Source organism: Puma concolor, chromosome C1, assembly GCF_028749965.1.
Source record: "Puma concolor isolate L17-30 chromosome C1, mPumCon1.1.hap2, whole genome shotgun sequence".
In the NCBI taxonomy this organism is placed as follows: Eukaryota; Metazoa; Chordata; class Mammalia; order Carnivora; family Felidae; genus Puma; species Puma concolor.
The window spans coordinates 88,132,257-88,204,345 of NC_141674.1; the positions used below are offsets into that span (position 1 = coordinate 88,132,257).

Genomic DNA, 72,089 nt, shown 5'->3' on the forward strand with positions numbered 1-72,089 from the left:
GAGGATGTGGAGAAACGGGAACCCTCTTGCACTGTTGGTGGGAATGCAAATTGGTGCAGCCGCTCTGGAAAGCAGTGTGGAGGTTCCTCAGAAAATTAAAAATAGACCTACCCTATGACCCAGCAATAGCACTGTTAGGAATTTATCCAAGGGACACAGGAGTACTGATGCATAGGGGCACTTGTACCCCAATGTTCATAGCAGCACTCTCAACAATAGCCAAATTATGGAAAGAGCCTAAATGTCCATCAACTGATGAATGGATAAAGAAATTGTGGTTTATATACACAATGGAATACTACGTGGCAATGAGAAAAAATGAAATCTGGCCTTTTGTAGCAACGTGGATGGAACTGGAGAGTGTGATGCTAAGTGAAATGAGCCATACAGAGAAAGACAGATACCATATGGTTTCACTCTTATGTGGATCCTGAGAAACTTAACAGGAACCCATGGGGGAGGGGAAGGAAAAAAAAAAAAAAAAAGAGGTTAGAGTGGGAGAGAGCCAAAGCATAAGAGACTGTTGAGAACTGAGAACAAACTAAGGGTTGATGGGGGGTGGGAGGGAGGAGAGGGTGGGTGATGGGTATTGAGGAGGGCACCTTTTGGGATGAGCACTGGGTGTTGTATGGAAACCAATTTGACAATAAATTTCATATATAAATAAAAAAATAAATAAATAAAAAAAAAGAAAGTGGCTTCATAGATTAAAGAAAAAAGGGGCAAAAAAAGGAAATCATTTCAATATTTGAACAAATGAATACACTGTAGTAGACTAAAGTGAGTGAAATGAAGGATGTAAAGTAGAATTTGGAAAAACTTACACAAAAGTAAAGAATGTAGTAGAAAAAATTAAAGAAAATATTTTTAATGAAAATTAAAAGTAAATATGAATTTTTCATGAAAAAGAAACAAAAAAGGGAAAAAAGAAAAAAATGGAAATCCTATGAAAATTTGAAAAAGTGAATACACTGTAGTAGACTAAAATAAAATGATGGAGGTTAAATAGAATTTGAAAAAAATTACATAAAAGCAAAATACATAGTAAAAAAATTAAAAATATTTTTAATACAAATTGAAAATAAAAATGAATTTTTTCTCTGTCTTTATTCAAGAAAAAGAAAAATGAACAAGAGAAAAAAAAAAGAAAATTGAATAGATGGACCAGCAAACAGATTGAAGTAAGACTGAAATTACTTCATTTTCCCCTAGACGTCAGACTATGAAGCGCTTTATATACCATAAAGTAAGCCGGCGTGAGACTTGTGTTCTTGAAGAGCAAGGTTGTCCCAGTTGGGTGGGGTGTAGTATAATGGCTCCGTTCTCCACTAGATGGCGCTGCTAGCCTACTGGGGTGGATTTTGGTGCTTGTAGGTGCATATACACATGTGCAGGAGCAGTGAAAATGGTGTCACCCAGCTTCCCAGTCTCTAGTATCAGAACTCTAACTCTGTTCTCCCTGATCAGCAATTGCACACCCCTTTGTCTTCAGCTTTCATCCACTCCCCAATTTTACACTATCCATGACCAAGCCCCAGGCAGTGCCTCTCTCTCGAGTTTTGTCTCATATGTGGGTGTTTTTCCCAACCTCTTGCTTCTGAGGGACTGTGGCTTTGACCTGTTCTGCCCCTCTTTGGGAGGGTCTCACTGAGCAGTGGCTGAATGCCAGCTGCACTCAGGAGACTTCGTGTTATTGTGCTGCTGCCGGTGCCCCAAGACTGCGGCCAGGTGCCAGCCCTCCCCAGAAAAAGTTCTCAAGATATTGTAGCAGCAGCATTTCAGGGATTATGGAAAATCACAACAGGCATCTGGCACCAGGCTTCACCCTTAATGACTTTGTTCCAGCACCAGCGAATGTGGCTGTTCTCTGGGGTCTGCTGGGACCAGGTGGCCTCCACAATCTCTACAAAATGTCCTTCCAGCAGTGGAACCGCTTTTCTCCATGTGGCCATGTGGGGGGCTAGACCCCACTCTGTTCCTGGGGATTCGCCCTTCCCACCAGAGCGCCACCAGGTATAAAGCTGAGGAGTTGCAGACTCCTCGCTCCCCTTGTTTACAGTCTGAATGGAATTTTTTTTTATTTTTTTTTTAACGTTTATTTATTTTTGAGACAGAGAGAGACAGAACATGAATGGGGGAGGGTCAGAGAGAGGGAGACACAGAATCTGAAACAGGCTCCAGGCTCTGAGCTGTCAGCACAGAGCCCGACGCGGGGCTCGAACTCACGGACCATGAGATCATGACCTGAGCTGAAGCCGGCCGCCCAACCGACTGAGCCACCCAGGCTCCCCTGGTCTGAATGGAATTTAAACCCTCTCCTTTCTCCTTTCTCCATTAAAAAAAATTTTTTTTAATGTTTTATTTATTTTTGAGACAGAGAGAGACAGAGAATGAATGGAGGAGGGTCAGAGAGAGAGGGAGACACAGAATCTGAAGCAGGCTCCAGGCTCTGAGCTGTCAGCACAGAGCCCAACACAGGGCTCAAACTCACGGACCGTGAGATCATGACCTGAGCCAAAGTTGGACGCTGAACCGACTGAGCCACCCAGGCGCCCCTCCTTTCTCCATTTTTAGTTTAGTTCCTGAGACTTTCAATTTTCCACCTTCTTACCTGCTTTTGGGTAGGGATGCTTTTCCTGTATTTCCCCCTTCCCCAGTCTCCATCCTCTCTCCATGCAAAGGCGACTCCCTGCCCTTCGCAGCTTCTCTCTCCCCAAGTTCATCTCTCCACGCCACGGACCTGGTGAATTCTGTGGTTCAGGTTGTGCAGATTGTTGTGTTAATCCTCAGATCAGTTTTCTAAGTGTGCAGGGTGGTTTAGTGTTGGTGTGGCTGTATTTCATGGATGTGAGACACACAAAAAACTTCCATACTGTTCTGCCATTTTGGCTCCCCTTCCTGACCACTGGCTTTCAATCAGAGGTTCCCAAGACCCTCTCCCTGTCTTCCATTAATTTACTAGAGTGGTTCACAGAACTAAGAGAAATGTCTTACTTTCTAGATTATGGATTTATTATTAAAAGATATAGCTTAGTGGCAGCCAGGAATTAGAGAAACGTAGGACGTCATGGGGAAAGGGTACAGAGCTCCAATGCCCTCTCCAGGTGTGCTGCTCCACGTGTTCACCAATCTGGATGTTCTCCAAACTTTGTCCTTTTGGGTTTTTATGGAAACTTCATTACATAGTCATGGCTGATAAAATTATTGGCCACTGGTGATTGCTTTAACCTCCAGCCCTCATTCCCTACTTGGAAGTTAAGGGGGTAGTGAAAGTTCCAACCGTCCAATCACAGGATTGGTTCCAAGGGCAACTGTCCCCCCCATACTTAGGTTACCTAAAGGGCTTTCCGGAAGTCACCTCATTAACATAAAAGAAGACTTTTTCATCCCGCTTATCACATGGAATTCCAAGGGTTTTAGGATCTTTGTGCTGGAACAATGGAAGACTGATTATATATTTCTTATTATAAATCACAATATTACCCTTTTTATTATGATTATGCATGGTATTCTGGGTTGTACATCATAATTCCATCACATCAAAAGAAAGTAGCAATAGATGTTTAGTAAAAACCCTCTATTTGCAATAGGTTGGGAGATGAGTAGTTATGATAATTAATTTTAAACTTTCTCTTGACTTTGTGACAAACCATGTTCCTACACAAACTCCAGAAAGGAGAGTTTACCTTAGGGGGAAAAAACATAAAGAAATATAACATTTAGTAACTAGCAACTGCTGGAGTTATGTCTTTAAGGGAAGCAAAATATACCACTTTGACATACTGATTATTTTGAATTAAAGTTAAGAAATAGCCAGTTTTAAGAAGGACAGTCTGACCCCCTCTATGTCACTCTGAAAACAGGATATAAATCTCTCATGTGAAAGTTACCCTCCTTGTACCAAAAAGGTAGAAGGCATCCTTGTCACCAGGGAGAGGAAATTCAGGGACTAGAAACTTGTATGAACAAAGCTTGTTACTTCTTCACTAATTACTACCCCAAACCCAAACTTCTTTATCTTGTTAATTCTTCACAAATTTATTGTTTCTTTGTCAAAAAAGTATAAAAGCTACCTGCTTTGGTCATTTCTTTCAGTCTCATATTTTTATGGGCTCCTGTACATAGCAAATTAAATTTGTTTTTTTTGTTAATCTGGCAAAGAACCCAGAAAATGGAGGAAGGAAAAAGTTTTCCTCTCTTACAATATATTATTAGACTTATGGCAAATATTAAGACTGCATTGCACAACTGCATTTTCAGGAAACACCTAATTATAATTTACTAGTGGGGAAGCAGGATGGGAGGGGATAACATTTCTGTCATTATAGAAAAAGTATTAGAAGGCCACTTTGTTATTGTTTGTTTTGTGTAGCAACAATTGGGAGATTATATACTTTACAAAGACCTGTTTCTTAGATTTTAGGTGTGCCTTATTTATGTAATATTTCTTAAAATTTGCATATGAAACAACTGAGAATTTTGTCACTTAAAACTTATTTTGGATATCCCAGAAGATATATTACTAGTTACATAAACCCTTCTTTATAAGTTGGTAAGATTTTTATGCTTATATTGATGAAGTCATTATTTTTCCCCCTCTACACTTTAATTTTTTTTAATGTTTATTTACTTTTGAGAGAGAGAGAGACAGTGAGAGCAAGCAGAGACGGAGACACAGACTCCCAAGCAGCTTTCAGGCTCTGAGCTGTCAGCAGAGTCCAACATGGGTCTCGAATCATGAATGGTGAGATCATGACCTAAGCCTTAGTCAGTTGCTTAACTGACTGAGCCCCCAGGTGCCCCTCTTTAAATTTCTAAGTTCAGGAACATTATTACAGAGTATAAACCTCTATTTCACATTTTTATTACTCATTTTTTAATGTACCTTCAACTCAAAGTCTAAACAAAAATGTTATACTGAATTTTTCCATAGCCTAGTTACAAACTTGTGAATAATTTGGGCATCTTGTAACCCTCCCCGTTATATCACGGAGCCATTTCAATCAGTCCTGCATGCTGATGATTTCCAAATCAGATCTCCAAATCCCATCTCCCCATAATATACAAATTTCTATTTCCAGCTGGCTTCTATGCATCTTCATGGGAATATCTTGAAGCAATCTGACATTCAGCATGTCCGATAGTAAACTCATTTTATCATCCCCATGCCTCTTCTTGCTCTTCTTTTACATGTTCTCTTTCTGTCTATTACTGACTTAGTCTACTGTATGTAACTTATTGCCATCTGAGTGATAGCTTTTTATCCCACCGTCCTGGTCCATCCATTATTGCTATCAAAATTGTGTTCTTGTATACCACATCCTTTAGCCACATTAGACACATTCTCAATCCTAAACAAGCTTCTGTGGCTTTAAGGAAAGATTTTTGGAATGCCCAATCCCTCCTTCCTTCCGGGAAATGTCATCATTTAAGATTCATTTTTCATTTTTCGTATCAGTACAGAACTTCCTAAAAGGGAGCTAAATTAATCACCTATTCCATGGTAGTCTTAGAGAATTTAACATATATCATCTGTATAATACGTAGTGTCTGTTAGGTGGTAAGGGCTCAAAAGTGGTAGTTGTTTTATGAATTTTATTAAAATGATCTTTCCCTGTATTTGTCTTTTAACGTCCTGAGAGCATAAGCTTTATTCTGCTATTTATTTTATTATAATTCCAAGCCTATTACTTGGCATTTAGTAGTAGATGCTGTGCATCTACATTCAATAAGTATTACCCTGACGAGGACTGTAATTTAGAGTTAAAAATGCTAGTCACTATTATTAGTAGTAAGAAAATACTTTGTCATAGTAGTTTGAAAGTATTGAGTGATATGTTTTAATAATGTTACTATTACAAACAGGAGAAATATAATTCTGAAAGTTTTTTTAAGTCATGAGTGGACATGTGGATTTTATTTCTATATGGAGTGATATTAATAAAAATATTTTAGAATGTAAGAATACATACACAAAGTGAAATAATGTCCCATCTCTGAGTTAAATATGATGAATTATCTTTCAACAATTAGTCATTTTTCTCCCAGGGATGTCTGCAAAAATTATATTACTTTTGGGATCTCAACAGATTTGCTTTCAACAAAATATGCTTATAGCTTCTCCAGAAGTATTAGAACAAAACATATTTAAATGATTGTTACAGAATTGCCCTTGGTTACATCTTTTATCTAGGATATCTGATTTTATTCTGTAGGCCTGCGGCTGAACTGTAAATTGTTTTTGTTCTCCTATGAGAGTATCTCACCAGTCTGTCAACGATTCAGTTCTGCGTGCAGATTAAGAGGGAAATAGGATATAATCAAATGCCCTTAGGGGAAAATTATAGGTATACTGTAGGTCCGTAGTTGTTCAATATTCTATAGATACAGCACATGAAAATACATTATCCCAGTCCTTTAGGTGTGAACAACATTCCATGGGTGAGGGAATACACATGAAAATGAGAAATGTTCTCATTAATGGTATAACCACTAAATTTTAAAGTGGTTACAATACACAACAGTATTTGACTAGATGTTGACATGTGTTAGCAGAACTACTTATTATGAAATACAGAGAATCAGAATGTAAGGGCTTCTAAAAGCAGTTTTAATATCATGATTTTGGTTCCTTCCCTCTGCAGTGTATTTAGGTCAACAGGAGATACTCATATGTCACTGGAGAGAGGGGAAGTAGTGTTAGAGTACCCTCTTTGTGTTCTATAAGAATGTTATATCTCTTAGTGAGGACACATTAATTCGCTGTTTACAAAATTATAATCACTCCCCATCATGATCAGCTTCATCATCATTAGAGCACATATATTCCATGTTGCTGTTCTGGGCATTGTACAAATTAGGTTAAAAGTCAACTTGTAAGTTTTTTTGTAAATGTACATTTTACATCATCTGTTGGTTGATAGATATCCAGTGGCTACTTTTCTATCTACATATCCATCTATCTATATTTTTTATGTTTTATTTAAGCAATCAATGCCCAGGTATTTTAAGATCACAAGAGTTATATTAATCTAAAGGGACTCACACATAAGAGAATTTTAATTGAGTGCTCTGAAGAAAACTGGATGAAATATTACTGTGTAAGTAATAAGATTTGCAAACTCATTTTTATGATACTCTGTGTTCAGTTTACATTATGGACTACTAAGGAAATTAGAGCTACACTGAACAATAAGGAAGCTACTAACTAGTACATGTGGCTATTGAGCACTTGAAATCGGCCAATTTGATTTATAACATGCTACAAGTGTAAAATGTACACTGGATTCTATAGACTTGGTATGAAAAACAGAATATAACATAGGCCATTACTCATTTTTTATATAGATTACATACTGAAATGATAATATTTTGGATAAATGGTTAAAAGATAATTACTGAAAGCAATTTTATTTTTTTCTTTTTACTTATTTTGGCTACTGGAAAATTTAAAAGTCTGCATGTAGTTCACATTACATGTATTGAACAGCACTGGGGTAGAATGTTTGACATTATTGTAGCTAGGGTCAAGTAAATTTCAAAGAAAAATGGGGGAGATTTAGTAAAAGATATATTAAATTCTGTAATCTTCTAAATGGCATCTGCTGTGTGAAAACTACCTTAAGACTGGATTTAAGGAAGCTGTTCAGATACTGTTATTTGTGATCAAATAAAAGTGTCAGGCACATTTCTCCTGTGTACTGGAGAAATGTGCCCATCACTTCTGAAGTTCAAATAAAGCCACATTCCCAGGCTGTGGAATTCTCCCTTATGCTGAAATATGCTTATGTTTACTGGAGTCCAAAACTTATTTGGAAAACTAAGCTTCAAAGATAAATAAGCACTGTATATGGCCACATGATCTTGATAAATTGATTATAGAATTCATTAATATTCTACCTTTAAAGGATGCCAGGAAATAAGATAACAATGAGGAACAGATGAACAGCGAGCTCTGTTATCTTTACTTTTCACACATTCCTTATTTCCAGACTGTTTTCCTGTATCTGTTTATATATGTGGTTGTAATGAGAATTTATGACATATGAAGCTTTCTGTTTCTAATTTTCAAGCTATATATATATATATATATATATACACCATATATTTTCATATCCAGACTTAAGACATATATTACTATCGCTTTCTTGGTTACTTGCGGCAGAATGGTATTAGTCATGGTAATTCATTGTGATGATTCTAGATTATATTTTTTTATATTCTTTGTTGTACTTTGTTTTCTCATCTAAAAATAAAAACTAAATAACAAAAAATTCTACATAATACAGAATTCTAAATATATTTCTTAAAACATTTATTGTACTTTATCTGATTGAATAGAACACCATATCCAATCTAACATGATATGTGTAAATACTTATTAAAGATTGCAAACTGGGAAAATATTCATTACTTTTCAGTTACTAAGGGTATGATTGTTATTAGCAGAATGACTGTCTACAAGTTTTAAATTAAGAGGTTTAAAAAACAATTATTTGGCCTAAATAGAACTTAACCAAATAACCAGTTTTAACTACTGGGGCATATCATATGCCAGTCTTAAATCAAATAATCTCTGTTTTGTCCCAGCCAAATAAATGAAAAAAGAAATAGCATAGGACATTTCAAGGGAAAGAAATTGTAGTGACCTTCCCTAGGGCAGATCCTAGATGAAAACTGCAAAGTTAGTAAAGGTGTTTTGTTTAAACCTTTTTTGATTCCTTATGGTAAATCTCCAGCTGAGGGAGTGATTCCCAGCTCTGTCTGCACATTACAACCTACTGGGAAAGACTTGAACGCATAAGGCTGTTTGGCCCAACTTACACAGGATCAGTCAGTACCTGGTCCAGAAGAAGGGCACACCTCTGTATTGTTTAAAAGCTCCCCAGGTAGTTCTAGTGTGGACCAGTTAGAGAACCTCTAATCAAAAGGCAACCAGAAACCCCGTATTCCTTCTCAGTTTTCCACCGTGCTGTTACTGAAGCCTGAATCCTAAACATTTCAAATGAAGCTAATACTCTGCACCTTGCCCTGCTGATTTCTTACTGCTAAATGTCACTACTAATTTGTTTAATATTTTCAAAGCCTCATTAGGTTAGTGGCCTGCTAATTACATATCCCAATTTATAATAAAACACTAATGGGTGAAAATGATTTAATGTGTGCTGCCTTTCTAATTAATGAATTTGCCTTTTAACCTAGTATTTAACATATCCTAAGGCATGAATGGATAAATAAAGTATGAATTTTAGTCATTCTCACATACCTATGTGGAAAGACTTTAACTCTGGTGGGACACTCAACTTTCCTTAAAAATTTCTACATAAGGATGATTTTAAAGGGAGCTCACTATCATGCCCCCTTTATTGTCACAAAACCACAGAGAAAGGACAGAGATTGCAGGATGAATATAGAGTAAGAATATGTAAGGAAAATATCATAAGAGGTAACTAAGTTGAAGATTCAGGTAATATAATATGGGAATCTGTGCTTGTCACTATGAGTATTTTCAAACCATGTTACCTGCTTTATTTGAAACCATTTTGATTTCTTGTTTCATGAATAGCACTGTGATGGAGAAAATTAGATAAAATGCAGTCTTTTTCCTTAAAGAGTATAGATTCTTTGTAGGAAAACATGAAAATTTTAAACTTATAAATTTATAAGACAGCAGTGCTAGAAAAGTCAAAGTGTACCACACAATCAAAGGTCGTACAAATATTAGTCAATTGATTAGGTGGATAAAATTATTTAATCATGAAAAGGATTGTCTCTGAATTTGGACAATAGCATAGAAAGTGTCACCTTCATTAAAAATAGAAAAATTCATACAGATAAATGAAATTTATCCTTTTTATAGGATTTTCTCATAGTTATTATATCATTAAAGTAGAATTGTAGGGGCGCCTGGGTGGCGCAGTCGGTTAAGCGTCCGACTTCAGCCAGGTCACGATCTCGCGGTCCGTGAGTTCGAGCCCCGCGTCAGGCTCTGGGCTGATGGCTCAGAGCCTGGAGCCTGTTTCCGATTCTGTGTCTCCCTCTCTCTCTGCCCCTCCCCCGTTCATGCTCTGTCTCTCTCTGTCCCAAAAATAAATAAACGTTGGAAAAAAAAAAATTTAAAGTAGAATTGTATGATGCTACTTGCATAGTCATTAGAAAGACTTCATTTTAAAATTTAATGCATTTTAAAATTTCACTATTCCATGTTAGGAAGAATGATTGGATATTTCAGGGGGAATCAACGATGGTTCATGTAATGACAGAGGTTTTTGCTCACTGCTAAGAATGATTGAAAAAAGAAATATGGATATAATTAATTTGTTGGTATGTCTCCACCAGTGGTAAGGAAGGAGGTTGGCCATTAATTGTAGTCCCTGGTTTCAAATTCTGGTCAATCATTTATTTTCTGTTGACCTTGAGTAAGACACTATTCTATGCTTCAAGTTGTTTGGCCATAAAATGAGGATTGTGTTTATCTTTACCTTACTGGTTTGTATTTAAGAGAGAGGAGTTTAAATGAGTTTATGAAAGTAAAATCTTTAAAAAGCACATGGGACACAGTAAGCAATATATAGATATTGGTATTACTAAATAAATATGCAAAGCTACATATGTTTCTATTTTATCTACAGTTAAAACTATACACATGTAGTTATGGTTTCAAATGACAATCTCTCACTCAAAATAATTTACAAGGTTTTACTGTTCAGAGTGTCCCATGCCTTTTTTCCCTGCCCTGTGATAAGACATTGTAATATTTTGTAAATTCAGTTTGAGTCATTGTGCTTTGTCCCATTGTATTGATCTGATATTTTCTGTTGATTTGTATCATAATGTCTCTGTCTCTCCGGATGACCTGTCAATCTTTGAAAGTCTTGTTACTATAATTTATTTCATGTCTAATCCATGAAATTAAGTGTTTATTGCCTATATTTTTATATCTACTCTATATTAACCTTCAGAATATCCAGTTGGATGAGTATATTCTCCTTTTGTAGATGGGGAAGCTTGGCCTTAAATGTTAAGTAATTGATTGCAAATTACTCATTAAATGTCTGAGTCAGAATTCAAATTCAGACAGATCTGTCTAATCCCAAAGTTTATATCCTATTGGTCTGACCTCCCCAGGTTTCCTCTTGGTGCTCTAATTATCAACCATACTTCTCAGTTTGCTTTCTTTCTCATTCATATGTCTGACCCCTACCTTTCACATTTAATTGCAAATATGAATTGATGTAAAAGTTTTAGCTAGACAAATATACAGGTTAAATGCAATTATCTTATTATTTATCTGTAACATGATATAGATCATGGAGCTATAGTTTCTGCCTAGCAATTTAGTCAACAAGAATTTTCATAGAGAACTGGGACATTTTCTTAGTAAATAATTTTGATTAATGTTTAGAGCAAGAAAAGAATACCTGTTCTATTGAAATAATATGAGTGTATGAGGACTTATTTTCAAATTATTATCATTTTCCATCTGCTTTTTAAAAATTATTTAAATTTTAGTTAATATACAGTGCAATATTGGTTTCAAAAGTAGAATTCAGTGATTCATCACTTACATACAACACCCAGAGCTCATCATAACAAGTCCCCTCCTTAATACCCATCACCCATCTGGCCCACCTCCCACACACCTCCCTCCATCAACCCTCAGTTTTTTCTCTATTATTAAGAGTCTCCTGTGGTTTCTTTCCCTTTCTTCTGATTTCCTCCTCATTCCCCTATGTTCATCTGTTTTCTTTCTTAAGTTCCACATATGAGTGAAATCATATGATATTTTTCTTTCTCTGATTGACTTATTTCCCTTAGCATAATACATTCTATCTCCATCCATGCCATTGCAAACAGCAAGTTTTCATTCTTTTTTAAGGGCTGATTAACATTACATTGTATGTATATGCCATATCTTCTTATCCATTCATCAGTTGATGCACATTTGGACTCTCCAGTTTGGCTATTGTTGATAATGCTTCTATAAACATTGGGGGTTTATGTACCTCTTCTAATCTGTATTTCAGTATCCTTTGGGTAAATACTTAATAGTAAAATTGCTAGATCATAGGGTAGTGCTATTTTTAGTTTTTTTGAGGAGCCTCCATACTCTTCTCTAGTGTGATTGTACCAGTTTGCATCCCTACAAACAACATATCTGATAAAGGGTTAGTATCCAAAATCCATAAAGGACTTTTCAAACTCAATACCCAAAAATCAAACAACCCAGTTAATACATGGGCAGACGACAAGAATAGACACTTTTCCAAAGACATCCAGATGGCTAACAGATACATGAAAAGATGCTCAACTTCACTCATCATCAGGGAACTACAAATCAAAACCACAAAGAATACAAGATGCCCCCAATGCCATATAAGTCAGTAAAAATATTAAGCTAGACATTTTTAGTTAATTGAAAAAGGCTGAGTAGGGTTAGTGTGAAAGAAATTCCCCAAGAGTCACAGACATAGGATAGTTATGTCTTTGCAGAGTGTTTTCTCTAGGAACCCCACCAGGTGCTTGGGGAATATCAGGGAGAAATCTGAAACAAACCAACAAAACCAAAAAACAACTTCCTTCATGGTTCTTGCTGGGGTTGCAGAATGATAGCTACTGCCAAAACTCTACCCAGACCCTCTCTCTCTCTATCTCCATTGAAATAAAAGGTTTTTCTGCAGAGGATTTTGTGATTAGGAAGACAACCAAATTCGTAGACCAGGTGCAGAGTGGAAATTCATTGCAACTGAAGGTGGGAACTGGTGGCTGTCATTCCCATCTGAGATGCATCCCAAAATTTTTAATCTTCAGGAGTTAGGGCCTCAAAATTGTAAACTAAGGGCACTAGTGGAGAAGCACTGCAGTTAATGAGGGAAACAAGGAATTTTAAAAAATGTTTCTACTTTGATAAGGAGCTAGAGAATGTGCTAGCCCTAGCTTTGCATCTGGAGAAGAGATCGGATACTTAAAAAGGGCACATGCCTGAGATCAATGTTCATAGTGTCTGCTTAAGACTAAGGCTTATCAGAGCATCAAACACCCCTACCAACTCCCTATCAACAAGCTGACATTCATCCAGTACAACTAACAGTGGGGGACACCTGTGAGAACTGCAAGACACAGGCTTTCTCTAGGGGGAAGTGCAAAGGAAAATTCAAAACTAAGTGGAGAGACAAACAAAAAATATCACTAATGGAATCTAGACTCCGATGCACTGAGGATAACCAAAACAACAACAAACCCAGCCCTACATCACAACCAAGTGAGATTCATCCCAGGAATGCAAGGCTTGTTCAATATTGAAAAAAAAATGTTTTGTTTTTTTTTTACCATGTTAACAGAGCAACCAAATAAGAAAAAAAAAATTATTGTAGCAACAGATGAAGAAAAAAGCATTTGGAAAACTCAGACATCTGTTCCTGATAAAGGCTCTCAACAAACTAGAAGCAGGGTACTTCCTTAATCTCATAAAGAACATCAACAAATCCTCCAGCTAATATCATATTTAATAGTGAGAGACTACTTTCTGCCTCAGATCAAGAATAAGGCAAGGGTATCTCCTCCCCCTACTCATATTCAATGTTATGTTGGTTTGCTAATGAGATAGATTTTCAGTAAGGCAAAAGGAAAAAGGAAAATAAAGAGCATATAAATTAGAAAAAGAGAAGAAGTAAAACTACATCTATTTGCAGAAGATATGATAGGCAAAAGATATGATTGTCTATACAGATAATCACAAAGAATCTAAAAAAGGGCTCCTAAACTTTAAATATGTGCAATTCATTTTATGTCAATATTTTTTAAATGGCTTTAAAAATTGCAAGCCAACAAAGCATATTAATTTGCCATATGGAGTCATTTGATAATGACTCCTTAAATATTAAAATATGCTTCCTAAAGTTCCAGCCAGTTCCTACTGTAGTCACCTGCCTCCTCTTTCCTTTCAACATGACAGATGGCTCTATGTCCTTCACCAAGGACTTCCTAGAGGGTGGAGTGGCCGCAGTAGACCTCCAAGACATAGTAGAGCCCATCCATTGGGTCAAGCTGCTGCTGCAAGTGCACAGTGCCCACAGGCAAATCACTGCAGATAAGCAGTACAAGAGCATTATAAACTGCGTGGCTCATATCCCCATGGAGCAGGGAGTCCTGTGCTTCCAGCGTGGTAACCTGCCCAATGGCATCAAATACTTCCCCACCCAGGCTCTCAACTTTGCCTTCAAAGATACATACAAACAGAGCTTCCTGGGTGGTGTGGACAAGAGAACCCAGTTTTGGCACTACTTTGCAAGGAATCTGGCATCAAGTGGTGCTGCTGCAGACCCATCCTTGTGTTTTGTGTATCCTCTTGATTTTGTCTATACCCATCTAACAGTTGATGTGGGCAAAGCTGGAGCTGAAAAGAAATCCCGAGGCCTCAGTGACTGCCAGGTTAAGGACTACAAATCTGGTGGGATGAGGGGCCCGTACTAGATTTTAACGTATCTGTGCAGGGTATTACCTACCAAGCTGCCTACTTCAGTGTCTAGGACACTGCAAAGGGAACACTTCCAAATCCCAAAGATATTCACATCTTCATCAGCTGGATGATAATACAATCCATCACAATGGATGCCGGGTTGATTTCTTGTCCATCTGACACTATTCACTGCCATATTATGGTGCAGTCAGGGCACAAAGGAGGTGACATCGTGTACACAGGCAGGCTTGACTGCTGGTGGGATATTTCTTGCAGTGAAGGAGCTGAAGCTTTTTTTGAGGGTGTATGGTCCAGTGTCCTCAGAGGCATGGGTGGTGCTTTGGTGCCTAACTTGTATGATGAAATCAAGTTCACGGAAGTTAATTCCGAGTTTTTCCCCCTGTGAACAGGCATGTTGTATTATGTAACATACCTAGAGCATTCTTGACAGACTATTGGCTATCTGTCAGTGGCAACTATTTACTGGTTGAAAATGGGGAGCAATAATATTCATCTGACCGGTTTTCTCTTAAAGCTATTTCTATGATGATGACTCTCAATTATATTTTTTATTTCAGTCACTCCTGATAAGTAAATTTGAAGAAATAAAAAATATCTGAAATTTTAAAATACCTCTTAAAAACAACTACTTTTACTTTTTTCATAAAAAATATTGATCCATTTTTTTTTTTTTCAAACAAGGGACAGATTCCAAAATTCTTTGTAACTAATTCATTAAAATGGTATGATTAGGTCCCAGGAATATACTTATCTTATTTTCTTTTGAAAGGGCCTGGTATTTAACTAAGACACTATCACCCTATGAAGGCAAACATTTAAAATGGAAAGTTCTCTGGGGCGCCTGGGTGGCGCAGTCGGTTAAGCGTCCGACTTCAGCCAGGTCACGATCTCGCGGTCCGTGAGTTTGAGCCCCGCGTCAGGCTCTGGGCTGATGGCTCAGAGCCTGGAGCCTGTTTCCGATTCTGTGTCTCCCTCTCTCTCTGCCCCTCCCCCGTTCATGCTCTGTCTCTCTCTGTCCCAAAAATAAATAAAAAACGTTGAAAAAAAATTTAAAAAAAAATAAAATGGAAAGTTCTCAACTATATTTCAATTCTTTTTTACACAATTTTATTTCAGTATAATCTTTTTTAAAGAATGGCCCTAAATTTCCTTATTAACTTTCTCAGAATGTCCCTGATTTCAGTAATCTCATATTTATTTGTGTACAGATTTTTCTTTGGCTTTATCTTACTGTTAATCTTAACTATTACGTTACTTGCATACCACCTGTTATAATTGTTTCACTGTGATTTAGTCCCTTTTCCATTTAGCACTGGGAGTAACTTTGTGTTTAGTGCTCTAACCTTTTAGTGAAACCTTCTACCATAATTCAGCTACGGGTATGAAGTAGCTAAGAAATCAGCTTTATATTTAAATACCCAAATTACTTAAAAGAACATCAATAAGGTTGCTCTAGATCATGTGTCCCATATAGACATTGCCCATTTTCCTAACCAATAATATTAGTTTGTAAAGGTCTGCATTTCTTAAGAGAAATTGTTACTAAGTAATGTTTACATCTTCTTAAAACTATTTCAATACTACTACTTCAAATGTTTTCACTCAATAGCTCTCCTAGGGCTCTCTGAACTTTCTAGTGGAATATAGAATCATTTAATTTTTTTTTAAAAGTAGCTGAATAGGGGCACCTGGGTGGCTCAGTCAGTTAAGCATCTGACTTTGGCTCAAGTCATGATCCCATGGTCAGTGGGTTCCAGCTCTGTATCGGGCTCTTGTGCTGACAGCTCAGAGCCTGGAGGCTGCTTTGGATTCTGTGTGTCCCTCTCTCTCTGCCCCTCCCCCCACCTCTCTCTCTCTCTGTCTCTGTCTCTCTCTCTTTCTCTCTCTCTCTCTCTCTCTCAAAGATTAATAAACATTAAACAGATTTTTTTAAGTAGCTGAATATATGAGCAAATATCAGTATATTACAAGTAAAAGTGAGATGAAGGATGCATCTCTTCCTAATTGTATTGACAGGTGCAAGAATTCAAGTGTTTTCCACAGATCGTCTAAACTTAATTCTGTAGAGAAATTGACCATCTATTGTTTGTTACATGAACACTTCCTTTTGGGTCATTGAAATTATTAGAATACTATTTCCTGGAGTGTCTGGGACCACTTTCTCACTTTGACTGTAACCTATGTAGAGGAGTGAGTACAATTGGTTATGTGTACATAATAATTTTATAGACTCCATGCAACCTGACTTGAGATAAACTTTTGGGTTTAGAGGAACAAATTATTCATCATGTCTACTAAATTTTTACCTTATTTTTTGAGCTGTAGATATAGCTCATTCATATTCATATTCCCCCTCAGTACGTAAGACATTGTCTTTCATAGTAAGTGAACCCTGAATAAAAATTGTCAGGACCGGTCTTTCCTCCCACAGTTAGAGAAGTCTACTAACTTTGTTTTTGAAGTACATTTGTCACCTAAGACCAGTGATTCAATAGCTGCTTCTCTCATCAAGAAAAATATCAGCAATTGTGAAACCATTTCCTCAGCCCACAGTAATGAGATAGTAAGTACATTTTACTAAAAGAGATGCAACACATTTATTCTCTAAATGTTTTAAGTTTTAAACTTCAGATAAGTCAGAGCACTAAAGATTTCAAATCTAAATGTTTTATTCCTTTGTTAAATTAGTTTTATACAACTATGACAATATCTATTTAGCCTATAGTAAGGAACTATAACAACTATGTTGTTATATTTACTCTACACGTTTTAGCAAATCAGTGCTATAAACCAATACACATTCATTGAATAATGTCTACGGGCAGACAGTAATGCTATTCACCACATTTCATGGTGCCATATTCTAGGAAACTCCTGAGGGGATTTTCCTCGGGTGTTTTCAGGACCTGAAAAATATTCTTATATAGAATAAATGGTGAATTTTATGGCTGAATTAATCTGATTAAAATAGCTGACTTTGTTTCATTTTTTTCAGGTGATGTAATTTGTGACTTACCTCTGGCTAGTGTGAAGGATGTGACAGTGTATATTTGTATAGTGATCTTGCCCCCTGGCTTTATCTTCTTTTTGTCCTCTTGTTTTTCTTACATCATAAGTATCTTCATTCACACAGAGCCTAAGGCAGACTTGCCTGGTAATAGTGCTATTCCTGCACTTCAAAATGGCGACAGTAAAACTATGAGACAATGTCAATATGGAATGTATCAAGCCTGTGACAAGTATTTGTCTGAAGGAAACAAATAATGGAGGGGATTGGCAGATGCTCTGCTTCTGATTCTCATGAGCAGCATAAACACGTGAGCTTCCTTCTCCTGAGGTGGACAAGAGCTGTTGTCTGAAGCTAGATTTACTATATTTTTACCATTTTGTTGTCCATATTTTCAGTACAAGCTCATGTGGCCTGAGGAAAGAGGCCCTCTTAGAAAGTATGTGTCAAAAACCTAAAACTCTAATGACCTTATTTCCTACAATTAAATATAAACTCTCCAAAAAAGCTCTTAGTACATTTAACATTGCAATTAGGTGTTTCATCCATACTGTTCATCTTTATTTTTAGATACCTTGTAAATATATAGCTCATTTACTCCACCAATCCCTTATTTATCCATTTATTCAGTTAACATGTTGATATTTATTAGTTTTATAAGGTAATGGTTATTTAAAAAACTACCATTATGTGTATAATTTAATACTGCCAGCATTATCCCTCTTCTACATTATTATTTAAGATTAAAAATGTTAAGTTCCTGAGAAAACCAGTAATGCTTGACTCCCAGAGGAGTGACTGGTAGTAACTCCTAAGTCTAAATTAAAATACTTTTACTTTTGTGCTAATGAGCTATTATAAAAGAAGAAGAGACTAAGAAATGCCAATATATTTAATTTATAAAGATTTTATGATGTTTTATTTTTATGTTTAATCTTTGTTTTATAATACTACTTAGAATGTATTTTAGTTCAAACAACTTTGAAGAATGGAAGTGAAAGTTCATTAAAATGTTACTCTGGGGAGACATTAATAAACAAGTTACAATAAACATTATCTATGTTATATTGAACTAGAAAGCCAGAACTCACACTTCCAGTAAGTTAGAGCACACTATTCTATTATGTGAAGATGTATGAATCCTCATGTCAAGATGTTTGGAGGGAACCCAGATAAAAACAAAACAAAATGAAACAAAACCATCAATTAGCCTCACTAAGTCCAAGGTAAGACAGGACCAGCTGAGTGGAATGATTATTCATGCCAACAACTGGGTAATATATATATATATATATATATAGAGAGAGAGAGAGAGAGAGAGAGAGAGAGAGAGAGAGCGCGCGCACTCTGCAACTCAAGATGTGGTGCATTATACTGACATCATTTGGAAGCATGCAAAATAGCAATACTCCTCCTCCTTACTGAATCCCAATGCATTCTTACCAAAATGCCCAAGTAGTATGCATGCACATTAAAGTTTGGGAAACACTGCCATAAATACTATGGAGACTAAGACAGAGATACAAAGATTGTTAGCCTCCCAGAGAGGACAAATGGACTCACAAAGAGTAATTAAAGAAATGTTATTGAAGGGACTTGCTATGGGCTGTTATTGTGTACCTCCCCTGCCCAGAAATTCCCATGGTAAAGCCCTAGTACTTCAGAATGTGTCTGTATCTGGAGATTGGGATTTTAAAGAGGTAATAAAGTTAAAATGAGGTCATAAGAGTAGGCCTTAATCCAATGTGACTGGTGTCCTTAGAAGAGGAAACATGGGCACTGTTGGAAGACCATGAGAAGATATAGGGAGAAGACGTCCATCTAGGAGCCAAAGAGAGAAACCTCAGAATAAAGAAACACTGCCAACACTTTGATTTCATAGTTCTAGCCTTTCGAATTGTGAGCAAATAGATTTCTGTTGTTTAAGCCATTCAGTCTCTGGTACTTGTTCTGGCAGCCCAAGCAAACCAATACAGGTCTATTCGTGAATGTGTGGACAGAGATAGGAATGGTGGAGTACTCACAGAATAACAAATCCGAGAACTATCTCCACTCCTAGGTCCAAGGGCAGCTGTAATTGTAGGAAAAGATTGCCTTTGTAGAAGCTATGGCCTCAAGAAGTTGAATGCAGCTGCCAAAGAATTATAGGCTGGCAGGAAAGAAGCATGGAAAATAAATATCCATAACACTTACTACTTCTGTCCTTCAATTTTCTTGTTTGTCTTAATTGGCAGCCAGAGGGCAAGTGTGTTCTGATGATGCAGTTTGTGTAAGTTAGCCTCCTGGGGGAAAAACAGTAGACAATGATGTGAAGTAGACTGGAAGAGCAAATAGAAATTATGCAGCAGAATTGCTTATCTTTCTTCCTTCCTTTTAAGTAAATGATCCTCATATTACTTCAGAGTAGGAAAACACCCAGCTAAATGACTACTTTTCTAGTCATTTAGACTAGTCTAGTTCCTCTGAATCTATCAGCATAACCACATGATTAACTTCTTTTTCAGATATGAATAGAAATTGTTGGGTGGAGCTTCAAGGCATGCTCCTTAAGAAGGGATATAGCTAGCTGTGATGAGCCGTTTGTCCTCTCTCCCTTCTTGCTGAAGCCTGTAACTGATCTGACTGATGCTCTGACAGCCATCTTGGACCATGGCGTGACCTTGCAGCTGGAATTCAAGAGCAGATATATGGAAGGGATTTGGGTCTCTGATAACTGTAAAGCACCTTCAAATCCCCGAATATGCCACGTTGGCATGAGTAATATTTTGATCTGAAGAGTTCTCTGCCTTTTCTCTGCCCAAAAACTGAGCATCAATTTCCCTTTGAAGAAATCCTGTATCAGAGAGAGAGGGAATCTTATCATCTCAGATGAGTTTATACCAAGATCAATTTGTATAAGCAGCCTTTACTAAAATAGCTCCTCTCTTCCCTTAGTTCCCACATATATTTTCTAGTTACTTCTCCACAAATTGTCATCCCTTGAAGCCCAACCCACATCCCTTTGTTAAAAAGGTATATAAGATCCCCAGTTTAACCACTTATTTGAGTATCACTTCTTTTCTGTGAACTCCCTTGCACATAAATATTAATGAAAACTCTGTTCCTTTTCTTCTGTTAATTGGTCTTGTGTTAGTTTAATTCACAAGCCCCCAGGGGTGCTTTGGTGGCTCAGTTGGTTAAGCTCTCCGGATGTTGGCTCAGGTCATGATCTCACAGTTCAAGCCCTGCATCTGGCTCTCTGCTGTCAGTACAGAGCCTGCTTGGGATTCTTTCTCCCTCTCTCTCTGCCCCTTTCCCACTTGTGCTCTCTATCTCAAAATAAATAAAACTTAAAAAAAAAAAAAGATGTAATTCACAAGCCCCCAGTTACTGAATCTAAGGTGGTAAGGAAAAGTTTTACTTTCTGGCAGTATAAAGCTGGACCTAATTCAAATTTATACAGAGGTAAAGGTGAAGGAAAGCTATATAAGAAGCTTCACAAAGTAATGAATATATCATTTTTTTTAAGAATTAAAGAATGTCTCATAAGATTTTCTGAGGTGGTCCCTTCTGTGCAACCCAGATAAAATCAGAGAATCATTCTAAGTCGCATATTTCTTAACTGTAAAAGTAGTTTAATAATAGCATCCCTGGTACACTTAGATAATTATTCTGAAAATATATCTGACAGTACTTGATGAATAAATATGAAGAAAAGAGATTAAGGATCAGAATTTGATGATCTAGTCCTAGCTCTTCAGCTAACTGGACCTAAGTAGCCATTCCTTTTTGGTTGATAGTATTCTTTATCAGAGACTCAGTAGCATTAAATCATTTAAAACTCTTTTAGATTTTAACTAAGAATTTTTGGCAATTATATGATATTATTTTGATTTATTAAATCAGGATTTAAATCCAGTCAGAAATTTAAATCCAATCCCTGAACTTTAATATCTGTACATAAGAGAATAGTGAATATAATGTGATAGATGTTAAATCCATATTAAATAAGCTATTTAAAAATGATCTTCTACTATATCCCCACTGGATTTTCAATGCCAAAAGAAAACACTTATTTATGATTATTGTTCCTTTTTTTGGCCACTAAGTTATGGGTAGATATAACATGATTCTGAAGTATGGATTAAACTAGGGTTTAACTTTGTAAGAATACAAGAGCTACCTCCCATAGCTCTCATTGACAATAATACTTTTTCCCATAAACTGTGGAAATATATTTTGGTCAAGATAAAAATATCATTATTAAGTTATATCTTCTTCTATGCTATGTGCTATTCTACATATAATACATGCATTCTGATTGACTCAACTATATTCTAAAGAATGCAACTATTTTTTTTTTCCTTAAAAGGCATGTGTGTTTATGTTTTATGTATGTGTGTGTAATACTGAAAATTGAAAATAGAAAAGAGGATCCAATTCAGGGAACTGTAATTAAACGATGGGGGAAATCAACACCGATTTTCAAAAGGAAAAATTTCCAATTATGTCAACAATTACATGAAAAACAGATAAGAAGGCTTAGTTTTCAGGAATTGTATCATGCCTCTAGTAATGGAAGGTAATTAAGAAAGAAGATTATGTCAACTTCTGTTTGCATTAAAGAATGTTGGTAAGATACAAAAAAAATCACAAGTTTAGATAATAAGCAATAGTTCATCTTTGTGTTTAGGAATCATAAGAGTAAAGCTTCTGATAATTCTCTGCTGAATTATTTTGTTTGCAGTTGATTGATAAATATTTTGAACTTATAATTTATAACCATATTCATTTACGAATATTTATTACTCAGTTAATGGGTTAAGTCATTGAGCATAAAAATGTCAAATCTTAGTTACTGTAATCATTTGAATGATGTAGTTACCGTGTATACATAGCTTCTTTGTCCATTATAACATAAAAAGAAAACAGTAAAAATATAGAACAGAAAACAAACAAGAGCCAAAATGTCCAGGGTAAAAAAAAAAAAAAAAAAAAAAAAAAAAAAGATGTTACTCTTACAACCTCCTCTGAATACAAAGATAGGTTTTGTACACTCCTCTTAGGAGGTAGGATACTAACATGAATGATTCATATTTTCCCTTTTTTCCCTGCCTCCAACTTTGCATAATGTTTTACAACCAATAGAACTGGAAAGATCTTTTGGAGTGCTCCAAGCTTATTTTTATTTTCTGTCCCCTGCTTATGTCCTTTGCTTACTTCTGATTCCCTCTGGAGAGCACTTGACAAACCAGCAACACTTACCCTTTTCTTTACTTTAATGGAAAGATATTAAAATCATCAAATTACAGAAACTTGGATGTTGAAGAAATTTGGTTTATCCAGTAAGATTCCCAATTGTATGTTCAAATCCCCTCCTACAATATTTATGATGAAGTGTCATTGAACCACTAGTTATACTCTATTGTGATATTTTAATTATCAGCATTTCTTTAATTGGGCCAAAATGGGCCTTTGTTTACCTTTTGGAGACTCTATATCTTTCTGCTGTCCTGAATTATGAATAGGTCATCCGCCTGCTGGGTGGCAAAGCAGTTCTGAGTGTGCGTGTGTGTGTGTATGTGTGTGTGCGCATACGCGCATGTGTGATACTTTGGAGTATTTTATACATTTGATACATTTATACATTTATACATTTTATACATTTGATTTTTTTGGCTTTCTGTATGTTTATTGAGGTATATAAATTACGTGAAAATACACCCATTTTAATGTGCAGTTCTATAATGTTAACAAATACATAGAGTTGTGTAAGTACTACTGCAATCCAGATACAAAACAATCCTAATACCCCAAATATTCCCTTCTGCTCCTTTGTACTCAACTACTTCTGCCATCCCTGCCACGTGACTGTGACAAAGACTCTCCTTGACCAAACTTTAGTCAGACTCCTCTGAACCCTTTTTTTGACTAGACCTTGATCTGAGGGTTCTGTGTTCATCTTTTGGGAGTCCAGTTTTAGCAAGGATCCTGCTAATTCAGTTTAGAGAAAATCTCCCCACCTGTGATATCTGCTTCTCCTGGCCGGCCTTCAACATGAATCCTGTTAGGTCAGTTTAGCAAGAATTCCTCTTCCCCTGATGTCCCCTCTTAGTAACTTTCCACCCAGTGATCCTTTCCCACAACCTATTCCCTGGCTATAGATCCCCCTTGTTTTTGTTGTATGTAGAGCCAAGCTTGATCTCTCCTTGAGTGCAATACTCTTGATACTTAGACCCATTACAACAGTCTTGAATAAAGTCTTCTTTACCATTTCAATAAAGGTCAGAATAATTTTTTTAACATCATGCAGAGCTAACTATTCTGAGCTTTTTTCTTTGGACTCTAACAAGTTTGTTTTTCAAAAGTACTCAAACATACACTAACTCTTTGTAAACTTTATATCCTGCATTCCATGCCATTCCCTAACCAGCCTTTTCACTCTACTTTATATTGTAAATACAGTTCAGTAGCCAATATTCTTATCATTTTTGTTAGTAATTATTTCATATTCTCTAGAAGAATGAGTTCACTCTTTGTTTTATGATTCCATATGATTGTATTTCTTAATTTCATTTATCCAGTAATATAATTATTCACATGGTTGATTCTAATATTCAATTGTAAGCTCTTTGAAGACAAAGACTGAACATTTTCAACTTCATATTTCACAGACAGCTGAAAACGTAATAATTCTGACTCAGTTTCAAAGAGTGAAATTAAAAATAATCTTTTAACCCTCTACTGAAGCCTAATAGAATGTTTTTCTTAAAGAATGAAGATCACAAGGAAGTCTATTATTAAAACCAAAAGAAAAGTAGATTTTTTTTCCCTGCATTCCAAATTAGTCTTCTTTGATCTACCATAACTTTTATAGAAAATGGAACTAATCCTCAAAGAAGTTAAGTGTTTTATCTAGGTCAATTCCATAGTTATTATATTAATCCTAATTGCAATTAATAAATTATACTACAAAATGTGTGCAAAATCTTGCCATACACACACACACACACACACACACACACACACACACACACACACATTTGATGAAGATTTACCCCTACCTTCCTACACATGATGTAAGACTTCAAAACACTTAAAAAAACCATTGATCCATATTATCCCAAACACTTTATAATCAATAGATAATAGGTAAACCAGATGTTTCTGTTGTTTGTTTGTTTTATTTTGTTTTTCAAATGATTTTATGTTGACAAGCAAGCCCTCATAATAGATACAAAGCAAGATCAAATCTTGCAAGTTATCATTTAATTTTGTTCAATTTTCATATCTATGAAGTTTGCATTTCTATAATATTTTATTTATAACTGTTTCCTTAAGGTATGAACTGTGTACACCTGTACTTATTTTTAGTCCATGATGAAATAGCAGTTCAATAATTTTAAATAATTAACTGAAAAGCACACTCAAGGGTTAAGTGTTACGTACAAATATCTAATTATGTCTCTGTGTTCCTCTGGAAAGAAATATGCCTTTCTTTGCTTGCATGAGTCCTCAAATTAGTCCTGACTCCTACTGATGCAGAAGCATTTGTCTGGCATCTCCTGTGACTGAGATTGCAGTGGGTTATCTATGGCCTGAAGGGCTTAATCTTGCAAACAATCATTCATGTCTTATAATTGTAAAGCATTTTGGTCTGGGGAGAAACATTTATTATACAACAATGCTTCATCAAAGGTAGATTTAATTATAAATTAAAGAATTGGTGTGATTTTTCCAGATACTTTGACACTTTGAACTGAGTTATCTAAACAATTACAATTTGAATTACTTAAATAGTTAGCTGAACTTCTCACATGAATATGTATATAGAGCAAAATGGTACTTAAATCATGTGAGAAGGGTGAAGACCCTTGGAAATCATCCAGGTGAATACTTCTGAACCATTTGGGGGGTCAGGAACCCTTTAAGTAAATGAAGAAATGATGAGCATTATTACTTAAGTAGTGATCAAAATTGTTTATCACATGCCACCCAACGAGTTACTGAGGCAAAAACTTGATCTCTCCGGATCTCAAATTCCTCCTCAGTGAAATGAGTGAATTGAATTATACAAAACTTTAGTGTCTGATGCTTTCTAATACTCTATGTTTGTAAGTAATATAACATATTAATTGATCAAATATCAGAAAATATCTAAAGATATACTAATGAGGCAAGTTTATGAAACATATGTAAAAACTAGACAATAAATGACATCTTTATTTTTTTCAAATAACTGTAATTGATTTTGAGAAAGATTTCAGAAGTTAACTCTCATATGTAAGGAATTTCTAGTCTAATCATCAAAATTTTGCACAAATATATAAAAAGAGATACGAAGGTCCAATAATTAAATATACTTAAGAAGAACAATACAAGTGACAGTCATTATGTAAATAGTGAGCTAAAACTTTATTTGTGCTATGATTTTTGATAAAGACTTTTTACCATAGACTAAGAGAAAAAGGAAAATTCAGTAGAGTGGTAGGTGGTGTGAGGGACATGAATAGAAAGACTATTATATCAAAATTTAAACATTTTATTATAAGTATTGTTGGAGGTGATCTTAATGGCTCCACTAACAGCACGATTCAGTTTTGTTGTCCCTCTTGGCCCCAGGGACTGATGCTTAGGTAGAGGCAATTTTGAAAATTAAGTTTGAATCTCAGGCCCTCAGTGAAACTAGATCAATGCAATTCCACTTCCAATGTTTCAAGCTATAATGAAGGCTCAGACATGTTTAAGTGTTCCATACAACTCCTGGTCATTGAAGGAGTCTTAACTTGAATTGCGCTAACTTCTCCAATGCTGTGATATCAGAAGTAAGAATTACATTTCTTGGTTTATTTACTTTTAGAAGTTTTGGATGTGAGATTAATTCATTGTTGGTTCAATTTTGTTTATTTACCAATTCAAATTTATGGATTCAAATATCAAATGATAAAAATATATTATATTCTTATGCCTAGGCTTTAATATGGGAATGTTGAAACTTAACTGAGCCTGTGCTCCTGGGAAATCTTGATGGTTGAAAACCCTGCCACAATTTTGTGGTCTAGGAAATGGCATATTGCAAAGAACTATTCTTCCCTGTTTGCTTTAGCTAAGATTCGAATATGACTTATGATTTACCTATTACAAAGCTAAATGATTGTTTGTCCCAACCAACACATATAAACAAAATATCCTCCAAAGGTTACTCGACCAAACTTTAATCAGGCTTCTTTACTTATCCCCAGGCCCCTGAACTTTGACCCACTCTTGATTTTAAGCAAGTATCTAGAAGTTAAGCAAATGTTGGATCATACAACAATGCCTATTTTCTGCTCAACTGTCCTGTCACACCATCTCATACCATTCCCCCCATACCCTGTTCTTTCTATCTTTACTTACTCTGTCTTTTCTGCCTGACCTTTGAGATGCTTTAGGATCTTAACATGGAAGCATTCTCTCCATTGCAATAGTTCATCTCCAACTATTGCAGTCATTTTTTGGAATAAAATCTCTCCTTACCTAATTCCAGATTTGTTTTTTATTTAACAAGTATAATGTGTTTTGTCCATTTCACTGGATATTCAAACCAAATAAACTTTATACTTAATAGCCAAAGTAATGGATATAGCTTTTACATTTCAAAGAGAGAATAAAAAATATATGTTTTAGGAAATCCTACGTTCATGAACAAAGTGACTTGATCTAAACTTAGAACCGTGGGTAGAACTGGATTCACCAAGACAGCCTTAATATTTCCCTCAGCTTTATTAAAGTTCAGATAGGTTTCTTCCTGACTCTAGACCCTGACTTCCCTTTTCTCAAACCATTTCCTTAGAAAATGTATGGTTGTAAATTCTTTCTCCACCCCTTTGATATATATGAAAAATTTTTAAAAGCCTCTTGCCAGTATTGAAACCAAGGAATGTCTTCCCTAAGGACCCAGGAGCCATTTTTTTTTAAATGTAAACATCAAGGAAGAGAGTTCCTTTATCTTCCAGTCTCTGTGAGAGGGTAGGAGTCTAACTTGCCTAGGCACCAGTTAACTCACAGAGATGGTTTAACCACAGAGAAAAGCATTCACAAATTCAGAAATAACCCACACATGCCATTGATCATTCTCCTCCCCCACAAGGTACCCCAGTACTTTTTCACTAGCTCACCCTAGCACTTAAAAGCTAGGCCATCACACCTTCAATTTCAATGGAGTTGAGTTTAGAATGCATTCTGATTTCTCTTCTCTATTGCAATAACCCTGAATGAAAATTTCCTTGTTTGTTTAACTTTGCCCAGTACAATTTTTGCTTTTGCAAGAGTTTCTTACATATTTTAAAATAAAAACATGAGTGGAAGCAGATACCATGCAGAATCAGCCCTTCCTCTTTTGGCTGTCGCTGATAAGTCAAAGCATCCAAATACAAAACTGGATTTTCTTATTTCCAATTACATTCAAAGTTAAATATTACTGTATTGATTATAGTCAGCATTTGGCATAGATGTCTATATATTTTGGTATAGTAAGTAATATTTGAAATATTTATAAGGACTACAAAGGTTATGGGAAACTGGAATATTTTAAATTGTATTACCGATATATTACTCTTTAATACACAAACGTTAAGCACAAACGTTAAAGGGAAAAATGCTTTTTCTGTTTAGAATGTATTTTACTCCTTATTTACTTGGCTATATGTTAATGGTCCTTCCAGGCTCATCACAGGTGTCTCAAAGTGAAGTGTCCCCAATATGGGATAGACGTTTCCTGATGCATATACTCCCTGTATATACTTTCATTATAATGCTTCGTTCCCTGTGTTATAATAATTCTCATTCTTGATTCTTCTCTCCCACAGATATTATTACTTGTAAAATCCTCCTCTACAACTTCCAGACTGTATTACATGCTCTCATTATTCCCAGTACCCTGTGACATTTGTTAGAGCAGGTCATTCCCACACAAGGGCACCTGGTAGAGAACGAGTGAAATGCAGCCTGTAATCCATTCACCAAGCTATGTTCCATGATGTTCCATTGTGTTCAAGGAGAAAGAAATGCCTTTTTCTAATTTGCATGAAGGTGCCACAGGATACTAATTTTTTGTTTCTGCATCATGTGCGTCAGGATAATAGTATTTATAAAACAGAATTATAATTTTCCCATTATCCAAACCCTAATATGTTAGGGTGCAGGGTCTATCTGTCTTACTATTTTTTACAGTTTTATTTAAATTCCTGTTAGTTACTATACATGTAATATTAGGTATAATATTCAGGTATACAAAATAGTGATTCAACATTTCAATACAACACCTGGTGCTCATCACAACACATGCACTCCTTAATCTTTATCACCTGTTTAGCCCATTCCCCCTCCCCCACCTCCCTTTCGGTAACCATTAGTTCTGTATAGTTAAGTTTCTTGGTTTGCATCTCTCTTTCTTTTTGATAATAAAGTTCCAACAGTAAGGATAGTATCTGTAATAGAAAATGCTAAATATATATTGGTTGAATAAATGAAGAAATGTAGATCTTTTAAAGTACATAAAAGTATATATCCCTATCTCCCCTCAAAAGAACACTTAAATATTTTAATTTTCCTTGAAGATTAAGTTTCATCAGTGGAAACAATAATGTATTTCCTAATAGAATAATGCTCTCGGGCATACAAAAGCTGCTTATGTCTTACTTTTAATTTTTTTAAGTTTATTTATTTTGAGAGGGAGAGAGAGAGAGAGAGAGAGGCAGAGAAAGAAACTTAAGCAGGCTCTGCACTGTCAGCACAAAGCCTAATGTGGGACTTGATCCCACAAACCACAAGGTCATGACTGCCAAAATCAAGTCAAATGCTTAACAATCTGTGCCTTTGTTAATGGTACCAAGTATCTCCAATTTGGGGGCATGCAAGTATTGTTTTCATAGGTTTTTTTTTTTTTTTTTTTTCCTCTTTTTCCTTTGTTGTCATGCTGGCCTGTCTCATGGACATCATTGTAGTTTCAGTCAGTCCTCCAATTTACTTCTCTGTAGGTTTGGAAACCAGAAAATAAAACTGTGAGAGATCTTATGTAAGGTAGGACTTAAGGGATTTTGTTTACTATTGGTGAAGTACAAGAATTCAAGGATAAAATGGTGAGGCTTTGGAGGGAGGGAGGCCAGTTATCTTAGACTTTTAAAATTATATGCCTTGGTTCTGTCTGTTTCCCCAATCTCGTCATCCTCCTATTTACCCTTATCCTTTTCTTCTTCTTGTACCAGTATGGTTGTTGAATAGATTAGTTACAGATGTGTGAATTTTTTAGGCTTTGTGTCTACTTTGGTTTTTAAAGAAAATGTGCTTCATTAACTATCCTCAATACCAAGTAAGCCCCCTTTCCAATTATCCTCTTCCAATATAAAACCACAAAAGGGTTACAACAGAAAGCAAATCTAGATTACCTATTTCACTGGTATAATAGCTATTTGGTCCTGAATTTATATTCCTACCATTTATTTTATAAGTGTTCTCAGATTCACTGCATTCAAATACATTTATATTCTCTCTGACAATGCAGGTGACCCCATATGACTCTATCTGTATTTCTGAGAGGGTTTTTCAATCTTCACTGGCTTTTATATTACCTTCAGGGAGTCTTTTTATTGATATGTGCGTGTATAGTATTACAAATGGGATTGCTCTTTCCTAATCCTTTGAAAGTTGAAGCCAATGAATATACATAATAACAAAATTGCAGGCATGGCTGCATCTTAGTGAAACACACATCTTTCAACGAAATGACACTGTTTTATATGGTGGTTGTTGTGGGTTATAGTCCCCCTGAATAGTCATTATTTCTACCCTGAAATGTTTGTTCAGAGCTTGTATTTGTTGAAGAATGAATTTTTGAAATTAGTTTTATTTGTCTCTTTAAGAAGTGGTACAGTTTTTCAGAGAAATAAATCTTTAGAGCTTTATCTGTTGGAAAACAGTGTGACGTCGTTGAAAGAACATGCATGGGTTATATAATTCTAGGTATAAACTCCAATTCCAATAGCTCTGTGACCTTCAGCAAGTCACTTAATCTCTCTGATCTTCAGGTTTTTTTTTTAAACTTTAAAATGACTTATTTGATTTTATTCACATAGGAACAGTTCAGAGTTTCTATGAGAAATAAGTGAGATGACCTTTTAAGAACTAACTACATAGTGTGCTTCCAACAACGCTACTTTCCTTTTCTCTCCATATTTCTTTAAAGGAGCCTGTGGACGCTAATGCTAAAGAAACCTGATTTGCAAACACAGTTAGGCTGGAGTTTTCTCAATGGCTGGCCCTGAGGATATGTTTAACAGGAGACTCAACCTAAGGGCCTAAGCTATCTATAGCCAGTGGTTCAGAATCCCCTGTTGTATTATTTGACTTAAGGTAACACTGGGTAGCTGCTATACCAATCAGCAATGAACTCTCAGTAGTTTAAGAAAATTCAAATTTATTTCTCATCCAAGTAAAGTCAAGGGGAATAATGGGGAGCTCTGCTCTGTGCAACCATTCATGACTCAGGCTAATAGAGGCTCTGCCATATTCAGTCTGTGGCTTCTAAGCTCACCCTCGGGATCCATATCTAGCCAACATATGGGAAAGATAAAGTGAGTGAATGACAGATTTGAAGGTTTATTAAGTTTGGAAGTGGTAATCATAACTTCTGTCCATATACCACTGGCTCCCCCCAGAAAAAAAAGGAGGATGGGAAATGTAGTTGCAGCTGGGAAGCCATGGGCCAACCAACAATTCTCCATGGAAAGAACAAATGAATCATTTATAGAGAGCTAGCTGTCTCTTGTCTACGTTGAAAAGCATTGAGACAAGAAAAATCCCAAATACAAAATCTAACAGCACACCTAAAGGAAATAGAAGCAGAACAGCAAAGGCAGCCTAAACCCAGCAGAAGAAGAGAAATAATAAAGATCAGAGCAGAAATAAACAATATAGAATCTAAAAAAACTGTAGAGCAGATCAACGAAACCAAGAGTTGGTTTTTTGAAAAAATAAACAAAATTGACAAACCTCTAGCCAGGCTTCTCAAAAAGAAAAGGGAGATGACCCAAATAGATAAAATCATGAATGAAAATGGAATGATTACAACCAATCCCTCAGAGATACAAACAATTATCAGGGAATACTATGAAAAATTATATGCCAACAAATTGGACAACCTGGAAGAAATGGACAAATTCCTGAACACCCACACTCTTCCAAAACTCAATCAGGAGGAAATAGAAAGCTTGAATAGACCCATCACCAGCGAAGAAATTGAATCGGTTATCAAAAATCTCCCAACAAATAAGAGTCCAGAACCAGATGGCTTCCCAAGGGAGTTCTACCAGACGTTTAAAGCAGAGATAGTACCTATCCTTCTCAAGCTATTCCAAGAAATAGAAAGGGAAGGAAAACTTCCAGACTCATTCTATGAAGCCAGTATTACTTTGATTCCTAAACCAGACAGAGACCCAGTAAAAAAAGAGAACTACAGGCCAATATCCCTGATGAATATGGATGCAAAAATTCTCAATAAGATACTAGCAAATCGAATTCAACAGCTTATAAAAAGAATTATTCACCATGAAATAGTGGGTTTCATTCCTGGGATGCAGGGCTGGTTCAACATTCGCAAATCAATCAACGTGATACATCACATTAACAAAAAAAAAGAGAAGAACCATATGATCCTGTCAATCGATGCAGAAAAGGCCTTTGACAAAATCCAGCACCCTTTCTTAATAAAAACCCTTGAGAAAGTCGGGATAGAAGGAACATACTTAAAGATCATAAAAGCCATTTATGAAAGGCCCACAGCTAACATCATCCTCAACGGGGAAAAACTGAGAGCTTTTTCCCTGAGATCAGGAACACGACAGGGATGCCCACTCTCACCGCTGTTGTTTAACATAGTGCTGGAAGTTCTAGCATCAGCAATCAGACAACAAAAGGAAATCAAAGGCATCCAAATTGGCAAAGATGAAGTCAAGCTTTCGCTTTTTGCAGATGACATGATATTATACATGGAAAATCCGATAGACTCCACCAAAAGTCTGCTAGAACTGATACATGAATTCAGCAAAGTTGCAGGATACAAAATCAATGTACAGAAATCAGTTGCATTCTTATACACTAACAATGAAGCAACAGAAAGACAAATAAAGAAACTGATCCCATTCACAATTGCACCAAGAAGCATAAAATACCTAGGAATAAATCTAACCAAAGATGTAAAGGATCTGTATGCTGAAAACTATAGAAAGCTTATGAAGGTAATTGAAGAAGATATAAAGAAATGGAAAGACATTCCCTGCTCATGGATTGGAAGAGTAAATATTGTAAAAATGTCAATACTACCCAAAGCTATCTACACATTCAATGCAATCCCAATCAAAATTGCACCAGCATTCTTCTCGAAACTAGAACAAGCAATCCTAAAATTCATATGGAACCACAAAAGGCCCCGAATAGTCAAAGTAATTTTGAAGAAGAAGACCAAAGCAGGAGGCATCACAATCCCAGACTTTAGCCTCTACTACAAAGCTGTCATCATCAAGACAGCATGGTATTGGCACAAAAACAGACACATAGACCAATGGAATAGAATAGAAACCCCAGAACTAGACCCACAAACGTATGGCCAACTCATCTTTGACAAAGCAGGAAAGAACATCCAATGGAAAAAAGACAGTCTCTTTAACAAATGGTGCTGGGAGAACTGGACAGCAACATGCAGAAGGTTGAAACTAGACCACTTTCTCACACCATGCACAAAAATAAACTCCAAATGGATAAAGGACCTGAATGTGAGACAGGAAACCATCAAAACCTTAGAGGAGAAAGCAGGAAAAGACCTCTCTGACCTCAGCCGTAGCAATCTCTTACTCGACACATCCCCAAAGGCAAGGGAATTAAAAGCAAAAGTGAATTACTGGGACCTTATGAAGATACAAAGCTTCTGCACAGCAAAGGAAACAACCAACTAAACTAAAAGGCAACCAACGGAATGGGAAAAGATATTTGCAAATGACATATCGGACAAAGGGCTAGTATCCAAAATCTATAAAGAGCTCACCAAACTCCACACCCGAAAAGCAAATAACCCAGTGAAGAAATGGGCAGAAAACATGAATAGACACTTCTCTAAAGAAGACATCCGGATGGCCAACAGGCACATGAAAAGATGTTCAGCGTCGCTCCTTATCAGGGAAATACAAATCAAAACCACACTCAGGTATCACCTCACGCCAGTCAGAGTGGCCAAAATGAACAAATCAGGAGACTATAGATGCTGGAGAGGATGTGGAGAAACGGGAACCCTCTTGCACTGTTGGTGGGAATGCAAATTGGTGCAGCCGCTCTGGAAAGCAGTGTGGAGGTTCCTCAGAAAATTAAAAATAGACCTACCCTATGACCCAGCAATAGCACTGTTAGGAATTTATCCAAGGGACACAGGAGTACTGATGCATAGGGGCACTTGTACCCCAATGTTCATAGCAGCACTCTCAACAATAGCCAAATTATGGAAAGAGCCTAAATGTCCATCAACTGATGAATGGATAAAGAAATTGTGGTTTATATACACAATGGAATACTACGTGGCAATGAGAAAAAATGAAATATGGCCTTTTGTAGCAACGTGGATGGAACTGGAGAGTGTGATGCTAAGTGAAATGAGCCATACAGAGAAAGACAGATACCATATGGTTTCACTCTTATGTGGATCCTGAGAAACTTAACAGGAACCCATGGGGGAGGGGAAGGAAAAAAAAAAAAAAAAAGAGGTTAGAGTGGGAGAGAGCCAAAGCATAAGAGACTGTTGAGAACTGAGAACAAACTAAGGGTTGATGGGGGGTGGGAGGGAGGAGAGGGTGGGTGATGGGTATTGAGGAGGGCACCTTTTGGGATGAGCACTGGGTGTTGTATGGAAACCAATTTGACAATAAATTTCATATATAAATAAAAAAAAAAAAAAAGAAAAGCATTGAGAATTGCTAGGGACAGCCAGCACATGCCATATTAAGTAGGAGTGACTGAATAATGTAATGTAGGAAACTCATTCTGGTCTAAGAGAATGGTAAGGAGCATAACCTTGGTCAAGGAGAAATAATAACTATTGAAAAGAAAGGATGAGTTTGAGTTTAGCTGGTACAAACTGATTAAACTTTTATCTACACCATTTAAACCTAAATTAAAACTGTGCCCAGGTTTAAAAAAAAAAGTTGTAATTACAGGAGTAAATGAATGAAGCAAATGTATGGATCTATAAATACAGCACCATGAAATGTCCACACAACCCTAGGGGCACCAAACAAACCTACTTTGTAAAATAAAATTGTCAGTTAAATGCATAATCTGGCTAGCTAAATTTTATTAAGTAGATACTTTTGTTTTTGTAATTTGAGTGTAGTTAGGAGAGTAAATAGTTTAAGTAATTGAATTGCCTCAAACAAATGTAGGTATACTTATAGTTAAAAATTTTATTGCTCAAATTTGCTTTCAGGAAATAGCAATTCCTTGACCTCAGTAAGAGCTAGAATCCATGTTTTTTTCTGCCTTCCACTCATGCTCCCTCCAAATCAGTGTTTCTTACTGCCCAAATTATGTCATAGACATCTGATTGAATTGGATTATTCCTTAATCTGATCATGTCATATTCTGCCTTTTTTATTAAAACTATTCAGTGATCAGGGGCGCCTGGGTGGCGCAGTCGGTTAAGCGTCCGACTTCAGCCAGGTCACGATCTTGCGGTCCGTGAGTTCGAGCCCCGCGTCAGGCTCTGGGCTGATGGCTCAGAGCCTGGAGCCGGTTTCCGATTCTGTGTCTCCCTCTCTCTCTGCCCCTCCCCCGTTCATGCTCTGTCTCTCTCTGTCCCAAAAATAAATAAAAAACGTTGAAAAAAAAATTAAAAAAAAAAAAAAAAAAAACTATTCAGTGATCCCCAGTATTTACAGATGAAGTTCAGTCTTCTTAGCAAGCCAAAGATTTACATTCTCGCCTGTTTATCTCTCAAACTCATCATTACATAATTAGCAGTAAGAACAATTGTAATATCTATCTTCTACAAAATCAAACTTCAAGAAGTTTCCAGGTATTTGAAGAGTGAACATGAAAATGTTATAATCTTTTATGGAAGAAATATTTCATGTCATAAAAAATGAGAAGGTGATATCTATTTAGGAATGTATATCACAGAGGCAATAAAATAATAAAATGAAAGAACAGAAGTGGGTTAAGATTATGTTTATAACTTGATTTGATTTTCATATTGAACAGAGTATGTAAAAAAATTAGAGTAAAAAAATGCTATAAATAAGCAAATTTGATGTACAAAATGGTGTGAAGGGGTTCAGAACATACCACTCCAAAATATGCCACTTTAACATATTGGTTATTTTCAACTGATGGCACTTTAAAAATAGAACATGCAGGAAGGTACTTTTTGACCTCTGCCTTTCTGCCTACAAGCACACTGTAAAATCTCTCATGAGTAAGGCACCGTCTCTTTAGCAGGAAGAGACAAAACGTTCTTATTATCAGAGACTAGGAGTTGACAAGGAAATAGATCCGTACTACCTACCTACTGTAAACAACTGTATTCTGTAAACAAACCTACTAAAATAACCCTTATCTTCTGTTAGCTTCACCCATATATTTCCTAGTTACTGTACCCCAATTTACTTCCCCTAGTCCAAGCCCCTTTGTCTTGTCACATCCCCACAATTTATCATTCTTTATTTTAAAAGATGTATTAGCTTTTCAGCCTATTAGCTTCTTCAGATCTTCATTTTCCTTTTGAAGACTCCTCCCGTGTGTATGTGAAAATAATAAACACAATTTTTATTCTTTTGTTAATCTATCTTATGCCAGTTTAATTTTTATGGCCAGCCATAGACCCTAGACAGGTAGAAGACAGATTTTTCTCCCTCAGAGGGCACATCAATGAACAGCATTGAAAAAGACAAACTCTGAAACTCAAGAATGAATGACCCTGTGGCAGCATTAATGTAGATGATGCCTTTAGTTCTAAGCAGTACATAGGTAATGGGCCTTCTGTATTTGTAGGGAAGAGGGACCTTACTTCCTTGTAGTTCTCACTGATGTGACCCCATTGCTACAGCTACATGCAAACAAGGTCAGGTGCTATCACATTTAGTACATCAACCACGAGCTGACCTTTCTCACCTGTCACTGATCATATACATCTATGTTTGTGACTCTGAAACTCTGTGTATATTTAATTTAAATTTTTTTTAACGTTTATTTATTTTTGAGACAGGGAGAGACAGAGCATGAATGGGGGAGGGTCAGAGAGAGAGGGAGACACAGAATCTGAAACAGGCTCCAGGCTCTGAGCTGTCAGCACAGAGCCCGACGCGGGGCCTGAAATCACGGACCGTGAAATCATGAACTGAGCCGAAGTTGGTCGCTTAACCGACTGAGCCACCCAGGCGCCCCACACATTTATTTAAAAAATGAATCTTGCAAAAAGAAAACATTGTTGGTAGATTGATATGCAACTGCAATAAGATAATATATATTTGCAAAAGTTATTAAATGTTTTAAAGCATCATACAAGTTAGTACCATCCATATAACCAAGTCATTATTCCTATCACAAAATTATTTAACTATCTCCTTAAATAGAGACCTACAAGGCACTATATGTTTTTGACATTATGGAGAAATTAAAAATAATATTCCTGCCACTCTTTCCTTATTATGGAATGCTAGCCATTTGATTGCCATAGTGGAGATAGTAGTGAAAAAAATAGAGTTAAATGGTTTCTTTGAATGCACTAGCATGTTTAATTCTCCTAAATGTTTTCATATATAATTTTGCCACATAAAAATAATATATCTTAAGAAAAAAGGAGTGAAACAAATAGGTGGATCACAGATTAAGAATATAATTTCAATAGAATAAAAAGTAGAAAACCTTGATTATTTATAACAATGAATACATTGTTATTACCTGACTTGAAGATTATTGAACAAATTTTCAATTCAGAAAGTTTTTCCAAGGACAGTAGAAATCTGTAGGGAATTTTGGGAAAATCTGCAATATGCTTATACTATAGAGATTTAATTAGAGATTTTTATCTAAAATCCATTGGAGTTTTGCCAGTTAGTCATTAGGCTTTATCCCTGCTTGGAAGCCATCCTAAACTGATCCCCTGTAAGATGCAAAGTGACATTCTAAACCTAGCATATTGAAGTGAGTGGCAAAAATTTTAAGCACACTTTTTAATTTTGAAACCTTTAAAAATTTCTCTGAGTAATTAATACACTGGCACCAAGAATACTAACTTTTAATCCTTTTTTTTACTAAAATACATCCCTAGTTTATCATCTTAATCCTAGCAGAAGATTCATTCTATACTGCTAAAACAGGTCTCATCTATGTTTTGCCTTAGCTCTTCATCTGATTCCTGTTACACGATGAACTTGAGAAAACACAAATCTTTCTCTAGGTGTCTTACATGAACTTTATGTCCCTATCCTAGAACTGTTATAGGATAATACCTCAGGAAAGTCCCAAAAATTTTCAGTTTCAACAAGTTCCCTGACTTTTCTACATTTTTTATTTTATTTTTTTAAATTTTATTTATTTTTAGTTTTTAAAATTTACATCCAAATTATTTAGCATATAGTGCAACAATGATTTCAGGAGTAGATTCCTTAGTGCCCCTTACACATTTAGCACATCCCCCCTCCCACAACCCCTCCAGTAACCCTCTGTTCCCCATATTTGTGAGTTTCTTCTGTTTTGTCCCACTCCCTGTTTTTATATTATTTTTGTTAACCTTCCAATATGTTCATCTGTTTTGTCTCTTAAAGTCCTCATATGAGTGAAGTCATATGATTTTTGTCTTTCTCTGACTAATTTTGCTTAGCGTAATACCCTCCAGTTCCATCCACATAGTTGAAAATGGTAAGATTTAATTCTTTTTGATTGCCGAGTAATACTCCACTGTATATATATACCACACCTTCTTTATCCATTCATCCATCGATGGACATTTGGGCTCTTTCCATACTTTCACTATTGTTGATAGTGCTGCTATAAACATGGAGGTGCATGTGTCCCTTCGAAACAGCACACCTGTATCCCATGGATAAATGTCGAGTAGTGCAATTGCTGGGTTGTACGGTAGTTCTGTTTTTAGTTTTTTGAGGAACCCCCATACTCTTTTCCAGAGTGGCTACACCAGCTTGCATTCCCACCAACAATGCAAAAGAGATACTCTTGTCCACATCCTCACCAACATCTATTGTTGCCTGAGTTGTTCATGTTAGCCATTCTGACAGGTGTAAGGTGGTATCTCATTGTGGTTTTGATTTGTATTTGCCTGATGCTGAGTGATGTTGAGCATTTTTTCATGCATTGGTTGGCCATCTGGATGTCTTCTTTGGAGAAGTGTCTCTTCATGTCTTTTTCCCATTTCTTCACTGGATTCTTTGTTTTTTGGGTGTTGAGTTTGATATGTTCTTTATAGATTTTGGATGCTAACCCTTTATCTGATATGTCATTTGCAAATATCTTCTCCCATTCTGTCGGTTGCCTTTTAGTTTTGCTGATTGTTTCCTTCACTGTGCAGAAGCTTTTTATTTTGATGAGGTCCCAGTAGTTCCTTTTTGCTTTTGTTTCCCTTGCCTCCAGAGACATGTTGAGTAAGAAGCTGCTGCAGCCAAGATCAAAGAGGTTTTTGTCTGCTTTCACCTCAAGGACTTTGATGGCTTCTTGTCTCATATTGAGGTCTTTCATCCATTTTGAGTTTATTTTTGTGTATGGTGTAAGAAAGTGGTCCAGGTTCATTCTTCTGCACGTCACTGTCCAGTTTTCCCAGCACCACTTGCTGAAGAGACTGTCTTTATTCCATTGGATATTCTTTCCTGCTTTGTCCAAGATTAGTTGGCCATATGTTTGTGGGTCCATTTCTGGGTTCTCTATTCTGTTCCATTGATATGAGTGTCTGTTCTTGTGCCACTACCATACTGTCCTGATGATTACAGCATTGTAGTAAAGCTTGAAGTCTGGGATTGTGATGCCTCCTGCTTTGGTTTTCTTTTTCAAGATTGCTTTGGCTATTTGGGGTCTTTTCTGGTTCCATACAAATTTTAGGATTATTTGTTCTAGCTCAGTGAAGAATACTCGTGTTACTTTGATAGGGATTGCATTGAATATGTAGACTGCTTTGGGTAGTACCAACATTTTAACAATATTTGTTCTTCCTATCCAGGAGAATGGAATTTTTTTCCATTTTTTGTGTCTTCTTCATGTCTTTCATAAGCTTTCTATAGTTTTTAGTGTATAGATTTTTCACCTCTTTGGTTAGATTTATTCCTAGGTATTTTATGTTTTTTTGTGCAACTAGAAATGGGATTGATTCCTTGATTTCTCTTTCTGTTGCTTCATTGTTCGTGTACAGGAATGCAACTGATTTCTGTGCATTGATTTTATACCCTGAAACTTTGCTGAATTCATTAATCAGTTCTAGCAGTTTTTTTGGTGGAATCTTTTGGGTTTTCCATATAGAGTATCATGTCATATGCGAAGAGTGAAAGTTTGACCTCCTCCTGGCCAATTTGGATGACTTTTATTTCTTTGTGTTGTCTTATTGCAGAGGCTTCCAATACTATGTTGAATAACAGTGGTGAGAGTGGACATCCCTGTCTTATTCCTGACCTTAGGGGGAAAGCTGTCAGTTTTTCCCCATTGAGAATGATATTAGCGTTGGGTCATTCATATATGGCTTTTATTATCTCAAGGTATACTCCTCTATCCCTACTTTCTTGAGGGTTTTTATCAAGAAAGGATGCTGTAATTTGTCAAAGCTTTCACTACATCTATTGAGAGGATCATATGGTTCTTGTCCTTTCTTTTATTGATGTGATGAATCATGCTAATTGTTTTGTGGATATTGAACCAGCCCTGAATCCCAGGTATAAATCCCACTTGGTTGTGGTGAATAATTTTTTAATCTATTGTTGGAGCTGGTTGGCTAATATCTTGTTGAGGACTTTTGCATCCATGTGCATCAGGGAAATTGGTCTATAGTTCTCCTTTTTAGTAGGGTCTCTGTCTGGTTTTGGAATCAAGGTGATGCTGGCTTCATAGAAAGAGTTTGGAAGTTTTCCTCCTTTTTTTTTTTTTTTTTGGAACACCTTCAAGAGAATAGGTGTTAACTCTTCCTTAAATGGTTGGTAGAATTCCCCTGTAAAGCCATCTGGCCATGGAGTCTTCTTTTTGGGAGATTTTTTATTACTAAATTGATTAACTTACTGGTTATGGGTCTGTTCAAATTTTCTATTTCTTCCTGTTTCAGTTTTGGTAGTGTATATGTTTCTAGGAATTTGTCCATTTCTTCCAGATTGACCATTTTATTGGCATATAATTGCTCATAATTGTCTCTTATTATTGTTTTTATTTCTGCTGTGTTGGTTGTGATCACTCCTCTTTTATTCTTTATTTTATTTATTTGGGTCCTTCCCTTTTTCTTTTTGATCAAACTGCATAGTGGCTTATTGATTTTGTTAATTCTTTCAAAGAACCAGCTTCTGGTTTCATTGATCTCTTCTACTGTTTTTTTTTTTGTTTTTTTTGTTTTTTTGTTTTTTTTTTTTGGCTTTGATAGCATTAGTTTCTGCTCTAATCTTCACTATTTCCTGTCCTCTGCTGTTTTGGGGTTTTATTTCCTGTTCTTTTTCCATCTCCTTAAGGCGTAAGGTTAGGTTGTGTATCTGAGATCTTTCTTCCTTTTTTAGGAAGGCCTGGATTGCCATATACTTTCCTCTTATGACCACCTTTGCTGCATCCAAGAGGTTTTGGGTTGTGGTGTTATCATTTTCATTGACTTCTGTATACTTTTTAATTTCCTCTTTAACTGCTTGGTTAGCCCATTCATTCTTTAGTAGGATGTTCTTCAGTCTCCAAGTATTTGTTACCTTTCCAAATTATTTCTTGTGGCTGATTTCGAGTTTCATAGTGTTGTGGTCTGAAAATATGCATGGTATGATCTCAGTCTTTTTGTACTTGCTGAGGGCTGATTTGTGCCCCAGTATGTGCTCTGTTGTGGAGAATGTTCCATGTGCACTGGAGAAGAATGTATATTCTGCTGCTTTGGGAGGAAATGTTCTGAATATATCTGTTCAGTCCATCTGGTCCAGTGTGTCATTCGAAGCCATTGTTTCCTTGCTGATTTTTTGATTAGGTGATCTGTCCATTGCTGTGAGTGGGGTGTTGAAGTGTCCTACTATTATGGTATTACTATCGATGAGTTTCTTTATGTTTGTGATTAATTGATTTATATATTTGGGTGCTTGCACATTTGGTGCATAAATGTTTACAATTGTTAGGTCTTCTTGGTGGATAGACCCCTTGATTATGATATAATGCCCTTCTGCATCTCCTGATACAGTTTTTATTTTAAAGTCTAGATTATCTGATATAAGTATGGCTACTCTGGCTTGCTTTTCTTGACCATTAGCATGATAGATGGTTCTCCATTCCCTGACTTTTGATCTGAAGTTGTCTTTAGGTCTAAAATGGGTCTCTTGTGAAGAGTATATGGATGGATCTTGTGATTGGAGCATTGAGTCCTTGAGGTTTAGAATGAGTACTGAAAGATATGAATTTATTGCCATTATGATGCTTGTAGAGTTGGAGTTTCTGCTGGTGTTCTCTGTTTATTTCTAATCTCTGTTGATATAGATATATATATATATATATATATATATATATATATATATATATATATTGTTTTTTTCATCTTTTCTCCCCTCAGAGAGTCCCCCTTAAAGTTTCTTGCAGGGCTGGTTTAGTGTTCACAAACTCCTTTAGTTTTTGTTTGTCTGGGAAACTTTTTATCTCTCCTATTTTTAATGACAGCCTTGCTGGATAAAGAATCTTGGCTGCATATTTTTCTGATTCAGCACATTGAATACCTCCTGCCACTCCTTTCTGTCCTGACAAGTTTCTGTGGATGGGTCCACAGCAAACCTGATCTGTCTTCCCTCGTAGGTTAGGGACTTTTTCTCCCTTGCTGCTTTCATGATTCTCTCCTTGCCTGAGTATTTTGTGAATTGGACTATGATATGCCTTGTTGATGGTCGGTTTTGTTAAAACTAATGGGAGTCCTCTGTGCTTCCTGGATTTTCATGTCTGTGTCTTTCCCTAGCTTAGGAAAGTTTTCCGCTATGATTTGCTCACATAACCTTTCTACCCCTATTTCTCTCTCTTCCTCTCCTGGGACCTCTGTGATTCTGATGTTGTTCCTTTTTAATGAGTCACTGATTTCTCTAATTCTTAAATAGTGCTCTTTTGCCTTCATCCCCCTCTTGTTTCTGCTTCATTATTCTCTATAAGTTTGTCCTCTATATCGCTGATTCTCTGTTCTGCCTCATCCATCCTTGCCGCTGCTGCATCCATCCGTGATTGCAGGTCAGTTATAGCATTTTAAATGTCATCATGGCTATTTTTTAATTCTTTTATCTCTGCAGAAAAGGATTCTAAACTATTTTTGACTCCAGCTAGTATTCTTATCATGATTCTAAATTCTGGTTCAGACATCTTGCTTGTATCTGTGTTGGTTAAATCCCTGGCTGTCATTTCTTTGTGCTCTTTCTTTTGGGGTGAATTCCTTCATTTTGTCATTTTGAAGGGAAAAAAGGAATTAATGAGGTAGTGAAATTAAAATTAAAAATACTAAATTAAAAAAAATTAAAATTAAAAATTAAAAACATGCACACACACACAATTATAATAAATGATGCTAGATCCTAAGTGTGTTTTTGTCTGGGTGTTGAAAGTGGTTTGACAGATTAGAGAAAAATATGGGGGGGAGAGGAAAAAAAAGGGAAATTGTTTGAAAATTTGAAAAAATGAATACACTGAAGTAGACTAAAATTAGTTGAGGAGGTAAAATAGCATTTGAAAAAAAATATACACAAAAGTAAAAAATATAGTGGAAAAAATTAAGGAAAATATTTTTATTAAAAATTAAAGTGAATATTTTTCAATATTCACACAAAATGAAAGAAATAAAAGAGAAAAAGACAAAAACTAAAAATAGGAAAAAAGGAAATCATTTGAAAATTTGAAAAAGTGAATACACTGTAGTGGAATAAAATAAAATGATTTTCAGTAAAATAGAATTTGAAAAAGTATACACAGAAGTAAAGAATATAGGTGAAAAAATTAAAGAAAAATATTTTTAATAGAAATTGAAGGTAAAAATGAAGTGTTTTCTGCATTCAAGAAAAAGAAAAGAAACAAAAAAGAGAAAAAAAAGAAAAAAAGAGAAAAGGAGATTGTTTGACAATTGGAAAAGGTGAATACACTGGAGTAGACTAAAATAAAATGATGGAAGTAAAATGGAATTGAAAAAATTTACACGAAAGTTAAAAATATAGTAATAATAATTAAAGAAAAATATTTTTAATAAAAATTGAAAATAAAAATGAATTTTTTCTCTGCATTCAGGAAAGAAGTGTAAAAGAGGAAAGAAAGAAAGGAAATTGAATAGTTGGACCTGCTAGCATACTAAAGTAGGACTGAAATTGTTTTGTTTTCCCCTAGAAGTCAGTCTATGTAGCACTTTATAGTCCATAAACTAGGCAGGCAGTGAGACTTCTGTTCTTGAAGAGAGAAGTTGGCCCAGTTGGGCAGGGCTCAACGTAACAGTTCCGTTCTCCACTAGATAGCACTGCTAGCCTCCTAGGGTGGATTGTTGTGGTGCTTGTAGTTGCACATGTGCATGCGCGGGAGTGGTGAAAATGGCACCACCCAGCTACCCAGTCTGTTCTCCCAGATTAGCATTCGCTCACCTGTCCTCTGTCTTCAGCTTTCGTCCACTTCCCACTTCTTCACTCTCCATCACCAGGCCCCAGGCAGTACCTCTCTCCCGAGTTTTGTCTCACATGCAGCCGTTTTCCCCAGCCCCTTACTTCTGAAGGACTGTGGCTGTGACCTGTTCCACCCCTCTTGGAAGGGTCTTATGGAGCAATGGCTGAATGAGCAATGGCTGAATGCCAGCTTCACTCAGGAATGCTTGCTGGACCCTGCTGTTGCCGGTGCCCCGAGACTGTGGCTGGGTGCCACCCCACCTCAGAAAAAGTTCGCAAGATAGTGTAGCAGCAGTGTTTCAGGGATTATGGAAGATTACAACACACATCTGGCACCAGGCTTCACCCTTAAGGACCTTGTTCTAGCACCAGAAAATGTGGCTGTTTTCTGGGGTCTGCTGGGACCAGGTGGCTTCAACAGTTTCTAACCAAATATCCTTCCAGCAGTGGAACTGCTTTTCCCCATGTGGCCCAAGATCCTCCCAGACCCCACTCTGTTCCTGGGGATTCGCCCTTTCCACCAGAGCCCCACCAGGTATCGAGCTGCAGAGTTGCAACCTTTGTGCTCCCCTTGTTACAGTCTTAATGGAATTTAAACCCTCTCCTTTCTCCTTTCTCCTTTCTCCCTTTCTAGTTTAGTCCCTGCAGATGTTTTCAATTTTCCACCTTCTCTCCAGCTGCTTTTGAGGAGGGTTGCTTTTCCAGTATTCTCCCCCCCCCCCCGCACCCCCCATCCTCTTTCCACCTCACAAAAGCACCTCCCTTCCTGCTCCTTCTCACTCCCCAAGTTCACTTCTCTGTGCCACATACCTGCTGAATTCTGTGGTTCAGGTTTTGCAGATTGTTGTGCTAATCCTCCAGTCAGTTTTCTAGGTGTGTCGGATGGTTTAGTGTTAGTATGGCTGTATATCATGGACACAAGACACACCAAAAACTTCCATGCTGTTCTGCCATTTTGGCCCCTCCTCTGCAGACCCGACTTTTCTACATTCTGATTTTAACTTTTTTTCCCTGAGTTCGTACTACCTTCCATGTTTGCACTATCATTTGCATTGCAATAATTTGTTTACATGGCAATTATTTGTTTAAGACTTCCCTAGTAAGACTGAGATCTTTGAAGAAGTAATTTTATTAACTTATGAATATTTGAGATATAGTAAACCCAGTGTGTGATACAAAGCTTATGTCTGCCAAAAGACAAGAGTAAAATTATACAAATATTGATGTGTAAAGAATGACTTGGGAAAATAGATGTGTTTGAGGATCACAGCATATAAAACACTAAAGAAGTGGTTACAAGATTGACATAAAAATGACCTTCTAAGAGAAAAACAATTATATTCCATTAGAAAATCTTCCTTGAGAAAAGAGTGGAAATTACACTTGGAATGATGGGCAGATGTGAATAAGAATGAGAAGAGCAAAGGCAAGCCTGGAGAATTTTAACTCTAACTCATGTAGTAAGAAACTATTTACTAAGAGCAGAGGTAATGGGTGTAAGATGTTATTATAGAAAAAAGCTAGTGTGGCAAAATATATCTAGGGTAATAGTGTGGGATAAGTTGGACATTGAGGAAAAGTTAGAAGCCACTATAAATACTCAGGAGTAAGGAAATGGTAGAATAGTGATGTCATCAACTTCGATGTTGTTTATTCCTTATATACATTTATATTTAGAAAAATATATATTTGTAAATTTTACATACGATATAAATATTTTAAAGAGCTAAATCAGTCACAGGAACTAAAGATATAGTTTTTTTTAAATTGTTAATCACTGTTTTGTGTGTTTGAAACCTCTTATCTTAAGAGTATGGTCTGAATAATAGCATTCAAGGCATAGTTATAAAATTATAATGTCTTTTATAAACGTTTGGGTCCCAAAAATATATACCATGAGATCATTTCAAACAAAAACCTTTCAAGTTTTAAATAACTAAAAGAAGAAAAATCCCAATTTTCAGGCTTAAAGAAATGATTCATGGAGGGGACATTGGAGGATTAGGAATATTTTTAACTAATTTTAGAATCATGTTTCACCTTTTGACTTAAGCATAAGAATTATGAAAACATTGGAAAATTCAAAAAAGTATTTTCTATAGAAAGAAATTATAAGTTTTTTATTTATGTGTGTTAGGGTTAGTTGGAAAAACTTGAACATTGTGTAATTATATTTTCCAGCAAGAAAATGAGTTCTGTCAAAAGGGGGAAAGGGACCATCTCTTTGGTGTTTATCCCAAGAGCTATAAAATGGATTGCTAAATATATGGAAGAAATTTATAAAGAAACTAAAGATGTAAATTAAGTTGGATAGATGAAATAACAATGTCCTAGAGGAGATGGGAGCAGGTAGTTGTGGAGGTAAAAGAATGAGTTTTAATAAGTAGAAGTAATTTTTTTTTCTTCTATATGAAATGAATAGATGCCTTTTTAATAGCTTTGGATATGCCTTATTGAGGTGAGCAGATAAGCAATCATATAACAACAAAATAAGTGAGAGACCTGGCGAAAAGATGAGAGACAGGAGTATTTTTTTGAAAACATTTTGGAAACAGATAATATCCTGATTTGAAATGTTGGATGTATAACAAATTCAGATGATATTAGGTCTCATGGGTTGTTCCACTGTAATTGACCTAAACTGGAAAGAATCTAGGGTTGAGGTTAAAGTAAGAGGCCAAGACATTAATGGTAGAACATCACTTATCAAGTTATAGAAATTATAAAACTGTCCTTTATGCTTTAACCTATTTTGGTGAATAGAATATTTTATCATGGTTTAAAATTACTTTGAATATCATTTAATCTGCCATACATACAAATTGGAATGGCCTTCTGCTCATAAGATTTTACCAGAGGTCAACCTGTGCAAATTTCCTGTCCAAGTGAGCATAACTGACTGATCTAAGGCTAGAGATCCCTGTCTTAAGAGAGGCAGGGACAGTCTCTTGAGAAAGAATTAAAATCTTTAATGATGGAACACAAAAATTCAGTAGTATACAGCATGGAAAAAGTTAATGGCAATACTTGAGAAAGAAAGTCCATGAACACTGATAAAGCCAGTGTGTGTGTGTTACTTGAAATCAAAAGAACTAAAACTAATAATAATTTATATTGGAACCTATCTAAGAATAAAATATGAAGAGACTTTCCCAATATCACACATTGCATGGGTGACAAAGCTATGAACTTCCAATGGAAGTTGGAAATGGCCAAGGAAATTATTTTAAATAATTTTACACAGGTGAATTTTAAAAAGTACTAATAATAAGTAGCAACTAGACTAGAGCTACTTCTTAGATTACTGCCACTTAGTGAAACTTCAATTCATCCAGATATGGCCCCTTCTTTGGAATCCTTACCCTAACTGGAATAATATTCCTTGCACCAGAATACCCCAAAAATATATAATCAATATTGATCGTAAAAATTATATATTATCATTTCTTTTAAAAAATGAATTGCCACTTTAATAATCAGCATGGAAATAAAGTATATAAAAGTTTACATGAAAGAGAAGTAGAATTTATTAAGAATTTGTTTTACAATGAATAGCAGGTTGCCTATTATATTTTAACAGTATCTGACGCTAAGCCTTTGTGTTTCCTTTGCATATTTCTTAGAAGGATTCTGGAAATTCATATATCATCATATTTTTTATCATCATTGAAAAAATCCATTTATTAGTTTTAGAATGACCAATACCACTCATTGATAACATTGTTTACTCCTTTAGGTTGCATTATATGTTGGTTACCTTTCAAATAATGTATCTCTTGAAAATATGCATATTTGATAAATGTATGTTGATACATGTATATATATTTATCAGTCTTTCTGTTTATTTAAGAAGAAATACATACCATAATCTTTCATTGTGAGGAGAAAAGTGGAAACAAAATCTATTTTTGAAGCTTTCAATATGGAAATGTTTGCATCAGTAGAAACTACTCTACTGTCTGGTGGACTGTTGACGTAGAGATTGTTGGTTGGCACAAGGCTATTTACAGCTCTGTTAGAGTAGAAGCTCCTTCAGATAAATTGACTGAGCTAAATTTTCAACTAAAAGGGTATTTAGAATGTCATACAACATGGAGAATACAAGGTATCAGTGGAAGATTTGCAGCTCTAAGAGACAAGATTATCTATGAGTCACAATTCTGAGCACATAGAATGGGTACTAAATGAAACTCTGGGACATAGAGATACTTCAGCTAATGGGATAAAGACCAAAGAAAACAAAAATACAAAACCAGAAGAACAATTACGTGAAGAAAAGTCAGTTACTTCGGAAATATGATGTAAGATTTCCCTTTTGAAGAAATAGCCAAGAGGGTCTTTTTCTCAAGTATAGCCTAGTGATTAAAATAATGGTCTCAATGGGTAATAGGCATTAAGGAGGGCACTTGTTGTGATGTGCGCTAAGTGTTGTATATAAGTGATGAATCACTAAAGTCTACTCCTGAAACCAATATTATACTATACATTAACTAACTAGAATTAAATAAAAACTTGAAACTAATACACACACACACACACACACACACACACACACACACACACAAAATTAAAAAAAAAAACCCACAATGGTCTCTGAAGTAAAATAACCTGAGTTTGAATTCTGCCTCCTGGGTTGTGAGAATTAAAGAAGTAATATGTGCAAATATGTTGGCATATTAAATATTTTTAAATGTTAACTTTTATTATCATCATCATCATTATCATTAGTTTTCTCATTTGTTTTCGATAGAGCATCTTTTGGTGGAAATTGGATAAAAGATACTACTTTTCGATTATAATCCTTCTCAATAATTGGTGGTATTTCTACTTATTTGTTTTCACACACAGCATTCTTCATGAGGAAACGAAAAGAGCATTGGACTAGAAAACAAAACGAAAATTTGCCCTCTACACTGTTTGAAAGGCTAACCTTGGCCTTAAAGTCTATGATTCATTGATTACATTCAACAGTAACAAAATGGACAACATTTAGATGCTTGCAGGTTAACCTCTTATGGAAAGTTTCTCAAATAAACAAGATGGTGAATTGCTTTTCGATAATCTGAACTAGATTCTTTCTGTCAGTAACACTTAACTTCAGCCTTTAATTGAATGAAAACATATATCTTGTGTCAGCTAAATGAAAAAATTTTGAAATATATACATTAGGTCAGTCATTATTCTTAGAACCTCATTTACTGTAGCATTATCTAAAAAACTCTACAAAAATAAATCATTAAGTTTGCTATAAGCAAAAGAGGATTTTTGTCACACTGCAGTTTAAAATTCTAGAGACAATATTCCATAGATTAGTTTTAGTTTCAGTTTTTGTTTTTTTTCTGTGTGCCTGTGAAGATCAACAACACAAGAAAGCAGAGGCAAAGGGGCACAGGGAATAATACATTTTTAAAAGTAATATGGATGAAATGATCAGATGAATGTAATCATAAGGTATTGCACTAGATAGAATAGCCTTTGATTGAAATGAATGCTACAGTACTTGAATTTCTCAGCACTATCAAAACGAACATTAAATATTACTGAATTTGGCCACATTTGCCTGTATTTTCTTGGATAAGCCCCTTTAAGTTCACTTTTCCTCTTTCCTGTCTTCTCTTGTTATTGTTGTTTTAATGATTTTCAACCACAACTCTCACTTCCAGTTTCTAGCTTATTAGTGCTAATGTGCAATTACATTAATTGTCCTACTTTACATGTGTTGGTGTCCTTTATAAGTAACGTGATGAGCCCAAAGAGAAACTAATAGTGGGCATATCAATTTCTATGAAGAATATTCATGTGAGATTGTCTCTATTAGCACCCTTCAACGTACCACATCTTGATCATTGTATCTCCATAGTATTGTTCTCATCTATCATTTTGAATAGGTAACAGACCATCTCAGATGGCCACAGATACCATAGATGTTGTTGTAAGATGTTGATCTCATTTGCATCTATTTGTTGTAAGAATTCAGTATGTTCTAGCATTTATCAACCAATTTGTCATCTATAATGTTATAAGTTTCCAGTGTTTGTGGTCTCTTCATTCTTCCATATGTGATGAAAATATAGTCAGTTTTGAAATTTGTGAATTTGTCTTACAATACAAAATTTGGAAAAAGCTATTGCAAACTATTTGGTGGGGGGAAAACAACAATTAAGGGTAGCTCTTAATTAATGGTAAAAGATATGAGTAAGAAACAGTAAATAATAAATGAATAAAAAAAATGATAAGTTAACCACAGATACTGACATTCTTGTTTGCATTGCTTTTTAGAACACTGATTAGTTAGAAAATAAAAAGAGACCCAAATCAATAAACTCCATGCAATCTTTAGAGACATATATGATAAAGGGACACATATGCTTTCTCTTCAAATGAAATTTATTACAGAATGTTACCTTATTTATGAGTTTAAGAAATGAAGTAATAAGGTACCAGTAGGGGAGCATAGTTTTGCCTGCTGAAAGAGGAATGGAAGTTAGTATTAAGAACAAGGAAAATTCAAGGGCACTGTTACTTCCAAAGTTACCATTGTTCTTAATTGAATTTTTAAAAATATAATTAATGTAAATGTGCAGAAGAAAGCAGATGTGACTTAATAAACCATTATTCTCATTTTGAACAAAATTAACCTCATTTTAGTTCTTCTACTCTCTAGTCTTGTTCTAGAAGAGATGATATAGCTTGATATACTGGGGTTACAGATGTAGAAGTCATTGATTAAGTCTGCAAATCTATGATCAGACATCTCTATCATGCATGCTGTAGGGAATTGTAGTCTATTAAGACACACTTACCTTGTCCTTCTCTTTTAGGCAGTTTCATTTGTCCCCTTGGAGCCCAATATCAGCCTTGGGAACCCAAATGTTCTATTTTTCAGTGAGCTTGACTTACCCTGCAGTGAACTGAGATGGGTTGGCATTCCAGTATAATAACATCAATGTTGCCCCAGTCTGTATTCATCATAATCAAGACAGAAATTAATTAAGATACACAAAATAGGTAATTTGAGGAAAGTTTAACGGAGGTATTATTTCTATACAGGTTATTTATAGTAGAGCCAAGAGAGATAGTACAATATTTTTAATCTAGTAAGGAGAAAAAAGGGGGCCATAGTTATCATCAGGGGAGAAATCGCAAGTCAGGGCCAAGGTCACCAAAACCTGAAATAAAAGAACTCAACTGGAAAGGGGATCCTAAAGGGAGAAATTACCTTGGGATATATAATGCAGTCAGCCAAGGGGACCCCGGATGGAAAGATCCAGAGAAATAAATAATTCAGTCTTCCTCTCCTCTTGCCCTGATATTTTCTTCTGGATGTCTCATTTTAAAAATTCAACCAATAAGCAGTGAGCAATGGATTCTTTTTTTTTAATTTTTTTTAACGTTTATTTATTTTTGAGACAGAGAGAGACAGAGCATGAACGGGGGAGGGGCAGAGAGAGAGGGAGACAGACACAGAATGGGAAACAGGCTCCAGGCTCTGAGCCATCAGCCCAGAGCCCAATGCGGGGCTTGAACTCACGGACTGAGAGATTGTGACCTGAGCTGAAGTCGGACGCATAACTGACTGAGCCACCCAGGCACACCAGGATTCTTTTAATAGTGTCCATACAGTTAAGGCTTTTGGGATCAAGAGTACAGTGAGGAAGGATGAAGAATGAACCTTGAGGAACAAATAAAAACTATACTGTACCCTCTGGCCCTATACCCCAACAGCATCAATAATGGAGGTGTCCCAAGAATATCACCAACACCTTCTTCTGATGATGTCTCTGAGCCTTACCTTTCTAACTGCTGAAACTCTGTTCTTGACTTTTTCACCACGGCTGTCTGAGTTACATACTGTTATCCCTGCTTTAGATTTGGTTGTAGGCTCTATTTGCCAGTGTTCCAATACTGCTTACTTATAGCCTTTGATTATACAGGAGACTATCCAATGGCTATAATGGAATAGCACTAATCCCACTCCTTTGTCTCCTTTGCTGCCCAATTAATCAATTGCTACAGCCACACTCTATATGATTCCATTCCACTGGACACTGCTCCGTGTATGGGCATACATAGTTATTTATACTCTTGCTCCCCTATCACTGCCTCTTCTTACTCCTGCTTCAATTCTATCAAGTGGTTACATTTCAGTTGGGGCTGTCATCTCTACTTTTTTCACTCCAGTGGCATCTGGCATAACTCAAGAAAGCCACTGCAGGAAAGATACCCTCCTTAGTGCCTCTTCTTCTGTTATGGATGATTCCTGTTGCATTTTATTTCACTATTCCCTTTACACTTTTAAAGTGTCTAACAATGATCACAGCTGAACATAATCTTTTCTTGCAGGCACTGTCAGTATTCGTCCATAGTGAAATCCACCAAATATATGGCTTGATAGACTGCTAGAATTTAACTAGTGTAACCTCTTCAGGAAATTTGTCAAAACTGACAGTTATCAGGTTAATGGCTGTAATTCCTTTTCATGTTTCATACTCCAGTGCAATGTGATGCATTAAGTATTAATCGAGGGTTTGCATTGTGTCTGTACTAGGCCATAGTATGATTGTGAGAGGATAAGTATATTCCTTGTGGTCTTAGAGATTATAGTCTACTAGATGATACAGACAAGTGTACACTTGTCATGGGTTGAATCATGTCCCCCTGCAAATTCATCTGTTGCAGCTCTAACCCAGCGTGTGACTAGATTTAGGATAGGGTCTTTAAGGAGGTAATCAAGATTAAGTGAGTCCAAAAGAATGGGTCAAAAAGCAATAGGACTGATATTCTTATAAAAAGAGGAAGAGACGCCAGAATTGTGCATGCACAGAGGAAAGTCCATCTAGGGACACAGAGACAAAGTTGTCCTCTGTAAGCCAGGAAGAAAGATCTCACCGGAAGCCAAAACTTGTGACAGACTTTCAGCCTCCAGAACTGTGAGAAAATAAATTTCTGTTGTTTAAACCAACCAATCTGTGGTATTCTATTATGGTAGCCCAAGTACATTATCACAGATTTTGGTACCAAGAAGTGGGTCACTACTGTAACAAATACATAAAAATGAAGAAGTGGCCTTGGAACCGAGTGATGAACAGAGTCTGGAAGGTTTAAGAGTTACTTGTTGGAAATAACCTAGATTGCTTCAAAGAGACTTTTGATAAAAACCATGGACATTAAAGATGGTTCTGGGTGAGATCTCAAATCGAAATGAGGAACATGTTACTGGAAATTGGAAGAGAGGCGATCCCTGTCATAAAGTGGTAAACAACTTGGCTGAATTATGTTCCAGTGTTTTCTGGAACATAGATGTTGTGATGACCACCTTGGATATGCAGCAGAGGAAATTCCTAAGCAAAGTTTTGAAGATGCACCTGGCTCCTCCTTTTGCTGATAGTAAAATGTAGGGAGAAAGAGATAAACTGAGGAAATTGTTAAGCAAAGAGGAATCATAAAGACATATAGGGTTCTCAGACTATCCATATTGCAAACATTGAGAAAGTATATTTTGGAAAGAATATCAAGGGTATGGCTTGCCAAGCACCCCATAAGAGATGACCTATTGATTTAATCACCCATCTCAGCTGAAGCCAGGAATAGAGGTGGGGTTATACCACTGTCAGTTTGGATTAAAGGAGAAAAAGACAGGAGGATATAAAAGATAGCTGTCAGAGTTTGGGGGTTCTGTTAGACAGGACAATAGGGCTGTTTGGCTGAAAGCAACAAAAAGAAGAATGACTCCAAGGGCTATTTAACCAGGGCTGCCAATGCTACCACAGGTACAGAGCTCACAGACTTTGGTGGGGTAAAGGTGTCTACTCCTTGCTTTCAGGAAGTGAGGCCTCCTCTGCAATTTCAATAGGACATGGTGTCCACATTGAGAACTTCAGAGGCAAGCCTACACCCATGGTCAAGGAGGGCAGAGCCACCACCATGTGGACTTGGAAAGCAGAGCATCTAACCAAAGAGGATTATTCTCAAGCCATAAGATCTAATGAAAATTTCCTTGCTAGGTTTGGAGTTTGCTTGGAACCTTTTGCCCTTTATTCCTTCCATTCAGTTTCTCCCTTTTGGAATGAGAATGTCTATACTATGCTTGTCTCACTGTTATCCATTGGAAGCAAATAACTTACCTAGTTTTACAAGTTCACAGCTAGTGAGGAATTTTGCCTCAAGATGAATCATACTTCAAGTTTCACCCATACCTAATGTAGATGATACTTAGATTAGATGAGACTTTAGACTTGGAGTTGATGCTGAAATAGGTTAAGAATTTTGAGGGGTACCTGGGTGGCTCAGTCAGTTAAGCATCCAACTCTTGATTCCATCTCAGGTCATGATCCTACAGTTGTGAGATGAAGCCCTGTGTCAGGCTCTGCTCAGGGCATGGAGCCTGCTTAAGAGTCTCTCTCTCTCCATCTCCTTCTGTCCCACCTCCATTCACATGTGTGCATTCTCCTTCTCTCTCAAAAATAGGGTACTAAAAAAATTCAGGCTGTTAGGATGAGGTGATTTTATTGTGCGTGCAAGAACATGAATGGGAAGAAAGGGGAAAAATACTACAACTGTATTATGCCTCTCCAATTCATATGCTGAAGTGTTAACCCCCAATGTGTTAATATTTAGAAACAAGGCCTTTTAAAGGGTAATTAAGGTTAAATAAAGTCAACAGTGGAACCCCATTCCAATAGCACTGAAGAAGAGAAGAGACACCAGGAGTCCATGTGCACAGAGGAAAGGTCACGTGAGGACATAGCCATAAAACTTCTCTCTGCAAGCCGGGAAGAAATTTCTAACTTCCAAAACTGTGAGAGAACATATTTCTGTTATTTCTGTGGTATTCTGTTATGGAAGCCTGAACAGACAATACGCAATTAAAAAAATTAAAATGTGGTAAGTACTAGTGAAGGAAATGAAAATTTAGCACACAATAGAAACATGGTAGGGCAGAAGTCAGACTTGGCAGATTTCATAGGAAATTTCCTTATGAGATAAATCTTCTAAGTTAGTGGAAATTTCCCGAGTGAAAAGCTAGTGAGGACATTGATGGCAGGGACAGGTAGAAAAGACTGTGGATAGCTGGAATTTGAGAATACTTCTTGGTAAATATGTATGAGTAATTCTAGCATTGAACAGATCATGACATTGTGAAGAAATGGGAACCATTCAAATATGGGAATAGTCTAAAACTGATGATTGGTATCTGTCAAGAGAAAAAGGTGTAGTGATTACTATATATCAGATCTTTATAATTGTAAACTCAAATATATTAATAATTACATTACATATGTATGGTTGCTCCAAATCAAAGGCAGACATTGTCAGGACGCATAAAAGAATAAGACACAAACAAATGCTGCCTATAATATCTGACCTTTAAATAAAAAGACACAGGTAAGTTAAAAGAGAAAATTGTAGGATGACAGCATAGGAGGATGCTGGGCTCACCGCATCCTGCGGATCACTTAGATTCCACCCAACCTGCCTAAATAACCCAGAAAATCGCCAGAAGACTAGCAGAATGGATTCTCCAGAGCCAAGTGTAGAGGAGAGGCCCACGGAAGAGGGTAGGAAGGGTGGAGAGGCGGTGCATGCTACACAAATTGGCGGGAGGGAACCGGGGTGGAGGGGCAGCCCGCCGACAAAGCAGAGCCTCTAAGTCTGGCTTGAAAAAGCGGAGGGGCTGGACAGAGTGTGTTTGGACAGCAAGCGGGACTTAGCATCTAGAAGGTTATAAGTTAACAGGGGATGGAGAACTATTTATCATGCTAGTGGAAGTCAAAAGAGAGCTGGAGTAGCCATACTTATATCAGACAAACTAGACTTTAAATTAAAGGCTGTAACAAGAGATAAAGAAGGGCATTATATAATAATTACAGGGTCTATCCAACAAGAAGAACTAACAATTATAAATGTCTATGCGCCGAATACGGGAGCCCCCAAATATATAAAACAATTAATCACAAACATAAGCAACCTTATTGACAAGAATGTGGTAATTGCAGGGGACTTTAATACCCCACTTACAACAATGGATAGATCATCTAGACACATGGTCAATAAAGAAACAAGGGCCCTGAATGATACATTGGATCAGATGGCCTTGACAGATATATTTAGAACTCTGCATCCCAAAGCAACAGAATACACTTTCTTCTCGAGTGCACATGGAACATTCTCCAAGATAGATCACATACTGAATCACAAAACAGCCCTTCATAAGTATACAAGAATTGAGATCATACCATGCATACTTTCAGACCACAATGCGATGAAGCTTGAAATCAACCACAGGAAAAAGTCTGGAAAACCTCCAAAAGCATGGAGGTTAAAGAACACCTACTAAAGAATGAGTGGGTCAACCAGGCAATTAGAGAAGAAATTAAAAAATATGTGGAAACAAACGAAAATGAAAATACAACAATCCAAACGCTTTGGGACGTAGCGAAGGCAGTCCTGAGAGGAAAATACATCACAATCCAGGCCTCTCAAGAAACAAGAAAAATCCCAAATACAAAATCCAACAGGCACACCTAAAGGAAATAAAAGCAGAGCAGCAAAGATACCCTAAACCCAGCAGAAGAAGAGAAATAATAAAGATCAGAGCGGAAATAAACAATATAGAATCTAAAAAAACTGTAGAGCAGATCAATGAAACCAAGAGTTGGTTTTTTGAAAAAATAAACAAAATTGATAAACCTCTAGCCAGGCTTCTCAAAAAGAAAAGAGAGATGACCCAAATATATAAAATCATGAATGAAAATGGAATTATTACAATCGATCCCTCAGAAATACAAGCAATTATCAGAGAATACTATGAAAAATTATATGCCAACAAACTGGACAACCTGGAAGAAATGGACAAATTCCTAAACACCCACACACTTCCAGAACTCAAACAGGAGGAAATAGAAAGTTTGAACTGACCCATAACCAGCAAAGAAATTGAATCACTTATCAAAAATCTCCCAACAAATAAGAGTCCAGAACCAGATGGCTTCCCAGGGGAATTCTACCAGACATTTAAAGCAGAGATAATACCTATCCTTCTCAAGCATTTCCAAAATGCTTGGAAGGAAAACTTCCAGACTCATTCTATGAAGCCAGTATTACTTTGATTCCTAAACCAGACAGAGACCCAGTAAAAAAAGAGAACTACAGGCCAATATCCCTGATGAATATGGATGCAAAAATTCTCAATAAGATACTAGCAAATCGAATTCAACAGCTTATAAAAAGAATTATTCACCATGAAATAGTGGGATTCATTCCTGGGATGCAGGCTGGTTCAACATTCGCAAATCAATCAACATGATACATCACATTAATAAAATAAAAGATAAGAACCATATGATCCTGTCAATCGATGCAGAAAAAGCATTTGACAAAATTCAGCATCCTTTCTTAACAAAAACCCTCGAGAAAGTCGGGACAGAAGGAACATACTTAAACATCATAAAAGCCATTTATGAAAAGCCCACAGCTAATATCATCCTCAATGGGGAAAAACTGAGAGCTTTTTCCCTGAGATCAGGAACACGACAGAGATATCCACTCTCACCGCTGTTGTTTAACATAGTGTTGGAAGTGCTAGCATCAGCAATCAGACAACAAAAGGAAATCAAAGGCACCAAATTGGCAAAGATGAAGTCAACCTTTCACTTTTTGCAGATGACATGATAATATACATGGAGAATCTGATAGACTCCACCAAAAGTCTGCTAGAACTGATACATGAATAGAGCAAAGTCGCAGGATACAAAATCAATGTACAGAAATCAGTTGCATTCTTATACACTAACAATGAAGCAACAGAAAGACAAATAAAGAAACTGATCCCATTCACAATTGCACCAAGAAGCATAAAATACCTAGGAATAAATCTAACCAAAGATGTAAAGGATCTGTATGCTGAAAACTATAGAAAGCTTATGAAGGTAATTGAAGAAGATATAAAGAAATGGAAAAACATTCCGTGCTCATGGGTTGGAAGAATAAATATTGTTATAATGTCAATACTACCCAAAGCTATCTACACATTCAATGCAATCCCAATCAAAATTGCACCAGCATTCTTCTTGAAGCTAGAACAAGCAATCCTAAAATTCATATGGAACCACAAAAGGCCCCGAATAGCCAAAGTAATTTTGAAGAAGAAGACCAAAGCAGGAGGCATCACAATCCCAGCGTCTTTAGCGTCTACTACAAAGCTGTCATCATCAAGACAGCATGGTATTGGCACAAAAACAGATACATAGACCAATGGAATAGAATAGAAACCCCAGAACTAGACCCACAAACATATGGCCAACTCATCTTTGACAAAGCAGGAAAGAATATCCAATGGAAAAAAGACAGTCTCTTTAACAAATGGTGCTGGGAGAACTGGACAGCAACATGCAGAAGAATGAAACTAGACCACTTTCTCACACCATTCACAAAAATAAACTCAAAATGGATAAAAGACCTGAATGTGAGACAGGAAACCATCAAAACCCTAGAGGAGAAAGCAGGAAAAGACCTCTCTGACCTCAGCCGCAGAAATTTCTTACCTGACACATCCCCAAAGGCAAGGGAATTAAAAGCAAAAATGAACTATTGGGACCTCACAAAGATAAAAAGCTTCTGAACAGCAAAGGAAACAATCAACAAAACTAAAAGGCAACCAACGGAATGGGAAAAGATGATGGGCATTGAAGAGGGCATCTTTTGGGATGAGCACTGGTCGTTGTATAGAAACCAATTTGACAATAAATTTCATATATTAAAAAAAGAAAATTGTATTATGCAAACAGTAATGATAAGAAAGGTGGCTATATTAATATCAGACAGAATAGACTGCAGAACAAGATACATTAGCAGAAATAAAAAGTAGCATTTCTTAATGATTAGAGTCTATTTGTCAAGAGCACATAAGCATCTTAAATGTGTATATACCTAACAAATGTGTTTTAAAATATGTAAGACAAAAAAATGATAGGCCTAAAAAGATAAATGAACAATTCAAAATTGTGGTTTGAGATTTTAGCAGTGTTCTCTCAGAAACTGAAAGCATAGGTAGACAGAAAATCAATACAGATATAGAAGAATTGAACATCACACTCAACCAACTTAACCTAATTGACATTTATATAACACTACACTCAACAATGACAGAATATACATTCTTTTCAAGTGAACATGGAACATTTCTGAAGATGGGCCATAAAATAAGTCTCCGTGAATTTAAAAGAATTGGCATCATATATAGTATATTTTCTAGCCAAAATGGTGTTCAATTTTAAATCAATAACAATAAGATATTTGGAAAGTCCCCAGAAATGGGAAAGTTAACAATTGCAGCACTACTCACACAGGGATTATTATTTCTATTCTCTCTAACTTGATTTAGACATTCAACACTAGTTTGATTGAAACTCCTTTGGGCATTTTTTGGTAGAAATGAATAAATTGACTTTAAAACTCACATGGAAATGCAAAGGATCTAGACCAGCCAAAACAATTTTTAGTATTACTTTGAGACTTAATTTAGAGCTATTATAATGCATACGGTAATGTATTGGTGTATATAAGTATAAACAAGCATACAAACCAATGGAATAAACTAGAGAGTATTAAAAAAATTGATGTATGTGTGTGTCTGTGGTTTGACAATGCCAAACAATTTCAATTTGAAATGATGATAGTTTCCTTTAATGATGGGAAAATTTGATATGCATAGGAGAAAAATGAACCTCAGAACTTACCTTACCCCATGCACAAAAAAAAAATCCATTTTGAAATATATGATAGATTTAAGTGAAAAGTTCAAACTATATGTCACCTAAAAAAATGTAAGAGAAAATTATTATCATATTGGTTTAACAAAGACTTCTTAGATCAGCATTAACATAACCTTTTAAAAAATGATGAGTTATGTATCAATTATTAAAAACTTTCTATCATCAGGACACCTGGCTGGCTCAGTTGGTTGAGCATTCAACTTCAGCTCAGGTCATTACCTCGCGGCCCCTGGGTTTCAGTGCTGTGGAGGGCTCTCTGCTGTCAGCACAGAGCCCAATTCAGATCCTCTATCCCCTTCTCTGCACCTCCCCCGCTCATGTGCATGCTCTCTCACTCACTCTCTCTCTCTCTCTCTCTCTCCCTCCCTCCCTCCCTCCTTCCCAAAAATAAACATTAAAAAAAATACTGCGATGAGATACTGTTACACATCCACAGTACCAAGTATTGTTGAGGATGTGAAACAACTGAAATCTTTCTGTATTGTTGATGGGAATGTAAAATGGTACAACCATTTGGAAAAACAATTTGGAAGTTCCTAATAAGGTTAAAAATGCATTTATTATATGACCCAAGAGTCATTTAATATATACATTACTATATTTACCTAAGAGAAATAAAAACATAAGTCACACAATGCCTTTTCATAAGTGCTTATAGGAACATTATTCATAAAAACTTCAAACTGGAGACAGGATGGTCATCACAAATGAATGGACAAACAGATTGTAACATGTCTATGTAGCAGAATATGGTCTGGTATAAAAAGGAGCAAACTACTTACACACAGAAAAGCATTGGTGAATCTCTGAAATATGCAACTTATTGAAAGAAACCTATAACGAAGAGTCCTGTGACTGGGGGCGCCTGGATGGCTCAGTCGGTTGAGTGTCCGACTTCGGCTCAGGTCATGTTCTCAGGGTTCATGGGTTCGAGCCCCGCGTTGGGCTCTGTACTGACAGCTCAGAGCCTGAAGCCTGCTTCGGATTCTGTGTCTTCCTCTCTTTCTGCCCCTAACCCACTCGCATTCTGTCTCTGTCTCTCTCAAAAATAAACATTTTTTTAAAAAAAGATTCCTGTGGCTGTTAAAATATGTCTACAAAACATTTTTTGATGCTTCTTCCATTAAAGTGCATTCTAGAAGCACATGGGTGGCTCAGTTGGTTGAGTGTCTGACTCTTGGTTTTGGCTCAGGTGATGATCTCATGGTTCATGGGTCCCCCTGCATCAGGCTCTGTGCTGAAAGCAAGGAGCCTGCTTAGGATTTTCTCTCTCCCTCTCTCTCTCTGCCCCTCTCCCTATTGAGCTGTCTCTGTGTCTCTCAAAATCAATAAATAAACTAAAAAAAAGTGCAGTCTAATTCCAGCCAATAGTCAGCATTAACCACCAGATCTGTGGGGGAGAGAATATTCTGCCATATCTGCTTTTATAGAAGAAATATTTCTGTCATTGCCGCTGTTAGGCTACATGTTCTCTGATGCTGACCAAGTCCTCCTTCTGCCACTGTATATACTTCTACATTGTTTTTTAGTCATCAATGTTAGAGTGACCAACTTTCCTGGTTTGCCTGGGACTAAGGTTTTTTTTTTGTTTTTTGTTTTTTGTTTTTTTTCCTGAGGAGAGATATTCAATGCTAAAATCATCAAAGTTCTAGGCAGATAGGGATATTTGGTCACCCTAATCCATCTAAACTGAAAGTTTACCATTCATAGCCATGGTTCTGGATTACCTGTCTGGAGTCATTCCAGAAATTGTACCTGATTGTTATTTCTGGTTCCTGATTAATGATTGCAGTACTCCTTTTTCAGTTTACAGTTTTCTGCATGGTTTGTAGTTGATGCTGATTACCTTTTCTAGGTCACTGTCTTGCCATCTATCGTCACTCCTTATGAATTCTGTGTCAGAGAAATATCACTTCTTGTTCAAAGTGGCTATGAGGCCATTCAACCTGATACCATTATAGTAGTATATAGGAATAGTACATCAGTAGTGAGAACTGAGTCACTTCAGACTCTGGCTCCATTCAACTGCCTTTGTGACAGTCCCTGCTATCACAAATATCAATATTCCATGAAGACCCTATTTACTTGGTGCTGCTGTGACTCATAGCTACCTCCACCCCTTTAGTAGCACCCAGATCTGCTTGACAAACCCATGACTGATTTCACCTGGGTCCAAGGTTCCCCATCACTTTGCTTCTGATGTGACTTAAAGATACAAAAACAATGTTACCCGTGTTCTTTCCATTCCAGTACATCCCTCAAGAACACGATTCTCTGGACTTCTATGCAGTGTATTTGAACTTTTGGAGGGCACCTAGATGCTGCCATTTTCCTTTGAATGGTTCTAATTGCTGCTAATGCTGCTAAGTGTCCCTTGGTTTGCTAGCCAAAAGATCTCTTGTCATTTGCCACTCCCCACTCTCCCACTGTAGCTTACTATACACACTTCAATCCATACTATGCTAAATTCCAACATAAAAATATGACATCTTTCAGGATATTTCTGAATTAAAAAGACTTTTTAATAGAAAAGTCAGTGTATAAATCAGGCTATCATATAATTATAAACACAACACAATATTAACACGTATTGAACATTTGTTGGGTGGCCAATACAGTTACGTGTACACATACATGCATGTAAATCTATGTAGTATAGACATACACACATATATAGTATAGACACACACACAGACACATATACATATAGGCACATGTTGTCTCATAGGTTTAGGCATTACCTTTTGAGGAAAATACTAGTATTACCTCCATTTTATAGTTTAGGTAAATAAAGTAAGAAGATTGAGTGGGAAAAAAAAGGAGTTTAAGTTTGTGTGTTGGCTCCACTACTAACTTGTTACAAACTTGATCTCTTTGAATAGGATTTCTCTTTTCCTGCCTTTCAGTATTTACTTTATTTGAAATCTCTGCCAGATATTTAATCAAAACCCACGTTTGTGTAAACTATCTGGAAGGTGAAGGAGTGCAATATTAAAAATACTTAACAGCAAGTGTTTTAGAATTAGACTGAGCTGATTTTAAATTCTGGTTCTTTGACTAACTGGCTGTGAAACATGGAATAAATTATTTAACATTTATAGGGTGCAAATGGCCTCATCAACGGAAGAGGGATTTTGAGGAATTTTGTGAAGATTCAATAATTGTATTTATATGTGTATATTTAATATATATATATATATATACACACAATACATATACATTTATTATGTACATGTATATGTGTATAACTTAATACTATTCTAAACTCCAGACCAGCTTGTGAGATCTAGAAAGATTTTAATAATAATCTATATAGCTTATATGTTATCAATTTCTTTTTAATTATTAGAAAAAGTTTTAATTGCATTCTCTAAAGACTCATAATTATTCATATAATTAATTATCATAAATTTTAGAAAACATTCATTGCATATTTAATTTTTATTTTTATTTTGAAATTTTATTAACTCTGCCCTGTGTAAGAAATAGTAAGAGACGGGGCGCCTGGGTGGCGCAGTCGGTTAAGCGTCCGACTTCAGCCAGGTCACGATCTCGCGGTCCGTGAGTTCAGGCCCCGCGTCAGGCTCTGGGCTGATGGCTCAGAGCCTGGAGCCTGTTTCCGATTCTGTGTCTCCCTCTCTCTCTGCCCCTCCCCCGTTCATGCTCTGTCTCTCTCTGTCCCAAAAATAAATAAAAACGTTGAAAAAAAAATTAAAAAAAAAAAAAAGAAATAGTAAGAGACATGACAGTATATAAATGACTCAGGCATAATTTCTAAAGTGATAGCTTAAAATAAAAGGAGTTAGTTTTTTTTTAATTTTTAATTTTACAGGAGCATATTTTTTGTTAAAGAAAGTTCAATAATCATTTCAGAATCTTAATTTGTTGGTTCCAATTTAGTCTTCTAAGAGTGGCTCAATATGTTGGATCTAAGGGATATTCCTATACCTTTGGGACAGATAAGCCAAGAGCTGGTCAGGGAGAAATGTTTAGAATCTCAAACTTGGAATTTCACCCCCTTATAGCAGCAGTTTCCTCTTATCTAAATCTCTTTCATCCTGCCAGCCCAAACAGAAGCTTGTCTTTGGGAAACACCAAAATAGAACTCCCTATCTCTACCCCAGTAACCATGAGTATCTATTTATTGTTTTCTATTGTATTAAATTATTTTATTAGAATTGTATTTAGTTAGAACTTTTTTTATTTTATAGTTCTCTTTTAAAGTTTATTTATTTATTATTTGATAGAGAGAGAGTCAGAGAGAGAGAGAGAGAGAGGGAGAGAGAATCCCAAGCAGATTCCATGCTGTCAGCACGCAGAGCTTACCTGTTGGGCTCCATCTCACAAACTGTGAGATCATGACCTGGGTCGAAGTCAAGAGTCAGATGCTTAACTGACAGCCACCCCGGCGCCCCATAGTTCTTATCATAGTCCTTTACAATACCACTGACAATGAAGATTTTAACCATGAAGCATGACATTAGAGAGCATCATCCTTGTAGCAGATAATTTGTTGGAACTTGAAAAAAGTAAAAATCATTAATATTATAAAGATTTTAACTCTTTTGTTTCCTCATTATCTAATTCTCTCATTCTAAAAGTTAGTCATGTTTTAATCTGAGGGATCATTTAAACTGCCGGAACTAATTTAATCATGATCTACAATCTGTAGGACACATGTAAACTTACTTTTTCCCTGAAAACAAAATGTTATGTGATTCCAATCACAGGTCTATGAAGAAACTTCCTATATTGCAAATTGGAAACAAGGAGTAGTATTCATGGTTAAGTGTGTGAAGAAGCCAGTTTCCAAGTGATGCTTCTTGAGTCTTGGAAAATTAATTCTCAAAACATTTAACTGGTAAAAGAAGATTGTATTTCAATGTTATGCATTCATTTATTAATAATAAGGAAGAAAGTCGAGGTTATTTAGGCTGTGAGGTATGATTTCAATGGCATAGAATTGAGGCAGAGAAGACTTTTATTTATATGAGAAAGGTGGAATGAGATTATTTAGATAAACTGTAGAGAGGAAAGGTTAAGTTATTTTGGCACAGGTAATATTTGGAAGCCTTCGAAAGAAAAAAATAAGTCAGAATTTGATAAACTATTGAGAGTAGTAGTTTATATTTTGTAAAAAAGATGTGGTTGTGGTAGTACAAAAGTACATTTTAAAACCAGACATTAGTCTAGGGAATGACAAAATTTGCTTGGCTAAGAGACTCAACTTAAAAGAAATTAAGTTGGTGTTAGGCTGCTGTTTTAATTATTAATTAATAATTGTCTTACATAAGAAAAGACTCTATACCTTAGAATATAATATATATGCTCAGACTTGTTTCTGGAATTCTGACCTCTGTGTATATATCAAATCAGTCACAAAATTCTATTAATACTATCTTTCCAATATAGTTTGATTGTTCTTGTTTCAATTTTGTTCACTTCTTTTAAATATTCTGATGTTACAGAAAGTAATATGTGGAATATTAAATATTTAAAATAGGTAAATGAATTTATTAGAGAATATCTACCTTGTCGCATCCATACGCAGTGCTTCCACTATTTTGTTATAGTGAGAGCTAACTTTTCTGTAGTCAGGGTTTAACCTAATTTCAACTGTGTATTTTCAATTGAAGGGCTTATTCAGTTTCTTTTCTTATAAAAGTAGTGAAGGAACACGGTCCGCTAGTTTCTTCCCACAATAATATCTGGGAAATGTCACAGGAAGACTGATATTATTTGGGGAAGAATTTTTTACTCATTTTCATGTTTCTTTTCTGCCTTCCTACCATCAGTGCATCATTGTCTTGCCAGTACTCATTAAGAGGGGGGGAAGAAAAGCATCACTGCTCAGCACCAGAGCAGGAGACACTTAAGCATCAGCTGGAACAGGGATCAGATAATATACAGATCCAACAACAGGTCCCTCCCCTAGCTCTCCATTCATAGCCTATCTGCTTGGTGATTATAAACACACATCATAGTTCTTAGGAAAAAGAGTGCCCAAGAAGGAAGAATATGAAGGTTCCCTGAATGTGCAAGCTTCCTAAACTCAGTGTGGAAAACCCACCTGTGGTGTGGCCTATGGTTTACCCCCTACCCTTCCCTTTCCTCTGCGTTACAAACACCATTCTCTAGAATGGACTATGAGTTTACAGAAGACATATGAAAATACCTAAGCAGCATGTAAAAAGGCTATAAAAGGAAAACTACAAACTAGAACTCTATAACAGAATTTTTCAATATATGGAAATTGGAATTTCCATATATGTGGAATTTCTCAATTTTCTTTTTTCTTAACATTAAAAAAATAATTCTTTTTTTTCCTAAGTCATGTGTGATTAAGGAATAATTTATGGGAGTAACATGCACCATATTTAGATGTACATTTAAGTGCATATAATAGGAGTGAGTTTTGACAAATACATATAATTAGGAATCCACAACACAATCAAGATAAAAGCAGTCCCACCACCTCCAAAATAGTCTTCCTGCTACTTGTAGCGAAGCTCTTTTCCCTACTACTAGCTCTTGTCAACCACTGATCTGAGTTTTGTTTCTACACTATTGCCTTTTCCAGAATCATATAAATGGAAATAAGCAGTGTCTACTATTTATGTCTTGAGTTACATAGCATAATGCTACTGATATTCAAATTGTTGCACGAATCAGGAATCCAATGTTTTCATCGCTGAATAGTATTCCACCATATGGATATACCACAATTTGTTTACCTGTTCACAGTTTGACAGACACCTGGGTTGTTTCCAGTTTTAAGTTATTATAACCAAAAATTCTACACAGATGCATGAACAAGTGTTTGTGTGGGTATTTGTTCTCATTTCACTTAAGTAAATATTTGGAGTGGGGGTAGTTTGGCTAATTTGGAAGTGTGTAAGTGGACCTTTAATTTTATAAGAAACTGAAAAACTATTTTCCTAAATACTCTACCATTTTTACATTCCAAATAACAACAAATAACAATTCCAGTCACCTGATTTTGCTTGTTGTTGTTTTAATTTAAGCCATTCTAGAAGCCTGTGATTGTAGCAAACCATTGTGGTTTGAATTTGCATTATCTTAATGGCTAATAATGCTAAATGTCCTTAAACATGCATATTTGCCTTTAGTACCTAGTTTTGGATAAAGTGTCTGTACAAATATTTTTCTACTTTTTTATTGGTCTGTCATATTATTATTATTGAGTTCCAAGAGTTTTTTATATAATCTGGCTGCAAGATCCTTCTCAGATATATGTTTTGCAAGTACTTTTTTCCCAGTCTGTGGCCTATCTGTTAATTTTCTTTAGAGAGTGTTTGGAAGAGCAGGCTTTTTTATTATGATGAAATCCAAATGATCATTTTTTTTTTCTTTTCTGATATGTGCTTTTGTGTCCTTAAAAATATTTGTAGGACCCAGAGTCACAAAACTTTTCCTGTTTTCTCTGAGAAGTTTTGTAATTGTAGATTTTTTCAGTTAGGATATCTTTCAAGTAGCTATTTGTATGTTTGCATATAATGGAAAGTATGGTGTATTTCATTGTTTGCATAAAACACCCAATTTTCGAGCACCATTTATTACAAAAAAAAAAAAAAAAAACTATCCTTTTTCCATTGAACTACCTTCACAACCTAGTTGGATAACAATTGACCATATGTAAATGGAAGCAGTGTATACTCTTTGTGCCTGGCTTTTTTTTTAACTTAGCATAATGCTGTTAATATTCATCTATGTTGTTATATATGTCATTATTTCAGTACCTTTATGTTTCTGAATAGTATTTAATTGTATGGATGTGCCATTTGGTGGATCATACCACAATGTGTACAATGGATGATTCCACTTATCAGCACTCCATGTCAGTTCCATTGATGTGTGCATTAATTTTATATTATGCCATACAAGATTACTTTAACTCTATGATAGGTCTTGAAATCAGGTAGTGTGAGTTCACAAAATTATTTTGGCTATTCTAGAAGCTTTGCTTCTCTTTATAAATTTTTGAGTCAGCTTGAATCTACAAAAAGAGTTGCTGAAATTTTTACTGTTATTATATGTATGGATTAATTTGAAGAGATTTGTTTTATAATCCTTGGCCACAGTATATATCTCCAGTCATTTAGGATATCTTTAATTGCTCTCATTAATGCCATAATATGTAGCAGATTATCTTTATGATTTCATGGTTTTGGTACTATTGCAAATGGTATTCTATTTTAACTTAAATTTCTAGTTGTCTATTACTAGCACATAACCATACATTTAATTTTAATATATCGACCTTTTGTTCTACAACCTAGCTAAACTCACATTTTCATTTCAGCAGGTTTTCGATTAGTTCTTTTGTTTTTTTACACACAATTATGTATTTTCATTTTTTTTCATTCTTTATGTCATCTGTTCTATTTTGTCATATTACATTTCTAGTGTAATAACGTATCAACTATGTCTTTGCCCTATTACACTTTTCAGTAAAAGTTGAACAGAAGTGGTGCCATGTACATTCTTGAAATGTTTCTGATTTCAGGAAGAAAGTCTTGTCTTTTACCATGAAGAATACTATTAGATGCCAGTTTACAACATTCAATTTATCAGTTCCAAGAAGTTTCCTTCTTTGACTAGTTTAATGAAAGTTTTCACTAAACATGAATAGCAACTTTCATCGATTTTTTTTGCTTCAATTAAAGATAATTATATGAATTCCCTTTTCAGTCTATAAATATGATGGATTACTTTAATTGGCGGTTGAACATTGAACCAACTTCAGATAACTCAGATACACTCCACTTGTATATGAGGTAGTGTCTTTTTTATACATGTCTATAATTAACCAGCTTATATTTCATTAAAGAGCTTTGGTTTATGTTTATGACGGTTATTGGTCTGCAGTTTTCTCTTACTACTAGGATTTTGGTGTTAAGATATCAGATTTTGGTATTAAGATAATGGTGGTCTCATAAGTATGAATTGGAAAGTGTTTCCTCCTCTGCTATTTATTTGCTTTTATTTTAGTTTCTCCTTCTATAATTCTTTTTTATAGATTGATATATATATTGAACTGCCTACCCAACAAGATTCACTAAGAGTTTTTTTTTTTTTGTCTGTTTTATCTATGAAAAACTGTCAAGTTGAATGATTTCCCAGCTGTCAGTGAGCTATTCCTCTCTGGTCTGATCGTTAAGCTTTTATCCTATACTCTTCTGGAAAGTGCTCCATGACCAATTGCACATCTTTTGACAACATCTATCAAAAGTATTAGTTTCAGTCTTTCGATATCTCTTTCTAAGACCTGTATTAATGAATATAATCATTAGGTTGAACAAATTTCCAGATATGTGCAAATATCACTGGATATTTTCTGTTTTTTTTTTTTTTTGCATCCTTCATGTATTTTGATGCCAAAACAAATTGCCAAATACTACACTTACTACAAAAATTTGTTTCACATTATTTCTATATCATTGAATTTAATGTTTTGCCACTGTGGATTAGAATTAATAAAATGTCTTAGAATATCCAAACTTGATTGTGACCAGATTCAAGAACTATCAACTATGTAGTGAAAAACTCCTCTCAAATTTCCATTCTCCTTCCTAAGAGTAGCACTGATGCACTTGGTGTAAAGTTATCCAATTCTTGCTAAGGCAGTTTTTATTCTCGGTTACATACCATCTTAATGTGGAAAACTATTATTATACTAACAAAATAGGATTTTCACAGAATAGAGCTAAACAAAAGCAAATACTGAGAGCATTTAAAAATATGTTGAAACCTGCATACATTTTCACGTTTAGAAAGGTAAAAATCTTAGTTCAATTCTCAAGTTAATGTTTTAAACAAATAATGATTATTGGCATTTAGGGTGATAACAAAAATTCTGTCATTGTGACTTAACGCATGAACACACTTGGCAAAGTACAAAACCTATTACTCCACCTTTAATAATTCAGATATTCATTTCCATATGTTTCGCCTCTTTCCATGATTGTGATACCCCCAAAGAATTGTGTACATTGCCTTATATTTCATCAGTAAAGGAGGTAAGTTAGAAAAATCATAGAGAAATAGCAAAGCCCATTCCTGTTCAACAAAGACAATTTATTTGTCAGGTACATTTACAGTGTGCAAAAAGCTATATTTTAGAACTGACAAATTAGCAGCAGATATTTCTCAATGATAACATACCCAGGTAAAAGTAACAGTCATCTTCCCATGTTCTATCTTATGGCCAAGATGTACTTAGATCTGTGGCACTCTGAGAATCTTTATAAACAGGTTACTCTTGTAAAACAAATTTGTTAAGATATGAACAATATGTACTTTCATATGTACTTAATGACAGGCAACACCATGCTAACAAAATAACAAAATATATTTACCTTTATAGACTATGATACAATATGTAGAGTTTGAATTAAAAACTTCACTAGGATTGTGGCAAGTCTATATTTTGCATTAATTATATGAATAGTGGACACAATTCTCCATTTAAACTGTCTAAAACTGTCAACCAACTGAATATATGAGCTTTCCTACCCATTAATATGACACGGTTTGTGAAGGTGTTCCTCTCTATGCATATTTAAACAATATGGCACATCTTTCAACAATATAACATGCTTGAATCACTGCAGTTCTTGAAACAAGTATATTCATTTTCCAATGGACATGATGTATGAAATATATAGATCACTTATATACACACACTTAAGAGAGCTCACTAGTGAAAGTGGCCTGTCTACAATAATATAGATAGTGACAGAGTGGCACAGTGCAAATTTGATTTCAGGTTTCCTGACTACAAGTCTAATGTTGTTAATACTATAGACTGATTTTGAGAGGAAAATAATTCATGAAAACATTTCCATGAAGCATTTGCCAGTGGAAACAAACTGAGTGTCAAGTTCACCACGTGGTATAAACTCACTTTAGGAGTTTGTGCTCTTGAATCCAAATTAGTTGCTTAACAGTTAACTGTAGTAGAAATAAAACTTAGATACATGTAAATTCTTCCTCTAAATAACTGATTTACACTAAATACTCTGACATGTCTCTAAAGCTCTCTAGTATATGGTAAAGGAAATTTAAAAATTACATGACAAGAAAAAAATCACACTTTAAGGAAATTATTCCTGTAGATAATTCACCCTATGAGTTTGTTTTCAAATAATAGACTTCACATGCTAGGTGAGAAGGTCTTTGGGTTATTTAAAAATTTTTATTCCAAACATTATTTAGGATAGATAAAAATATTCTCACCCAAGCTCCAGGTAGCCTAATTTTTAAAAATAATACAGCCTTTCTAAAGTCTGAATTGAATTCAGAAATGAAATCATGGAGATGTGAATGAATATATTTAGGATTATGTATTACTGTTGGATAATATAATTAATGATCTGGGGTGGACTTGAGTATATCTGATGCAGCCCTGATGTGCAAAACTGTAGATTCTGTGATGACATTATTGTCTCCTAGTATCCCTCTGCAACTATGTCCTACGTTTTCTTTCCAATTCTTCTTTCTCTTCTCTTTGCCACATTGTTCCAAGGCTCCTCTCCAAGGACCCTTACCACAGTCAGTAGTTTGTATCTGGGCATCATTATCCAGTCACATGATTTTCACTACTATTTATATGTTGGGTTTTTCCAAAACTCTATATCCCACCCTAACATGTATCCCTGAGCTGAACTTCAAGGATGCATTCCCTCATTATAATTTCTGGAACATATTTACCCTGATGCCTCACAAATACCTCAAACGTTGTGTGCCTGAAACTATTTTATTCCCCTTTTAACAAAATCTGTTCTTTTGCTTTTCCTCCAAGCCTGCAATCTGGCTTCCAAATCAACTCCTCTCTTGACATTCACAATCACCAGAAGCTCTATTGATTTTACTGCCTTACTACCTAAAATCATTCTACTTTCCTCTCACTTCTTTTACAAGTTTCAATTATTTCTGTTTTTCTTGGCGGGGGGGAGGGCGGTCATTTATTCATAATTTTTAGG

The 72,089-nt window shown here is 35.8% G+C and overlaps 1 pseudogene; it reads left to right on the top strand.

Annotated features, from left to right (window-relative positions):
- Positions 1-13,947: 13,947 nt before the first annotated feature.
- On the top strand, positions 13,948-14,864 carry LOC112864596 (ADP/ATP translocase 2 pseudogene; annotated as a pseudogene).
- The last annotated feature ends 57,225 nt before the right edge of the window (positions 14,865-72,089 follow it).